This window comes from Triticum urartu, chromosome 5A, assembly GCF_056163025.1.
Source record: "Triticum urartu cultivar PI428250 chromosome 5A, HENAU_Tu73, whole genome shotgun sequence".
Classification (NCBI taxonomy): Eukaryota; Viridiplantae; Streptophyta; class Magnoliopsida; order Poales; family Poaceae; genus Triticum; species Triticum urartu.
Genome location: NC_141877.1, coordinates 600860946 through 600933034, shown reverse-complemented (window position 1 = coordinate 600933034; position 72089 = coordinate 600860946).

Below are 72089 nucleotides of genomic sequence, written 5' to 3'. Positions count from 1 at the left end.
GGACCACGGTATGGTCATCCAGGACACACCTGCACTTGAGAGATTACTTGTAGTTGATCAAGAAGGTCCAACAAGAATCAATGTCATTTCTACGCTGAAATACTCCGAACTTGTTATTGGATCCACACCCGTTCAGGTACAACAGCCTCCTTCTACCTCTCCTTCTACAAATTAACATTATTTCTAATTTTGAAGATGTTTGTTCGTCTGTCATTCAGAAAATGATTCCGACAAGCTTGACCCCTAAACTACACACAGTGAAGGTCTTGGCACTAGAATCTATCGGGCTCGGCCTGGAGCAAGTTGTCAGTTTCCTGAGATGCTTTCCGTGCCCAGAGAAGCTATATATCGAGGTGATGTTCCTTTCCTGTTAAATGTTAACCATAAGGGAGTTCACTTTGTGACACCTTTTTCCAAGTTTACAATGACAATGTACTACGATATCTGAAGGTTATTTTGGAGGATTTCAGTACATACAAGCCCCCCATATTGGTTGCTTGATCCATATGGTTACAATCAATAAGAATTTCTCCTTTGGATTCATCTATACTAGTTTTCTTAGGGAACTTTTCATCCACTCCAACCTCTTGTGAAGAAGGCTACATTTTTCTAGAATGTAATCAAATGCCCATGTTAATCATGTCAGATCGAAGATGGCATGTTAGTGCATTTTACAAATCCTGCAAACCAAATAGCTAGGCCTGTAGTAATGTTCAAAACTGCATGTAGGCACTAACACATTTTCTTCTTTTGCAGAGAAGATTAGGCCCATTGGTGGATAATGTGATACAATATAACAATCACGTCGAATGCCTAGATCCGCATCTCTCAGAAATTACTTTGAACTCCTACCGAGGGACCTTACTGGACATTATATTCGCCAGGTCCTTTGTTCTCAGAGCAAGGGTGCTGAAGGAAATGTGGTTTGCCCTACATTTATTTCGCAAAAATTAATGGTCTGTTGATCAGTGCCGGCGCCTACGGCAGAATGGAGTAGGCTCCAAAAATGTTGAATTTCATTTTGGAACTTCAGATGACAGAGTAATCGGAAGTCATCGGGTCAACCCCATACATGACTTCATAGTGGCTGACCCCTTTGCAAAAATTGTGAGGTTTCGAAGCCAGACTTAGAAGCGGTGATATTAGTTTGAACCTCTCTGATATCCATGTTCAACACATCAGCGCGAGTGTTTGCAGCTGATGAGCTGAATTTCATTTCTAATATCAGTTTGAACCTTGTAATCTTCGAATTTGAGCCATATAACTCTGGAATTTGAAGTTTGTAACATTTCAAGCTTTTGTGGTACAATTGTTGAAATGGCATCGTATGAGACTCGTATATTGCTAGCACTATTTTGACCTTAATATGCTATGGTCTTAGATTTTGTTAACCATTCTCGAATCAGTTTACCTTGTCTATCTCACAGCACACGATCTGTATAGCTAACTCGACTGTGATCTTCGACATTATTGCACACAGTTGGTTTCTTCCACCGTGTGCACTGTAGAGAGCAGAATTAATTATCACACTCGAGTGTCCATCATCACCCTTCTGTGTAACTCTGACCTCATCACCCAAGGGTAAACTTATGACTGAAGTCATTCCACACACTTCGTTTTTACAAAGCTTTTTGCCAATAAACGCCCACGATTTGTCCCCTTCTAGCCGACGCGTGGCCAGACTAGCCGGGCGGGAAGCTTGCGCGGTAAACAACACGGTAGCGTGGGAACAGGCTCTTCGAGCCCATGCCTGGGGTGCGGTGTTGTCAAGCGTGCACTGGATTCTGGAATCCTCTGCTATGAACGCCGTGACAAGACGTGACGATTACAGGCCGGCTGGCCCCCATTTATTACAATGGCCATTTAACCTACCCTTGTGTCTCTTCAACCTTTCGATCGCGCCCCACCATTGCAAGAAGCACACCCACCACGAGAAATTCTTAGAGGGTATCCTGCGTGGCTCCAGTGGCGCTCTGAGTGGCTGCCGATGACGAGCAACAGTTCACCATGCGTGCCATGGTGGACACCCACAGAAGGTTCATGGACCTCTCGGTGGTGTACACCAACGACCCGGTCTGGGCAGAGCACTCCATCCACATCATGGAGCTGTTGCTTGCCGAGGCAAAGTACAAGGTGGTCGGGTTCGACCTCGAGTACACCCGCGCTCGTGCCGGGTCTCATCCCAAGGTCACCGTCGCCCAGATGTGCATGCGCCACCACGTCCCTCATTCCCCAAAATGGCTAGGGATCCAGCCGGAAGCAGAGAAATGGCAAGTGTCGTCGCAACAGTAAGTAGATGATTAGATCCTCGTTTCTCCTACTTTAGTATGCATGTAATTGCTTTCTTTGGTGTGTGGAAATGTTATGTGTGTAGTCACTTATGTAATTGTATGCTCAATTTGGTTATGCAATGTTGTCTTTTAAGTATATATGTTGATGCTGTAGATAGAGCGTAGATGTTGTGCGGACAAAGAAAATCACATCGCACATGAACTAAACAATAGAACCCGTTGGTGATGTTTTCATCAATCACTCACAATTGTATACCAGCAATCGTTTTCTCACAACACACATGGCTTGTTAGCAGTAATCATCTATGTTGTTATCGGTCTTTGCACACGTCTCCGATTACAGACCTGTTTGCCTCGTATCACACACATCTTGTTCATTTGAACCATTTTTGATCTCATGTCTCAACGCAAACAGTTCAACCGAGTGAACCGCATGTCGTATATTGCACACACATTTGATCTGTCTGACCGTTTCTTTTGTGTGGCCTAATCACAAATAGTTCATCCGAGTGAACCGTATGTTGTGTATCGCACATGCCTTCATCTGGCTGCCCGTTTCTTTTGTTCCTCCTCATCGCAAACAGTTCATTGAACTGAACCGTCTGCCCTTCATCGCACACACAAATAAAACCTGAACCGTGTTTGATGCATCCGTCATCGCAAACGTTTTATACATTTCTGATGGTTTTCATACAACACCGTTTGCGATTATTGCATCGCACACAGTTTCTCGAAGGGTCTCTGATCGTAGTGTCGTGTTAGCAGCATCCTGCAGTAGTGAAGGTCAGACATATTACACCAGGAAACCATCGTGATAATGGTAGTGGGAAAAGGAAGCGTGGCAGGGCAGAAGAGAGATTATTGTTTACCCGCAGGTCCACTTTGTGGGACTTGGAGTATTTGAAAGATTTGGATCTGCGGCATAATCTTGATGTGATGCATATCAAGAAAAATATATGTGACAGCATTATCGACACACTTTCTTAATAATGAAGGCAAGACGAAAGATACCTTAAAATCTAGGATTTATTTGACACACCTCGGTATCGGACAGGATTTGCAGGGGCAAGATGAAGGTAAACCGCGGGATAGGGCAACAGTTGTGTACGTCTTGGACAAGGTAAAAAGAAAAGAATTATGCGAGGTCCTGTCACGTGTGAGATTCCCACATGGATTTGCTTCCAGCCTGGTACGTCTCCAACATATCTATAATTTTTTATTGTTCCATGCTGTTACATTATCAATCTTGGATATTTTATAATCATTTTTTGGTACTAACCTATTGACATAGTGCCAAGTGCCAGTTGCTGTTTTTTGCATGTTTTTTACATCATAGAAAATCAATACCAAACGGAGTCCAAATGCAGCGAAACTTTATGGAGATTTTTTATGGACCAGAAGACACCTAATGGGCCAAGGGAGCGCATGGGGGGGGGGGTGCTCCGAGGGGAGCACAACCCACCAGGGCACGCCTGGAGGCCCAGGCATGCTCTGGTGGGTTGTGCCCACCTCGGGTGCCCCTCGGACCGCCTCTTTGCTCTATAAATACCCCAATATTCCAGAAACCCTAGGGGAGTCGATGAAAATCATTTCCAGCTGCCGCAGAGTCCTGAACCACCAGATCCAATCTAGACACCATCACGAAGGGGTTCACCACTTCCATTGGTGCCTCTCTGATGATGCGTGAGTAGTTCTTAGTAGACCTTCAGGTCCGTAGTTAGTAGCTAGATGGCTTGCTCTCTCTCGTTTGATTCTCAATACAATGGTCTCTTGGAGATCCATATGATGTAACTCTTTTTGCGGTGTGTTTGTTGGGATCGGATGAACTTTGAGTTTATGATCAGATCTATCTTTTTATGTCCATGAAAGTTATTTGAGTTTCTTTGATCTCTTTTATGCATGATTGCTTATAGCCTCGTATTTCTTCTCCGATATTTGGGTTTTGTTTGGCCAACTTGACCTATTTATCTTGCAGTGGGTAGAGGTGCTTTGTAGTGGGTTTGATCTTACGGTGCTTGATCCTAGTGAGAGAAGGGGAACTGCCACGTATGTATCGTTGCTACTATGGATAAAATGATGGGGTCTATCTCTACATAGATTGATCTTGTCTACATCATGCCATCGTTCTTTTTGCATTACTCCATTTCTCCATGAACTTAATACACTAGATGCATGCTGGATAGCGGTCGATGTGTGGAGTAATAGTAGTAGATGCAGGCAGGAGTCGGTCTACTAATCTTGGACGTGATGCCTATGTAATGATCATTGCCTGGATATCGTCATGATTATTTGAAGTTCTATCAATTGCCTAATAGTAATTTGTTTACCCACCATTTGCTATTTTTCTCGAGAGAAGCCACTAGTGAAACCTACGGCCCTCGGGTCTCTTTCTCATATTATTTGCCTTCGAGATCTATTTTATTTGCCTTTTATTTTCATATCTACTAAACCAAAAATACAAAAATACCTTGCTGCAATTTATTTTATTTGGCGTTCGATCTATCCATATTTACAACTCTCTCACGTCTGTTTGCCAATTTCTGGCACCGCTACCTGAAAGGGATTGACAACCCCTTTTACACGCTGGGTTGCGAGTAGTTGTTATTTGTGTGCAGATGCTGATTACGTTGAAAGGAGAGTCAGTGCAGATGGAAACAAGGTACAAGGGTTGAAAACCCATGTCTGCCACTCCCTACATCAAAGGGTTTTACCTGTTATCCTTTGAGGATTGGGCCACCCTGACTTATATAGAGCAGTTGCAGAGTTGGGACAATTCTTCAGGGAACTCTGCAGTAGAAATATCAGGATAGATGCTTTGGAGCATCTTCATGACAAGATACCAACTATTCTATGCGACCTTGAGAAGATATATCCTCCAGCCTTCTTTGATGTGATGGTTCATTTGGCTGTTCATCTACCTGATGAGGCAGTACTTAAAGGTCCAATACAGTATGGCTGGATGTACCCTATTGAAAGGCGGCTAGGCACTTTCAAGGGCTATGTTAGGAACAGACCTAGACCCGAGGGTTCCATTGCAAAGGCCTACATTGCTACAGAGGCATTGACATTCTTCTCAAAATACATTGAAACAAATGATCAGCTTAGCAAAGAGGTGGGTGAAGACAATCCCGGGCTCAATATTTTCTATTGTTCTGTTCGAGTTATAGGAAAGAGTCAACAAGACGACAAACCTAAAGATTTGGACAAAATGGTTTGGTATGTGTTGAATAACTGTCCTGAGATACTACCTTATATCAAGTAAGTGCTAAGTACTGCAGCTTATACATCGTAATCTACTAAACTTGCAGTACATTCTTATATATTTAGATGTTTGACGCGATCACTATGTTGTGCAGCATCTACAAAAAGGAGCTACTGCCGCAAAATCCAAGAAACATTGACAAACTGGTTATTGCAGGATTTGCGAAATGGTGTAAGAGCCATGTAAACTTTTGAATTGCACTGTCAGTTTTTTAATATATTGGGTACATAAGGTGATCAGCTTGTCTATTTTCTAACCATAGGTTAAAAAGATGCGGGAGGATGGGCAAGCAGTTGATGATTCCCTTTACGCACTAGCAATGGGTCCTGATACTCGGGTAAGACATTATGAATCCTACGTTGTTGGAGACGTCCGCTACAACACCCTTGCACGCGACGAAGGCAGGAAGACACAAAACAATGCCATCATGAGCACGAATACATATGGCAGAGAGACAAATGAAATGTATGCTAACATAACAGACATTGTTCAGTTGCAGTATATCTCTAGTTTCGAGGTTCATTGATGTGTGGTTCTGTTGTCCCGTCATTGCTATAACTTATTTTCCAGGATCGCAAAACCCAGAGCTGATGATTATTTCAAATCCATCAATGTCAAGGCGGCGTACCAGACCAACGAGCCTTTTATTTTGGAAAATCAAGCAACACAAATATTTTTCTTGGAAGACACATTTGCATGTAGCGATGACTTGAGAGTATTGCAAATGTTTGAGCAAAGGAATTCATTTAATGAATTTGCACAACAAGATGATGCTTATACTGCTCCTGATGTACAAGATTCCACAAATGTTCCTAATATCTTTGAGAACCATCACGTCAATGGTTGTCGGTGTCAAAACCGGCAGATCTCAGGTAGGGGGTCCCGAACTGTAGTGTGTCTACGGCGGATGGTAACAGGAGGCAGGGGACACGATGTTTTACCCAGGTTCGGGCCCTCTTGATGGAGGTAAAACCCTACGTCCTGCTTGATTATTCTTGATAATATAAGTAGTACAAGAGTTGATCTACCACAAGATCGGAGAGGCTAAACCCTAGAAGCTAGCCTATGGTATGATTGTCTGTTGTCCTACGGACTAAAACCCTCCGGTTTATATAGACACCGGAGGGGGCTAGGGTTACACAAGGCCGGTTACAAAGGAGGAGATATACATATCCGTATTGCCTAGCTTGCCTTCCACGCCAAGTAGAGTCCCATCCGGACACGGGGCGAAGTCTTCAATCTTGTATCTTCATAGTCCAACAGTCCGGCCAAAGGATATAGTCCGACTGTCCGGAGACCCCCTAATGCCGGACTCCCTCAGTAGCCCTTGAACCAGGCTTCAATGATGATGAGTCCGGCGCGCAGTGTTGTCTTCGGCATTGCAAGGCGGGTTCCTCCTCCGAATACACCACAGAAGAGTTTGAATACAAGTATAGTGTCCGACCCTGCAAAATAAGTTCCACATACCACCGTAGAGAGAGTAATATTTCCACAAATCCAATCTGCTGACACGTTTTGGCAGCATGACATCATGCCATGGCCCTGTAATTATTCGAACCATTTTTCCTTAACCAGCCCCGCACATAACGCGAGGCGGTTTCTTAACACGTCTTGTCAAAGAAGAGATCGTGTTCCCCTTATTACGGGATTCTCATCAATACGGACGTGGGTAACCCAACCATGCCTAGGACTCCTAGATTTTAGGCAAGTCCCAAACGGCCATGAGGAGGACGCTTGATATTCACCCTCTTTATAAAGGGACAAGGCTTTTACTTCTTCCCTCCCGTGCTCAATCGAATCCTTCCCCCGCCTCGAGTTCTAACACCCAAAGCCCAGGTCAGGTGCTTCGGACCTTCAATCATGTCCGGATCCAGCCTTTAAGGCCGGTGGATGCCTTCCTCTGTCATGGAGGAGGATATCAAGAAGTTGAGGGAGGCCAGATACCTGACCGCCGAAATTTCGCATAGGCTACCCGCCCGAGGGCAGGTCATCCCTACTCCCGAACCCAACGAGAGCGTTGTGTTCGTCTCCCACTTCCTCCGAGGACTAGGCCTCGCTCTGGATCCCTTTGTTATCTTCTATTACGGGCTGGATTTTCACGACCTAGCCCAGGATTCCCTCCTTCACATCTCGTCATTTATTGTCGTTTGTGAGGCCTTCCTCCGCATTACCCCTGACTTTGGCCTGTGGCTCAAGACCTTTGATGTGAAGCCGAAGATGGTCGAGGGGCAGTATGCAGCGTGCGGAGGTGCTCTAATAAGGAAAATTGCTGGCGCTCCATGGCCGAAGGGCTCCTTTCCAGAGGTGTCCGGATTGTGGTAACGGGAGTGGTTTTACGTCACAGCTCCCCGAAGTGCCAAGTGGGTAGCCGCCCCCACCTTCCGCTCGGGCCCTCCACCACAACTGATGTCACGGATCAGCAGGGGGCTGAGCTGGGGCCCAGCCAAGGATGTGCCCATACTGCAGAGCGGCATCCGAGATCTCTTCGAGGGAGATTTCAGTCTGGTTATGGTAATGCAAGTCATGCTGGTTTGTCGAGTCCAGCCTTGCAAATTTCGGCCCCTCCGCATGTGGGAATTCAACCCGGAAGGACCGTGCACTATTCAGAATTTCCTCGGCCTGACGCACGAGGAGATGTACAAATCGTTCTTCGGACCCCAAATAGTGTCCGGACACTACCGAGGATGTGGGCCTGAGCAGCAACCACACCGCAGCCCAAGTAAGTAATCCCATGGCCGAACACACTGTCCTTTTTTATCATGACATCATTCTGAAGAATCGCTCTTTGACCAGGACTGGATAACAAAGGCGAAGATGATCCGGTGTTCGGCCGCCCTTCCTGAAGGCTTGGACAATCCGGTGCTGGAAAAGATGCCCGGGCCAGCACCTTGCCTGGTGCCCTCAAAGGAAGATGAAGGGGGGAATAAAGAGGGCGAAAGCGGGCCTCCACCGCTACCTATTCCAACCGAGGGAATGAGCGCCTCTATGAGGGAGGACAACCCAGGGGAAGAATCTGACATTCTCTCACCCCGGGGAAGGAAGAGGACTACCTCTGAAGATCCGGAAATCAAGGTTTCCAAACAGGAGAAGAAATCACCACCAGAGGGTCCTGCCTCGGAGGGTGCTCTTGCCGCACAATGTCCGCGCGGGGATCAGCCCTCTAACGAGCTGTAAGTAATCAAAAAGTACTTAATAGTGAAGATATCCTACCTTACTTCTGAGGAAAATAACCAAAGCATTTATCTTGCAGTTCGGATCTTAGCCCTTCTCAGCAGAGCTCGTCTTCAGGGGATCTTCTTCCGGAGATGATGGAGAGCAAAACGCCTCCCCCGGACTCCCCAGCTCAAGAAGCGGGCGACCTTGAAGTGTCGTCGCGGAGGGTCTCTCCGGATCCGGCGAGGCCAGAAGATAATTCTATGGCCACCCGAAGTCCCCAGTATCCGGCTCTTGAAGAGAGCAACCAAAAGAGTCCGGCACCATCTGGTATGTGGTCGGACGTACTGAGGTATCTGCTAGAGCGAGCGACTATCTCAGAAGAGCACCGTACGTTGATGGGTACGGTGATTGAAAGGATTTCATCCACCGAAAGCGGGTTGCATGAAGCCTTTATGAGTCTACTGACAGGTTTTGAGGTACGTGAAATGATGTACATTTTTGATAGTACTGCACATTTTAAGGTGTGCCCTGTGTAGATAGTAGCCCCTGAGACTCTGGTTGTCGTTGAGAATGGCGGCAAACAGAGGATCGTAGTCCCAGGTAATAACCAGACCGCCTTTATGTGCAGGTGGTTGAAGCTCCGGTGGCTAGCCGGACTGATGGGTTTGCCGGACTAAAGCGGCAACTGGATGCGGCAGATGCCGACATTGTGCTTGTCAACAAGCGGCTTGACGAGGCACAGGGTGAGTGATTTTTCTGGTGATCGTCACATAATAAGAGCAGCATGATGCCAATATCTTTAACATGTTGTGACTGCAGATGGAGCTGCCATCGTGGAGACCCTTTAGGCGGAGCTTGCCCGAGCCAAGGAGCAAGCAAGGAGTAGTAATGCGGCCGCTTTAAAGGTGGCCGAAGAGTTAATAGCCGAAAAGGCCGCGCATTGCGAGAGCAAAGAGAAAATGGCCAAGATGGTTGTAAAGTTAAAAGACACTGCCGACCGTTGCCAGCTTCTTGAAGAAGAAAACCGGGCGAAGGCGACGGACCTGGAAAAGGCCACGATGGTGACCAAAGACACCCGCTCTGCGATGAGAGCGAAGAAGGAGGAGCTGCGTCAAGCCGGGGATATTGTGGCTGGGAAACCCTTCATGCTGTGAAGGAAGTTTGGAGATCCTCAGTATGCCCCTATGGACCGGCTGTGGAGTTCGGCGGATGCATATCTGGACTTGGCGGCGAGTGCTGTCGATGCGGCCGAATACTTCCGAGATCAAACAGGTCGTGAAGTGGACAAGCTATTCTGGTCACAATTTAATGTTCCAGAGCATCCGCTTCCATTGACTGATCGGCTTGCTGAATGGGCCGAGCTGAATAGATTGTCCGGACTCACCATGAGGTCAGTTGTGGATCATCTATGGCCGGAAAGGCCAAAGCCGAACAACTATTTTAGTTTGGTGCAGCAGTTCCTTGGTGGTGCCGCGCATTAATGCGATGAAGAGGTCGGCATGCATAGAAGGCTCGCGGATGGCCCTTGCCCGTGTCAAAACATACTGGGCGGAGATGGATGCCACCACTTTCGCGGCGCAGGGTTTGGCCATAGGCCGAGTGGCTGCCGAGCACTATTTTGAAGTTCTTGAAGGCACTCGTTCGATAGAGGCCCAGTGCTCGAAGAATATTATGTTTGAATGACATGTATTCCCATTGTAAAAACAATGTTTTATTAAGTTTATCAAGGCTGTATTTATACTTTTGCCCGAAAGTATTATGATGCCTCCTGTGCGGCTGTTTATGTATATATGTATCTAACCTGAAAGATTGCAGTCGTCGGCTTCAGCCCCCACGCATATAATGCGGGGGTGTTCGCAGAAGACGCATGTTCACACTTGATCCAACGTCTTGGTCCATTAAGGAGGTGATAGTGCAGCGAACTAGGCAACCGGACTATAGTGCTTTAACACTTTCACTTAGCCAGAGGAGTTTGATAGTGGGGCTACTATATAGCCCCTGGTGGCTCCACACTCCTCCGAATTCGGGGTGCGTACATGCCTGGCCGGGAAACGGCCCTTTGTTAAGGCGGAGGAATCCCGAAGATTTCGGTAGGTCATCGAGTGGTTGACCAGTCTCATGCTATATCAAGACAGTTAGTTTTTGGCTTTCTCTACTGAGGTGCTCGTCCGGATGAACCAGGGCACAATCGCAGTAGTTCTCCTGGTGCCGCCTTAGCCGATAGAGCGGCATGTAAGGCAGCAAAACACAGGAGCCGGGCAAACCCAACATTTGACCAAAGACATGATTCGAAGCTGATGCATATAAGGCCAAACTCGCGACGCCGAACACTCCCTAAGGTATTCGGTCTTTACGGTGTAAACTGGGCCTAAACAGTGCCCTTTGTAATAAGCCCCTGGTGTCCAGGTACATGCAATATTCTGACATGGCCACATGCCAATACGTCAGCATCCTTCTCAATTGTACTGAGAATCCGGGGGATGTGTATCAACAAGAGACAGTAAAAAAGGTTTATGCAGGGTCTTAATCTAAAAAGAATCCTTGGAACGGGTCCCTGCTGCACGTCTACGCCTGTGTCTCCGTTGTGCCGTATCCTGGACGGGTGTAGCACGATGGTCATCTATAAAAGAGAGGAACTTAGTTGAAAAGTTGTCATGCAAAAAGGTAGGTTGTACTAAAGAAAATATTTACAGTTCAAGATGAGTAAAGTTGAGCCTAATTGCCACTTGTTTACGCGCGTTGAGCCCCTTGTATTGTAATAGGGGTATAGCCATCAAACCTATATCAATTACATATAACTGCGCCGCACTCGTCTAACCGCGTCCGTGGTCTTAACGACCTGTCAGATGCTTCAGTTGGTGAGGCCGTTTAGCATGCGGCTGCTAAGGCAGCCGTACGGTCTTCCGCACGCAAGGAGTGCTCAATATTTCCATTTACCGTAATGATGCCATGTGGACCGGGCATCTTAAGCATAAGAGAAGTGTAATGCGATATTGCGTTAAAGCGAGCGAAAGCTTCGCGTCGGAGTAGAGCTTGATAGCCACTTTGGAACGCAGCGATGTGGAAGGTTAGCTTTTCGCTGCAGAAGTTATCGGGAAAGCCGAATATAACCTCTAGTAGCAGGGAGCCCGTGCAATGGGCTTCTGGGCCTGGCGTTACTCCTTTAAAGGTAGGATTGCTATGGCTAATTTTTGCTGGGTCTATCCCCATGTTGCGTACTGTGTCCTGATATATCAGGTTTAAACTGCTGCCGCCGTCCATCAGAACTCGTGTGAAGTGGTATCCGTCAATTATTGGGTCTAATACCAAGGCAGCCCATCCTGCACGCCGGACACTTGCTGAGTAATCCCGATGGTCAAAAGTGATCGGTTGAGACGACCAGTGGCAGGATTCCGCAGTGATAGGCCCTAGGGCATGTGTCTCTGGGAGTGCTGCTTTGTTTCTCCCCTTTATTATGTGTAACATGTTGACTGTTTTGACTTCTGGTGGGAATTTCTTCTATTCCCCAGTGCTTTGCTTGCGAGGCTCGTCCTCGTCTTCGCTTGGTGTATCCTGCCCCTTATGTTCGGCGTTGAGCTTGCCAGACTGCTTGAAGACCCAACATTCTCTATGGGTATGATTTGTAGGTTTGTCGGGGGTACTATGGGTCTGACATATTTGGTCCAGAATGTTGTTTAGGCTGGACAGTTCGTCTCTGTTGCCTTTGGAGGGCGGCTTTTGCTGACCTGGCCGAGAGCTTCTGAATCTGACGTTTACCGCCGTGCTCTTCGGGCTATCTTCTTTATTCCGGCGCTTGTTTTTGCTGCGTCGTGATTTCCCGTTTCCGTCCCTGACTTCGGATGAACTTGGGTCGCTGGTGCTGCATCGGGCTAACCAGCTGTCCCCGCCCGCGCAAAAGCGGGTCATGAGGCTTGTTAATGCTTCCAGTGTTCTCGGCTTTTCTTGGCCGAGGTGTCTGGCGAGCCATTCGTCTCGAACGCTGTGCTTGAAAGCTGCTAAGGCTTCAGCGTCCGGACAGTCTACTATTTGGTTCTTCTTAGTGAGGAACCTGTTCCAAAGCTTTCGGGCTGACTCTCCGGGCTGTTGAATTATATGACTTAAATCATCTGCATCCGGTGGTCGGACATAGGTCCCTTTAAAATTTGGCCGAAAGGCGTCTTCGAGCTCTTCCCAGCTTCCAGTGGAGTTTTCGGGGTGGCTTTTAAGCTAGTGCCGAGCTAGCCCTTTGAGCTTGAGGGGTAAGTACTTGATGGCGTGAAGATCGTCTCCTCGAGCCATGTGGATATGGAGGGTATAGTCCTCAATCCAGACCCCAGGGTCTGTTGTTCCGTCGTACGCCTCTATGTTTACGGGTTTGAATCCCTCTGGAAATTCATGGTCCAGCACCTCATCGGTGAAACATAGGGGGTGTGCGGCACCCCTGTATTTGGGTGTACCGTGGTGTTCGGATGTTTGTTGTCTTGTATTGCATACTGGAGCACGCTTGCGTGGCCCGTATATGGATCTGGTTGCGCCGTCCTTTTGATGCAAGCCCTCGCATGGATCGCGTACTGGCTTATGTGCGGCGTCGTTTGTCGCTCTATATTGGCCACGAGGTCGTCTATCCGACCGGATGGCCATTTTGTTTTCTAATTGCGGGGGATCTAAGGCCTGCTCGTCGATTCGGGTAGCAACTTTCGCTTCGGGTAGCTCTTGGTGTGGCGATTACCGCCGTACTTCGCTGCAGTGTTGAGTACTTCACTCCATCTAATTCTGAGTGTGTCTTGCGCAGCCCTGAGCCTTTGCTTCTGCTCTTTTAGAGTCCTCGCAGTGGCAACAAGCCTTTGATGGGCATTCTGTTGCTCCCGGCGCCTGTCCGGTGTGATGTCGTCCGGACTGTTATCTTGGACAGAGTCGGGTTGTTCGGTTTGATTCTCCGTGTTGCCCTGGTCGGGTGATGGTTCACCCTGCTCTATCGCTGGGTCTATATGACCGCTGTTTCTGCTGAGGCGGGATTTGGAGCGGTGCTTACGCCACCGCTTTGACTGCTTCTCGAGGGAACAACCCTTCGTTGCGCCCTTCCGTTCCTCGTCGTCGCTTTCTTTGGGTGTGTCCACCATGTATACATCATATGATGAAGTGGCGTCCAGTGCCCTTTGGGCAGTGGTTCCTGTTCGTCTCTTGCATCGTTGTCCATACCGTCGATGTCTTCGGAGTCGAGGTCGAGCATGTCGGTTAAATCGTCGATAGTGGCTACTAAGTGGGTGGTGGGTGGGCGGCGAATTTCTTTGTCATCCGCACCCCAATCCTGCCGGAGATAGTTCGGCCAGGACTCTCCTGACAAGGAGAGAGACCTTAATGAGTTCATTATGTCGCCGAAGGGCGAGTGCTGAAAGATATCCGCGGAGGTAAACTCCATGATCGGCGCCTAGTCAGATTCGATAGGCGCGGGCGCAGGCGGTTCGGAGTCCGTGGCCGGGGAAGGATCTGGCAGTGTGGCATCACGGCTCTCGTGAAGGGTAAGGTCGATATTCGGCTCGATCGCTGCTGAGGATGCGGCCTCCGTGGCGGGGTCTATCCACCCGTCCATGGATGGCGCCACTAGTTTGGAATTGAGGGTCGGAGCGGTTGCCGGCACGATCTCCTGGACACTGTCTGATGGCAGAGCTAAATCATGCTCATCGTGACCGTGTGGCACACTAAGCAGGGGCTCGAATCCGTCGAAGATCAAGTCTCCGCGGATATCGGCCGTGTAGTTTAAGCTTCCAAACCTGACCTGATGGCCAGGGGCGTAACTCTCGATCTGCTCCAGATGGCCAAGCGAGTTGGCCCGCAGTGCGAAGCCATCGAATACAAAGATCTGTCTGGGGAGAAAAGTCTCACCCTGGACTGCATCGCTATCGATGATCAAAGGAGCCATCAAGCCTAATGGCGACGACACAGAGGAACTCTCAATGAAAGCGTCAATGTCGGTGTCAAAACCGGCGGATCTCGGGTAGGGGGTCCCGAACTGTGCGTCTAAGGCGGATGGTAACAGGAGGCAGGGGACACGATGTTTTACCCAGGTTCGGGCCCTCTTGATGGAGGTAAAACCCTACGTCCTGCTTGATTATTCTTGATAATATAAGTAGTACAAGAGTTGATCCACCACGAGATCGGAGAGGCTAAACCCTAGAAGCTAGCCTATGGTATGATTATCTGTTGTCCTATGGACTAAAACCCTCTAGTTTATATAGACACCGGAGGGGGCTAGGGTTACACAAGGTCGGTTACAAAGGAGGAGATATGCATATCCGTATTGCCTAGCTTGCCTTCCACGCCAAGTAGAGTCCCATCCGGACACGGGACGAAGTCTTCAATCTTGTATCTTCATAGTCCAACAGTCCGGCCAAAGGATATAGTCCGGCTGTCCGGAGACCCCCTAATCCAGGACTCCCTCAATGACGCAGGCGAAAAGATTGCCTGTCGGGCTGTGGACATACAAGAGTTGATCAAGAAGAAGCCAACGATCGAGGACATTGACGATGAATAAGAAGATGGCACTATGGGGAATTACGATTCAGACTGATACACAAGGTGAAGATGTTTACACTGTTGCTGCGGATGATGATTAGATTGCTTTTGTCATATTTGCCTGTCAGAAGACGTTTTTTATCTACTATGTGAAATTGTGTTTGATTTGACAACTGAAACCTGATGAACTTGTTGTTTAGTATTTTGCTGTGAGAACATATCTTATTATGTATGTTGATTTGTGTTTGGTGATTGTATGACGACTAAAACATGATGACATTGTTGTTTAGTTGTACTCATATTTGGCTGTGAAACTTGAATTTGATGACATAGTTTGTTGTTGGACTGCAATTTGCTCGACGTCTTCGAATGGGAACAAAGCTGGCCTGATAGGGCCTCTGCTAATTTATTTATTTATTAGCAAAAGGGCCTTTGCTATTTATTTATTTATTTATTTATGAGCAAAAGGGGATACCCCCGATTTCCATTAATAGAAATCATTAGATGTTCACAACACTACGCCCAACCTGCTAAACAGGTTTCATTCATTACTAGTTTCAGCAAAGTGCTCATGTCATAACCACTGAATACATCACGAGTGCTACATACACTGCACATAAAGAGACAATCATCCTACGTGCACATCGATTTTTCCCATTATCTTCACAAGATCTTTCATCTCCTCATTGCTATCAAGGCCGTTCAGCTGCTGTTGTGTAACACCCACGATGCGGCTATATCTCCCACGTGTCGGAGCATGACTTAGAGGCATAACCACATTGTAGGCATGTCGCAAGAGGGGTAATCTTTACACATCCCATGTACTGAATAAGAAAGAGGCACAGAGTTGGCTTACAATCGCCACTTCACACAATACATGAATATAGCATTACATCATCCAGATACAATCAAGGTCCGACTACGGAACCAAATAAAGAAAGACTACCCCTAATGCAATAGGTCCCTGATCGCCCCAACTGGGCTCCACTACTGATCGACTGGAAACTAAACAACACAACAAACATGATCTTCATTGAGCTCCTCCTTGAGCTTGGTTGCGTCACCTGCACGGTATCATCGGCACCTGCAAACTGGTTTTGGAAGTAATCTGTGAGTCACGGGGACTCAACAATCTCACACCCTCGCGATCAAGACTATTTAGGCTTATGGGTAGGTAAAAGGTATGTGAGGTGGAGCTGCAGCAAGCACTAGCATATATGGTGGCTATTACGCAAATGAGAGCGAGAAGAGAAGCAAAGCACGGTCGTGAACTAGAAGTGATCAAGAAGTGATCCTAGAAATACTTATGTTCAAGCATAACTCCGACACCGTGTTCACTTCCCAGACTCCGCCGGAAAGAGACCATCACGGCTACACACGCAGTCGATGCATTTTAATTAAGTTAAGTTTTAGGTTTTCTACAACCGGACATTAACAAATTCCCATCTGCCCATAACCGCGGGCACGGCTTTCGAAAGTTCAAAACCCTGCAGGGGTGTCCCAACTTAGCCCATCACAAGCTCTCACGGTCAACGAAGGATAATCCTTCTCCCAGGACGACCCGATCAGAGTCGGAATCCCGGTTACAAGACATCTCGACAATGGTAAAACAAATCCAGCAAAGCCACCCGAATGTGCCGACAAATCCCGATTGGTGCTGCACATATCTCGTTCTCGGGGCACACCGGATAAGCAATCCGTACAACTAAAACCAACCCTCGAGTTTCCCCGAGGTGGCGCTGCAAGGGGCTCTAGTTTGGACCAACACTCAGAGGAGCACTGGCCCGGGGGGTTTAAAATAAAGATGACCCTCGAGCTCTGGAAACCCAAGGGAAAAGAAAAGGCTAGGTGGCAAATGGTAAAACCAAGGTTGGGCCTTGCTGGAGGAGTTTTATTCAAGGCGAACTGTCAAGGGGTTCCCATTATAACCCAACCGTGTAAGGAACGCAGAATCAAGGAACATAACACCGGTATGACGGAAACTAGGGCGGCAAGAGTGGAACAAAACACCAGGCATAAGGCCGAGCCTTCCACCCTTTACCAAGTATATAGATGCATTAAGTAAATAAGATATATTGTGATATCCCAACAATAATCATGTTCCAACAAGGAACAAACTCCAATCTTCACCTGCAACTAGCAACGCTATAAGAGGGGATGAGCAAAGTGATAACATAGCCAAACAACGGTTTGCTAGGACAAGGTGGGTTAGAGGCTTGACATGGGAATATGGGAGGCATGATATAGCAAGTGGTAGGTATCACGGCATAGGCATAGCAATAGAGCGAGCAACTAGCAAGCAAAGATAGAAGTGATTTCGAGGGTATGGTCATCTTTCCTGCAAAGTTCTTCGAGAGGACCAAAGCTTGATCCTCGTAAGCGTACTCAATGGGTACCTCGAACACGAACTCGTCTATCGGCTCTACCCAAAGCAAGAACACAAACCAAGGAAACCACAATCAACCACGGTGCAATGCGCAAGCAACATGATGCAAAACATGGCATGATATGCGGGATGTGATATGCAATGCATATGCGAGCTCCGGAAGGAAAAGATTGAACCAGGCCTCAACTTGGCAAACCAAGTGTGCCGCTGGAAAGATGAGATGATTTCGGTCGAAATCGATATAAAGATCACCGGAAACGGATGCACAGTTTGCAAATGGCAAGCAAAACAATAATGGCACAAAGCTACGATTAACAACACGATGCCATCTAGAATGCAACAAGAAACTAAGCTACTGCACTCTAACATAGCAACAAAGCACATGGCAGTGATCCACTCAAGATGCTTGACAAAAGATGAACACTGATCTATGGCTAAATCACAAAATAGCAGGTTCAAACAAGCATGGCAAAAGTGCAAAAGATATCAGGTTCACATACTTAGTGAAAATAACATGTCAGGATTTAACATCAGGAAGCAATGTTTAGAGCAAGTTATCAACATGCTACAGGAACATATCATGGCAAAGCAAGACATGGCATGAAACTACTCAAAGCATATAACAAAAGTCCCTTACTAACCATAAGCCAAAAAGGATCAGAAGATACAATGGCAACCATGTAAACATAGCAAGTTTCGTTAACAGATTCAGACTTAGCAGAAAACTGGAACATGGCATAATCAGAATTATGAAGGCATGTTTGTGAGCTCGATGCACTCACCACAAGGAATTGCATGACAAACTAAGCATACACCCAGCAAGAAGACATTATCAATAAGCTAAACATGTCAAGAACACTCTAATAGCATGCATGGATCAACTACAACAACCTCGGCAAAATTGATTAACACGTAAACAATCTGCCAGGAACATTTTATAGAAAAAGTAGAGCAAGATTGAGTCATGCTAGGGCACTACATAATTGCAAACAAAGACATGGATGGATAGAGCACAACAATATCTCAAAATCATCCTTACTGAACATGTTCAAAAGAGGCATGGATCACTCTGTAGCAACATGAATACATGGCACAAAAATAACAGCAGGAAAAGGACTTGGTGAAATTCTAAGTCCCTAAAATCAGCAACATCACGAGATCTACTTTGCATACTTGTGCTAGTCACCACATTGATCACAAAAATAAATGGCATATACCCCTGTAAATATGGCATGGCATAGCCCAAAACACATGTAGGGCTCAAGTACATAGGAGGCAAACATTAAACATGGCAAAAATGACAAATGACCATAATCTGTTATGAAACAAACACTAACATTACCTAGCACTATTGCAAAAACATTTAGGGCATCAATATGGACTCAAACAAGCATGGTGCAATGGAATGAAATGAAGAGGACATCGAGACGAACAATTTGATATGCCACACGCACGAATTGGAGCAACGGTGAAGAAGTTATGTTGCGAAAAACAGGGGCATAAAATTACTGAGATCCTCGGGACTTAGTGGAATTTTACCTCCGCGAAAGTCAACGCGGGACGAAGAGAAGCGGGACAAAGAGATCTGGGATCGGGGCACCGTGTTTGGTTCGGGGACCGGTGGATCTCGTCCCACCTGGATGGATTCGACCGGATCCGACTCCGGCGAGGGCGGGCGGCTCCGGCGAGGGCGATCGGAGACGGCACGGCGGAGGCGGCGACCGGAGAAGGGCGCGGGGCCGGCGGCGACCCGGAGAAGGGCGCGGGACGGCAGGAGGAGGTCCGGCAGGGCGCTGGCGAAGGCGGCGGTCGGCGGCGAATGCAGCGGCGAGGCGGAGGAGCGGGCGCGCCACGGCCAGGCGGCGGCGGATCTGGTCCCGCGCGGGCCCGTGACGGGCTCCGTGGGCCGTGGCGGCTGGAGGACTCCGGCGAGACACATGGCGGCCCCTGAGTGGCCGGACGGTGACGGCGGACATGTCTGTACGCAGGGAATTTTGTCCGGCGGCGCGAGGGAAAGAATTTTAGGGTTCATCCGCGAATTTTTGGGGGAGATGACATATATATAGGTAGAGGGAGCTAGGAAAGTCCAAATGAGGTGCGGTTTTTGGCCACGCGATCGTGATCGAACGACCGAGATGATGGAGTGGGTTTTGGGCCACTTTGGAGAGGTATTGGGCTGCAACAGACACGAGGCCTTTATGATTCCTCGGTTAACCGTTGGAGTATCAAACGAAGTCCAAATGGCATGAAACTTGACAGGAGGTCTACCGGTAGTATACCAAGGCCGCTTGACAAGTCTCAGTCCAATCCAAGAATGTTTAACACCCGCACACGAAAAGAGGCAAAAGGGGACGCCGGAGGACATAGGAGCACCGGATTGCAAAACGGACAACAGGGAAAATGCTCAGATGTCTGAGACGAACATGTAGGCATATGCGATGCACATGATGACATGATAAGAAATGCATGACACACAAACAAATGACAAGGCAACAACAACAAATAACTTGAAGACACCTGGCGCAACGGTCTCGGGGCGTTACATGTTGCTTGGCCATGATCAGAGGAACTGCATCTTTAACCTTCTGCTCTGCATCTTCCTCTTCTGCCGTTCCTTCTGTTACTTGTCCAACACCCCAGCCTGCTCGTATTGGGATTCCTCGACTAACCAAATAATCAGCGTAGTTGCATTTCCCCACATCAGCAACTTCCCAGAAATACAAATCACACAAATCTTCCCTTTTGTGCACTAATCAAATTGGAAGATCATCAACCAAACTATTAAAAAAAACAGCAACTGTAAGCAGCAGAACAACACTTAAACATAGTATCACCCCATGATTCGGGCATTTGTAGAAGACTCGGCCAGGGTTGAGGATTGTGGTTGAGACGCGACAAATGACACTGCGTGATTTGCAGCAGTGGCACCAGACAACGGCAGCGGGTTGCGATGAGCAACTGACTGCGATGTGTGTGCCAGCGGGGGTGTGATGAGACCCACAGGCGATGGTATGGGTGGCGACTTGGCACATATCTGTTTGTTGCCTGATGAAGAGCAGGTGGATGAGCAACCAGCGGACATGGTTGTTGCGGCCAGAGCTTCTGATGCTAGGCAGAGTAAGTAGGGAAGAGGAGAAGCGAACGTTGGATATGTCAGTTTCATTACTTGAAGAGTAGCATAGCACCATATATAGGCATAGTCTAGGTTTGGATTTGAACCAGCTACAGGAGCACGTCTCTCTTTTTTCTATAACTCAGCAACGTCTCTTTACTGGTACACTAGCTTGTTCTGTACGCCTTCCCAAGTCTTTGATTTTCTTTCTTTTTTTTGCGAGGAAGGAAGGAGGACAAAATTGAGAGTTCTTGGGACTCGAACCCAAGACCTCTCAGTTGAAAACCAAGGGTGCTAGTCACTTATGTGGTGAACGTTCCCTAGGAGGAGGACGGTAGACAAACGCATTTTCCTCACAGTTTTAGTTGCGATGCAAGATCGAACGGTCGCAGTTTCGGGAATGTTATCAGGTGAACGAGCCTAGTTCTTATTTTCTTTCCTATATATAAAAAATAATGCTACTTGGTGTCACCTTAGTCAACAAACGATTGTGCCAACCTTGACCGTTGGATTGACATTCAACGTCTATCGTGTTTCTTCAGTCTCTTCTTCCTCCAGCTGCCAAAGCCAAACCAGCTCCGACAGGACCGCCTGCTCTCACCTCCCACGGCTGGTTGTGCTACCGCGCACACATCGTGGCCACATCGCACCCTAAAACTCTACGCATCTTCCCCGGCTCCTGTTCGTTCCCGTCTGAGGCCTCACCATCGTCCTTCGCCTTGGTTCGCTCGCTGCGGCACCGCCCTTCAGTGCTGCCAACATGGTCAACAATCAAGAGGTATAAGAAGATGACTATACATGGTGAGGATGACAGTATTTTTTTGAGGATCTGGTGAGGATGATAGTAGGGACTCAGCAGCGCGCGTAGTAAAAAAAATTTGGGGACAGAGAAGGGTATCAACTAGGTTGTGCGAGAGCTGTGGCCTGTCTAGCCGAGGCTTTTATTTCATATGTTTACCACATGACCAGCCCAGTTTGGTTTTTTCCTTTCTGAAAATGGCTAGCCCATCTATTTTTTTGCAGAATAACCAACGTAGGCCTACTTGCTTTTCTACGCCCTGCTGGGTCGGAAATCTTTCAAGACGAGGAGGGATGCATTCGGGCTTGCCCAGAAAATGGGCTATAAGTTATAAGAGGTGGGCTATAAGTAATAATAAATGGGATGTAAAATGAAAAAAATACAGCAAACAGGCAATTAGTTCCAAAATACTTTTTTCTTTCGGATTTTGATATTTTAAATTTCATTGTTTTTGTGCGGGTAAAATTTCACTAGATTTAAATTAAGGCATGTTTAGTTTTTAAATTAATTTGAATCCGTTTAGAAATTTTGGGTTGTATGCTGTTTGGGACAAGTTTGGAGGCTGACTTGTGGGTCTACTAGGTTGGCGTGTACGAAAGGCTTTGTCAACTTAGTCCACAAATGATTCTAACAGCAGTGACCATTGTGTTGGGGATATAGCTACCAGGTATGACCTGCCTAGGAGGGGCCGGGTCAACCCCAATGGCGGGTTACAAAAAGAAGCCCAGTAATATTCAAAGTGATAGTTTATTAAGGCTTGTAGAAGGTCTAAGCCCAAAGGCAGCTTGAGGCCTAACATTGTAATCCGCCATATGTAAAGAAAGGCATATAAAAGAGGTCACCAAGCCGGACACGTTTTATGAGCCGGCCGAGACATTGTAGGCCGCCAGGCGTCAACCCGTGTATATAAGGGGACGACCCGGCGGCGGCTTAGGACAAGAAACAACCAGATCGAGAACCAAGCCGGCGAGTTGAGCCCCTTGGAGATCGAAACCTCAGCAATACCAAACCCAACTAGACGTAGGCTTTTACCTTCACCGTAAGGGGCCGAACTAGTATAAAAAATCTCTCGTGTCCTTTGTCCCGATTAACCCCTTTAAGCTTCCTAGTGCGATGGCCCTACGACTAAGTCCTTGCTCTAGGACATCTGCCGTGTCAACTCCACGACAGTTGGCACCCACCATGGGGCCACCGCACGGTGGATTTGAGTTTTTGAAGGGTAACTTCGAAGGGCTCAAGGGATACGCTGTGGCCCGGATGACCAAGAGTCATCGCGGCAAGCTCTACATCGACGACAAAGGCTGGGGCCCTGATGCCGACTCAATCGAGTACGGGTACCGGGTCCCCTTCGGCGGAATTCACGTCTTCATCGGTCGGATCAGCGAATAAGGCCCTGAGCCGGACGTCCACACCGACCTCATCGAAACGGCTCAACACGATGATAAGTTGGCGAGACAACTTCATGGAGACACGATGATGGAGATCATGATGATGGAGATCATGGTGTCATGCCGGTGACAAGATGATCATGGAGCCCCAAGATGGAGATCAAAGGAGCTATATGATATTGGCCATATCATGTCACTATTATTTGATTGCATGTGATGTTTATCATGTTTTTGCATCTTATTTGCTTAGAACGACGATAGTAAATAAGATGATCCCTCATTAAAATTTCAAGAAAGTGTTCCCCCTAACTGTGCACCGTTGCGAAGGTTCGTTGTTTCGAAGCACCACGTGATGATCGGGTGTGATAGATTCTAACGTTCACATACAACGGGTGTAAGACAGATTTACACACCCGAAACACTTAGGTTGACTTGACGAGCCTAGCATGTACAGACATGGCCTCGGAACACAAGAGACCGAAAGGTCGAGCATGAGTCGTATGGTAGATACGATCAACATGAAGATGTTCACCGATGATGACTAGTCCGTCTCACGTGATGATCGGACACGGCCTAGTTGACTCGGATCATTTAATCACTTAGATGACTAGAGGGATGTCTATCTGAGTGGGAGTTCATAAGATGAACTTAATTATCCTGAACATAGTCAAAAGGTCTTCGCAAATTATGTCGTGGCTCGCGCTTTAGTTCTACTGTTTAGATATGTTCCTAGAGAAAATTTAGTTGAAAGTTGATAGTAGCAATTATGTGGACTAGGTCCGTAAACTGAGGATTGTCCTCATTGCTTCATAGAAGGCTCATGTCCTTAATGCACCGCTCAGTGTGCTGAACCTCAAACGTCGTCTGTGGATGTTGCGAACATCTGATGTAACGCCCCAGATATACTTTCCATATTTGTATCCAACTCTTGCCATTTTCGGCGCTAAGTTATATTTATTTCTCGGGTTCGGGTTTTGTCTCCATGTGTTGCTTTCGTTTTCATGCATCTCATATCATGTCATCATGTGCATTGCATTTGCATACGTGTTCATCTCATGCATTCGAGCATTTTCCCTGTTGTCCGTTTTGCATTCCGGCGCTTCGTTCTCCTCCGGTGGTCATTTCTAGCTTTCTTTCGCGTGTGGGGATTAAACGTTTCCGGATTGGACCGAGACTTGCCAAGCGGCCTTGGTTTACTACCGGTAGACTGCCTGTCAAGTTTCGTACCATTTGGACTTCGTTTGATACTCCAACGGTTAACCGAGGGACCGAAAAGGCCTCGTGTGTGTTGCAGCCCTACACCCCTCCAATTTGGCCCAAAACCCACCAAACTCTACTCCATGTCCTAGAGCGTTCGATCACGATCGCGTGGGCGAAAACCGCACCTCTTTTGGACTCTCCTAGCTCCCTCTATGCCTATTTAAAGGCCCCTCCGTTTTTGGATCGTCTTCCACCTCCGAAACCCTAAAAATCCCCACGCCGAGCCGGACATGTCCGTCCCGGCCCGGACAACCGCCGCTGCCGCCCGCAGCCACTTAGGGCTCACCACGTGGCAGCCGCGCCTCCACCGCCGCCGCGGCCCGCCAGGCCCGGGGACGGCCCCCGCGAGCCCGCGCCCCCGCGCCTCCTCCTTTCCCCGAGCACCGCCGCCTTCCGCGCCTCCGGCGACCGGCGCCGCCGCGGGACGCCATCGCCGCCGCCGCACCGCCGTGCGCGCCCTTGCCGGCCGGCGCCCGTAGCGCCGCCGGACCACCGCCGCCTCCGCCCGCGGGCCTCCGCGCCACCGCGCCGGGCGCCACCGCCCCGGCGACCACCGGATCCGCCCTGGCCGGCCTCCTCCCGCGTCTCCGGCGGCCAAGTTCCGGCCAGCTACAGTGATCCCCGACGTTCCTCGATCCGCGTGCCGATCTGGATCTGGATCGGGTTGACCTCTCCCCGAAACCCTAATCTCCATATTTTTTTTGCATTCTTTGACTGCTCGTATCTCCGCAACCGTAGCTCCGTTTTGGGCGTACGATATATCAAAATCTTCGCCTCGACATGTACATCATTTCATTCCATTGCATCATTTGCATTTGAGGTCATCTTGTTGCCCAAAATACTGTTAGAAGGAGGCTTCGTGAGTTAAATTGCAGATCCGTTAGTTCATCTTGCACTTTTGTCATTTTTGCCATGTTTAATTCGTGCATTATATACCTGTGCCCCTTTGGGATGAATTGTTAACCATTTTGTCTTCTTTCCAGAGGTGCCACCCATGCATTTTTAGGATGTGCGTGTTGTCTTGTGCAAGCTTGCGAAGAGAGGTACCTGAGATTGCTGATTTCAGGGACTTAGTTGTTTTCGCTAAGTCTGGGATATTTTAGTTCATGATGCCATATGTTCAGTTTGTTTCCTAGTGATCCGTGCCTCTTTTGAGGATGATCAGTAAGGGACTTTTGTTTTTCATGTTATGCTCTATCCATCCATGTCTTTGTTTGCAATTATGGAGCACCATAGCTTGAGTCAATCGAGCTCTACTTTTGCTTCGTGGTGAATCTGGGCAGATCGTCAACTTGTTTGCAATTTTGCCGATGTTATTGTAGTTGATCCGTGCATGCTATGCCATTGTTCTTGCCATGTCTAGCTTGTATTTTGTGCCTTCTCAATGGATGTATGCTTGCCTTGCTGTGACTTGCACCATGGTGAGTGCATCGAGCTCGTTTACATGCCTTCGTGAGTTATATTTCAGCATGTCTCAGTTTTCACTAAGTCTGAAAACTGATTGTGTTTTAGCTATGGTCGTGAGCTCGGTAGAGTATTTTGTGAACCCTTTTGGCCCCAGGTCACTTTGGGTGTTTTGTTAAGCTTGTTGAGTAGCTCCATGCCATGTTCTTACTTGTCATGTTCAGTGAAGGAAATATGCCCTAGAGGCAATAATAAAGTTATTATTTATTTCCTTATATCATGATAAAGGTTTATTATTCATGCTAGAATTGTATTAACCGGAAACATAATACATGTGTGAATACATAGACAAACAGAGTGTCACTAGTATGCCTCTACTAGACTAGCTCGTTAATCAAAGATGGTTATGTTTCCTAACCATGAACAAAGAGTTGTTATTTGATTAACGAGGTCACATCATTAGTTGAATGATCTGATTGACGTGACCCGTTCTATTAGCTTAGCACCCGATCGTTTAGTATGTTGCTATTGCTTTATCCATGACTTATACATGTTCCTATGACTATGAGATTATGCAACTCCCGTTTATCGGAGGAACACTTTGGGTACTACCAAACGTCACAACGTAACTGGGTGATTATAAAGGAGTACTACAGGTGTCTCCAATGGTAGATGTTGGGTTGGCGTATTTCGAGATTAGGATTTGTCACTCCGATCGTCGGAGAGGTATCTCTGGGCCCTCTCGGTAATGCACATCACTTAAGCCTTGCAAGCATGGCAACTAATGAGTTAGTTGCGGGATGATGTATTACGGAACGAGTAAAGAGACTTGCCGGTAACGAGATTGAACTAAGTATTGGATACTGACGATCGAATCTCGGGCAAGTAACATACCGATGACAAAGGGAACAACGTATGTTGTTATGCGGTCTGACCGATAAAGATCTTCGTAGAATATGTAGGAGCCAATATGGGCATCCAGGTCCCGCTATTGGTTATTGACCGGAGTCGTGTCTTGGTCATGTCTACATTGTTCTCGAACCGTAGGGTCCGCACGCTTAACGTTACGATGACAGTTATTATGAGTTTATGCATTTTGATGTACCGAAGGTTGTTCGGAGTCCCGGATGTGATCACGGACATGACGAGGAGTCTCGAAATGGTCGAGACGTAAAGATTGATATATTGGAAGCCTATGTTTGGACATCGGAAGTGTTCCGGGTGAAATCGGGATTTTACCGGAATACCGGGAGGGTTACCGGAACCCCCCGGGAGCCAAATGGGCCAACATGGGCCTTGGTGGAAAGGTGAAAGGGCTGCCCCATGGGCTGCGCGCCTCCCCCCTTCCCCTAGTCCTATTAGGACTAGGGAAGGTGGCCGGCCAACCCCTCTCTCTTTCCCCACTTGGGGAGTCCTATTTGGAATAGGATTGGAGGGGAGTCCTACTCCCGGCGGGAGTAGGACTCCTCCTATGGCTGCCGCACCCCTCCCCCTTTGCTCCTTTATATACGGGGGCAGGGGGCACCTCTTGACACACAATTGATCATTGAGATCGTTCCTTAGCCGTGTGCGGTGCCCCCTGCCACCATATTCTACCTCGGTCATATTGTTGCAGTGCTTAGGCGAAGCCCTGCGTCGGTAGTACATCAAGATCGTCACCACGCCGTCGTGCTGACGGAACTCATCCTCGACGCTTTGCTGGATCGGAGCCCGAGGATCGTCATCAAGCTGAACGTGTGCTAAGAACTCGGAGGTGCCGGAGTAACGGTGCTTGGATCGGTCGGATCGGGAAGAAGACGTACGACTACTTCCTCAACGTTGTGTCAACGCTTCCGTTGCGATCTACAAGGGTACGTAGATCACACTCTCCCCTCGTTGCTATGCATCACCATGATCTTGCTTGTGCGTAGGAAAATTTTGAAATTACTACGTTCCCCAACAGTGGCATCCGAGCCTAGGTTTTATGGTTTGATGTTATTTGCACGAGTAGAACACAAGTGAGTTGTGGGCGATACAAGTCATACTGCCTACCAGCATGTCACACTTTGGTTCGGCGGTATTGTTGGACGAGACGACCTGGACCAACCTTACGCGTACGCTTACGCGAGACCGGTTCCCTCGACGTGCTTTGCACATAGATGGCTTGCGGGCGACTGTCTCTCCAACTTTAGTTGAACCAAGTGTGGCTACGCCCGGTCCTTGAGAAGGTTAAAACGGAGTCTATTTGACAAACTATCGTTGTGGTTTTGATGCGTAGGTGAGATGAGTTCTTGCTTAAGCCCGTAGCAGCCACGTAAAACTTGCAACAACAAAGTAGAGGACGTCTAACTTGTTTTTGCAGGGCATGTTGTGATGTGATATGGTCAAGGCATGATGCTAAATTGTATTGTATGAGATGATCATGTTTTGTATCCAAGTTATCGGCAACTGGCAGGAGCCATATGGTTGTCGCTTTATTGTATGCAATGCAATCGCGATGTAATGCTTTACTTTATTACTAAGAGGTAGTGATAGTTGTGGAAGCATAAGATTGGCGAGACGACAACGATGCTACGATGGAGATCAAGGTGTCGCGCCGGTGACGATGGTGATCATGACGGTGCTTCGGAGATGGAGATCACAAGCACAAGATGATAATGGCCATATCATATCACTTATATTGATTGCATGTGATGCTTATCCTTTTATGCATCTTATCTTGCTTTGTTTGACGGTAGCATTATAAGATGATCTCTCACTAAATTATCAAGAAGTGTTCTCCCTGAGTATGCACCGTTGCAAAAGTTCTTCGTGCTGAGACACCACGTGATGATCGGGTGTGATAGGCTCTACGTTCAAATACAACGGGTGCAAAACAGTTGCACACGCGGAATACTCAGGTTATACTTGACGAGCCAAGCATATACAGATATGGCCTCGGAACACGGAGACCGAAAGGTCGAGCATGAATCATATAGTAGATATGATCAACATAACGATGTTCACCATTGAAAACTACTCCATTTCACGTGATGATCGGTTATGGTTTAGTTGATTTGGATCACGTGATCACTTAGAGGATTAGAGGGATGTCTATCTAAGTGGGAGTTCTTAAGTAAATTTGATTAACTGAACTTAAACTTATCATGAACTTAGTACCTGATAGTATCTTGCTTGTTTATGTTGATTGCAGATATATGGCTCGTGCTGTTGTTCCGTTAAATTTTAATGCGTTCCTTGAGAAAGCAAAGTTGAAAGATGATGGTAGCAATTACACGGACTGGGTCCGTAACTTGAGGATTATCCTCATTGCTGCACAGAAGAATTACGTCCTGGAAGCACCGCTAGGTGCCAGGCCTGCTGCTAGAGCAACACCAGAAGTTATGAACATCTGGAAGAGCAAAGCTGATGACTACTCGATAGTTCAGTGTGCCATGCTTTACGGCTTAGAATCGGGACTTCAACGACGTTTTGAACGTCATGGAGCATATGAAATGTTCCAGGAGTTGAAGTTAATATTTCAAGCAAATGCCCGGATTGAGAGATATGAAGTCTCCAATAAGTTCTATAGCTGTAAGATGGAGGAGAACAGTTCTGTCAGTGAGCATATACTCAAAATGTCTGGGTATAATAATCACTTGATTCAATTGGGAGTTACTCTTCCGGATGATTGCGTCATTGACAGAATTCTCCAATCACTGCCACCAAGCTACAAAAGCTTCGTGATGAACTATAATATGCAAGGGATGAACAAGACTATTCCCGAGCTCTTCGCAATGCTGAAAGCTGCGGAGGTAGAAATCAAGAAGGAGCATCAAGTGTTGATGGTTAACAAAACCACTAGTTTCATGAAAAAGGGCAAAGGGAAGAAGAAGGGGAACTTCAAGAAGAACAGCAAGCAAGTTGCTGCTCAAGAGAAGAAACCCAAGTCTGGACCTAAGCCTGAAACTGAGTGCTTCTACTGCAAGCAGACTGGTCACTGGAAGCGGAACTGCCTCAAGTATTTGGCGGATAAGAAGGATGGCAAGGTGAACAAAGGTATATGTGATATACATGTTATTGATGTGTACCTTACTAATGCTCGCAGTAGCACCTGGGTATTTGATACTGGTTCTGTTGCTAATATTTGCAACTCGAAACAGGGACTACAGAATAAGCGGACACTAGCAAAGGACGAGGTGACGATGCGCGTGGGAAACGGTTCCAAAGTCGATGTGATCGCAGTCGGCACGCTACCTCTACATCTACCTTCGGGATTAATATTAGACCTAAATAATTGTTATTTGGTGCCAGCGTTGAGCATGAACATTATATCTGGATCTTGTTTAATGCGAGACGGTTATTCATTTAAGTCAGAGAATAATGATTGTTCTATTTATATGAGTAATATCTTTTATGGTCATGCACCTTTGAAGAGTGGTATATTTTTGATGAATCTCGATAGTAGTGACACACATATTCATAATGTTGAAGCCAAAAGATGCAGAGTTGATAATGAAAGTGCAACTTATTTGTGGCACTGTCATTTAGGTCATATCGGTGTAAAGCGCATGGAGAAACTCCATACTGATGGACTTTTGGAACCACTTGATTATGAATCACTTGGTACTTGCGTACCGTGCCTCATGGGCAAGATGACTAAAACACCGTTCTCCGGTACTATGGAGAGAGCAACAGATTTGTTGGAAATCATACATACCGATGTATGTGGACCGATGAATATTGAGGCTCATGGCGGATATCGTTATTTTCTCACCTTCACAGATGACTTAAGCAGATATGGGTATATCTACTTAATGAAACACAAGTCTGAAACATTTGAAAAGTTCAAAGAATTTCAGAGTGAAGTTGAAAATCATCGTAACAAGAAAATAAAATTTCTACGATCTGATCGTGGAGGAGAATATTTGAGTTATGAGTTTGGTGTACATTTGAAAAATTGTGGAATAGTTTCGCAACTCACGCCACCCGGAACACCACAGCGTAATGGTGTGTCCGAACGTCGTAATCGTACTTTACTAGATATGGTGCGATCTATGATGTCTCTTACTGATTTACCGCTATCGTTTTGGGGATACGCTCTAGAGACGGCCACATTCACGTTAAATAGGGCACCATCAAAATCCGTTGAGACGACGCCTTATGAACTATGGTTTGGCAAGAAACCAAAGTTGTCGTTTCTTAAAGTTTGGGGCTGCGATGCTTATGTGAAAAAACTTCAACCTGATAAGCTCGAACCCAAATCGGAGAAATGTGTCTTCATAGGATATCCAAAGGAAACTATTGGATACACCTTCTATCACAGATCCGAAGGCAAGATTTTTGTTGCTAAATTCGGAAACTTTCTAGAGAAGGAGTTTCTCTCGAAAGAAGTGAGTGGGAGGAAAGTAGAACTTGACGAGGTAACTGTACCCACTCCTTTATTGGAAAGTAGTACTTCACAGAAAACTGTTTCTGCGAAACCTACACCAATAAATGAGGAAGCTAATGATGATGATCATGAAACTTTAGATCAAGATACTACTGAACCTCGTAGATCAACCAGAGTGAGATCCGCACCAGAGTGGTACGGTAATCCTATTCTGGAGGTCATGATACTGGATCATGATGAACCTACGAACTATGAAGAAGTGATGGTGAGCCCAGATTCCGCAAAGTGGCTTGAAGCCATGAAATCTGAGATGGGATCCATGTATGAGAACAAAGTATGGACTTTGGTTGACTTGCCCGATGATCGGCAAGCAATTGAGAATAAATGGATCTTTAAGAAGAAGACCGACGCTGATGGTAATGTTACTGTCTACAAAGCTCGACTTGTCGCAAAAGGTTTTCGACAAGTTCAAGGGATTGACTACGATGAGACTTTCTCACCCGTAGCGATGCTTAAGTCTGTCCGAATCATGTTAGCAATTGCCGCATTTTATGATTATGAAATTTGGCAGATGGATGTCAAAACTGCATTCCTGAATGGATTTCTGGAAGAAGAGTTGTATATGATGCAACCGGAAGGTTTTGTCGATCCAAAGGGAGCTAACAAAGTGTGTAAGCTCCAGCGATCCATTTATGGACTGGTGCAAGCCTCTCGGAGTTGGAATAAATGCTTTGATAGTGTGATCAAAGCATTTGGTTTTATACAGACTTTCGGAGAAGCCTGTATTTACAAGAAAGTGAGTGGGAGCTCTGTAGCATTTCTAATATTATATGTGGATGACATATTACTGATTGGAAATGATATAGAATTTCTGGATAGCATAAAGGGATACTTGAATAAAAGTTTTTCAATGAAAGACCTCGGTGAAGCTGCTTACATATTAGGCATAAAGATCTATAGAGATAGATCAAGACGCTTAATTGGACTTTCACAAAGCACATACCTTGACAAGATTTTGAAGAAGTTCAAAATGGATCAAGCAAAGAAAGGGTTCTTGCCTGTGTTACAAGGTGTGAGATTGAGTAAGACTCAAAGCCTGACCACTGCAGAAGATAGAGAGAAAATGAAAGATGTTCCCTATGCTTCAGCCATAGGCTCTATCATGTATGCAATGCTGTGTACCAGACCGGATGTGTGCATTGCTATAAGTTTAGCAGGGAGGTACCAAAGTAATCCAGGAGTGGATCACTGGACAGCGGTCAAGAACATCCTGAAATACCTGAAAAGGACTAAGGATATGTTTCTCATATATGGAGGTGACAAAGAGCTCACCGTAAGAGGTTACGTTGATGCAAGCTTTGACACTGATCCGGACGATTCTAAATCGCAAACCGGATACGTGTTTACATTAAACGGTGGAGCTGTCAGTTGGTGCAGTTCTAAACAAAGCGTCGTAGCGGGATCTACATGTGAAGCGGAGTATATAGCTGCTTCGGAAGCAGCGAACGAAGGAGTCTGGATGAAGGAGTTCATATCCGATCTAGGTGTCATACCTAGTGCATCGGGTCCAATGAAAATCTTTTGTGACAATACTGGTGCAATTGCCTTGGCAAAGGAATCCAGATTTCACAAAAGGACCAAACACATCAAGAGACGCTTCAACTCCATCCGGGATCTAGTCCAGGTGGGAGACATAGAGATTTGCAAGATACATACGGGTCTGAATGTTGGAGACCCGTTGACTAAGCCTCCTCCACGAGCAAAACATGATCAACACCAAGACTCCATGGGTGTTAGGATCATTAAAGTGTAATCTAGATTATTGACTCTAGTGCAAGTGGGAGACTGAAGGAAATATGCCCTAGAGGCAATAATAAAGTTATTATTTATTTCCTTATATCATGATAAAGGTTTATTATTCATGCTAGAATTGTATTAACCGGAAACATAATACATGTGTGAATACATAGACAAACAGAGTGTCACTAGTATGCCTCTACTAGACTAGCTCGTTAATCAAAGATGGTTATGTTTCCTAACCATGAACAAAGAGTTGTTATTTGATTAACGAGGTCACATCATTAGTTGAATGATCTGATTGACGTGACCCGTTCTATTAGCTTAGCACCCGATCGTTTAGTATGTTGCTATTGCTTTATCCATGACTTATACATGTTCCTATGACTATGAGATTATGCAACTCCCGTTTACCGGAGGAACACTTTGGGTACTACCAAACGTCACAACGTAACTGGGTGATTATAAAGGAGTACTACAGGTGTCTCCAATGGTAGATGTTGGGTTGGCGTATTTCGAGATTAGGATTTGTCACTCCGATCGTCGGAGAGGTATCTCTGGGCCCTCTCGGTAATGCACATCACTTAAGCCTTGCAAGCATGGCAACTAATGAGTTAGTTGCGGGATGATGTATTACGGAACGAGTAAAGAGACTTGCCGGTAACGAGATTGAACTAAGTATTGGATACTGACGATCGAATCTCGGGCAAGTAACATACCGATGACAAAGGGAACAACGTATGTTGTTATGCGGTCTGACCAATAAAGATCTTCGTAGAATATGTAGGAGCCAATATGGGCATCCAGGTCCCGCTATTGTTTATTGACCGGAGACGTGTCTCGGTCATGTCTACATTGTTCTCGAACCGTAGGGTCCGCACGCTTAACGTTACGATGACAGTTATTATGAGTTTATGCATTTTGATGTACCGAAGGTTGTTCGGAGTCCCGGATGTGATCACGGACATGACGAGGAGTCTCGAAATGGTCGAGACGTAAAGATTGATATATTGGAAGCCTATGTTTGGACATCGGAAGTGTTCCGGGTGAAATCGGGATTTTACCGGAATACCGGGAGGGTTACCGGAACCCCCCGGGAGCCAAATGGGCCAACATGGGCCTTGGTGGAAAGGTGAAAGGGCTGCCCCATGGGCTGCGCGCCTCCCCCCTTCCCCTAGTCCTATTAGGACTAGGGAAGGTGGCCGGCCAACCCCTCTCTCTTTCCCCACTTGGGGAGTCCTATTTGGAATAGGATTGGAGGGGAGTCCTACTCCCGGCGGGAGTAGGACTCCTCCTATGGCTGCCGCACCCCTCCCCCTTTGCTCCTTTATATACGGGGGCAGGGGGCACCTCTTGACACACAATTGATCATTGAGATCGTTCCTTAGCCGTGTGCAGTGCCCCCTGCCACCATATTCTACCTCGGTCATATTGTTGCAGTGCTTAGGCGAAGCCCTGCGTCGGTAGTACATCAAGATCGTCACCACGCCGTCGTGCTGACGGAACTCATCCTCGACGCTTTGCTGGATCGGAGCCCGAGGATCGTCATCAAGCTGAACGTGTGCTAAGAACTCGGAGGTGCCGGAGTAACGGTGCTTGGATCGGTCGGATCGGGAAGAAGACGTACGACTACTTCCTCAACGTTGTGTCAACGCTTCCGTTGCGATCTACAAGGGTACGTAGATCACACTCTCCCCTCGTTGCTATGCATCACCATGATCTTGCTTGTGCGTAGGAAAATTTTGAAATTACTACATTCCCCAACATTCAGGTCATGCATCGTGTTGTTTTGCTGCTCCGAAGAGGGCTTCGTGATCTGAAATTTCAGGCTAGTGTTAATTTCACAAAGTCTGGAATCTGTTTTGCATATTCATTTTTGCCATGCTTGTTCGAACCTCTTAATGGATGTTTTTGCCTATGGCTCAGTGCTAGTGTTTTGTTAAGCATCTTGTGTAAATCACTGCCATGTAATTTGTTTTCATGTTTGGTGGCTGTAGCATGTTCTTTTCGTTGCGTTTAGATGCCTACTTGCTGTAAATCGCAGACCGGTGTCATATCTTAAAACGCTTGCCATTTCCAAACCATAACTCCGATTCCAATGATCTTTATATCGTTTTCAAGCGATTTAATCCCCTCTATCCAGTGGCAACCTTGGAATTCCAAGTTGAGGCCAGGTTCATGCATTTCCTGTCATATCTTGCATTTTGCATCCCGCATCGCATCCCGCATAGCATGTCATCATTTCATCATATTGCTTGGTCTTGCATGTGGTTGATTGTATCCTTGTTGCTTGTTTGTCTTGTTGGGTAGAGCCGGGAGACGAGTTCACTACCGAGGAGCCCGTTGAGTTTGCTTGTGAGGATCCAGTCAACTTTGACAACTGTGCAGGCAAGATGATCATACCCTCGAAATCACTACTATCTTTGCTATGCTAGTTTGCTCGCTCTTTTGCTTTGCCACTGCTACGATGCCTACCACTTGCTTGTCAGCCTCCCAATTGCATGTTTGAACCTCTAACCTACCATTGTCCTAGCAAACCGTTGATTGGCTATGTTACCGCTTTGCTCAGCCCTTCTTATAGCGTTGTTAGTTGCAGGTGAAGATTGGAGCCGTTCCTTGTTGGTACATTTATTTACTTGTTGGGATATCATTATATTGCCATGTTATCTTAATGCATCTATATACTTGGTAAAGGGTGGAAGGCTCGGCCCCTCGCCTAGTGTTTTGTTCCACTCTTGCCGCCCTAGTTTCCGTCATATCGGTGTTATGTTCCCGGATTTGCGTTCCTTACGCGGTTGGGTTATAATGGGAACCCCTTGATAGTTCGCCTTGTTTAAAGCTTTTACAGCAATGCCCAACATTGGTCTTACTGTTTGCCACCTAGCCTTTTCCTTTCCCTTGGGTTCTGCAGACTCAAGGGTCATCTTATTTTAACCCCCCAGGGCCAGTGCTCCTCTAAGTGTTGGTCCAAACTAGAGTCCTGTGCAGTGCCCCCTCGGGGAAACTCGAGGTTTGGTTTTAGTTGTATGGAGCGCTCATCTGAGTGTGCCCTGAGAAAGAGATATGTGCAGCTCCTATCGGGATTTGTCGGCACATTCGGGCGGTGTTGCTGGTCTTGTTTTAACCTGTCGAATTGTCTTGTCGTACCGGGTTACCGAGTCTGATCGGTGTGTCTCGGGTGGAGGTCTATTCCTTCATTGACCGTGAGAGCTTGTCATGGGCTAAGTTGGGACTCCCCTGCAGGGATTGAACTTTCGAAAGCCGTGCCCGCGGTTATGGGCAGATGGGAATTTGTTAATATCCGGTTGTAGATAACTTAAACCGTAATTAATTAAAACGAATCAACTGCGTGTGTTGCCGTGATGGCCTCTTCTCGCCGGAGTCCGGGGAGTGGACACGGTGTTGGAGTTATGCTTGCGCAGGTTATTCCTCTAGATTCTTGCTCGCGCCTTGCCTCCTCTTCTCGCTCTCTTTTGCGGATAATTTAGCCACCACATATGATAAGTCGTTTGCTGCAGCTCCACATATACTTGCCTTATCCTTCCTATAAGCTTAAATAGTTTTGATCGCGAGGGTGCGAGATTGCTGAGTCCCTGTGGCTCACAGATACTATAATTCCAGATGCAGGTCCAGGTGATTCCGCTCCAGGTGACGAGTACGAGCTCAAGTGGGAGTTCGACGAGGACTCTCAGCGTTATTATGTTTCCTTTCCCGATGATCAGTAGTGGTGCCTAGTTGGGGTTTGATTCAGGGCCTTGTCGCATGTTGGGTTCTTTTCTATTTTGGCGCCGTAGACGGGCCATGAGTGTTTGTTTGATGGATGCTATTTATGTACTCTGATGTGACGTGGCGAGTGTAAGCCAACTATGTTACCTCCCCCTTTTATTATGTATTACATGGGATGTTGTAATGATTGCCTAACTTGCGACATTGCTTCCAATGCGGTTATGCCTCTAAGTCGTGCCTCGACACGTGGGAGCTATAGCCGCATCGAGGGCGTTATAAGTTGGTAATCAGAGCCTTCCCCGACCTTAGGAGCCCCCATTGCTTGATCGTTTTTAGCAGCCGAGTTGTGTCTAGAAAAATGTTTTGAGTCACTTAGGAATTATATATCAGAGAGTTAGGAATTCTTTTTACTTCCCAGTCTCCTCATCGCTCTGGTAAGGCATCCTGATGTAGAGTTTTGACTCTTCTCTTCTCAAATTTCACTAAAAAAATTTTAGGATCACGCGAGTATCTTGGTTTTGTTCCGATGGTTTTGTGATGAGAACATTGTTCTTGGTGCCTCCTGTCTTTAGGGGTTGTGGTAGTGTCCCGGGGAGTTTAGCTCCGAGGTGTTGTCGTCACAATTTTATCGTTGCAATTCTGGTATACTTGAGATATGTGCGCGACATCGAAAATCTCCTTTATGCAGTTCGTTGGTGAGATAACCTCGACGCCACCCAGTACTGGGGCGGGAGTTCGGGTGTATCGCCATAACTTGTATAACGGATGCTTTTCGAAGGTTGAGATAGATGGTTTCCGAAGGTTTCTTGGTTATGTGTTGAAGGATGGATACAGCTGGATGTAGGATTTGCTAGCTTGGGTGAGATATTATGCTTCCCCTGTATCCCCAACACCTGATTGCATAACCGGGAAAATTTCGGGAATTTCATAGGTGGGAAATCAAGTAGCCTTAGGATATCTTTCCGACAGATGTATGATATGAAATTGGGGTTCGACGTCTAGTGGTTCGCCTATTCACGGTCGATTTTACAGTGGTCTCGTTGTGTCTTAAAGAGTCCTTGGCTATGCTGACTCGGGGACGCTTTGTATGTCATGTGCACTGCCTTGTACATGATGGTGCTGTACGATCGAGCCCGTGTAGGTCCCACCACGAAAACTTCGGACGAAATTTCTATCATGTATTTGTTCCGGCTTATTCCGCAAGCCAACCCTGGGTTTTATTTCGAGTTGTGGCATTCGTTTTGCTTCGACGTCATATGTTGATTCCATCCCTTGTTGTTGTACCCCTTCTACCTGATTCTTCGTGGCTTCGCAATTTAGGAATATGTGACCACTTCAAGAGAAACGCATTCGTTCATTTTGTTCGGATGTGAAGACTTTATGTTGCAATTTTCATTCCGTTGGATTCAGCTTCAATATTTATCTGTCATGTGCTAATGGTGGTCAACCTCTTCAGGATGGCTCCTCCAACGCGCACGACTCCGAATCCTGATCCGCCACCACCTCCACCTCCTCCAGAGGTATGGCAAGCTGTGATGGCCGCAACCAATGCAAACACTCAGCTGATCATGCAAATTCTCCAAGAGCGCAATCAAGGCAGTCAAGGGAATCAAGGCAGCAACCAGGGTCACTTTGCTACACTCAACCAGTTCCTTGCTAACGGGCCAAAGACTTTCAGCAATTGTGTTGAGGCAACCGATGCTGACGATTGGCTTGTGGATCTGAGTAAGCATTTCGAGTGCAGCAACGTCAGGCCTGAGGACTTTGTGAAATTTGCTTCCTTCCAACTCAAAGATCAGGCTGCAGAGTGGTTCCAGCAGTACAAGGATTCCAGAGGTGGACGTGTTATCACTTGGGATGATTTCCGTCAAGATTTCTGCGCTCATCACATTCCTCAAAGTGTGGTTGAAAGCAAGCGTGAGGAATTCCGCAATCTGAAGCAAGGCTCTTTGTCTGTCTATGACTACAACAAGTTGTTCCAGAAGCTCGCCCGTTTTGCCAAGCAGGATGTTCCTGATGAGAAGAGCATGATATATCAATTCAGGGGTGGTCTCAGAGAAGATATTCAGCTCGCTCTTGTTCTCTTTGAGCCGTTGAGATACGATGAGTTCTACAACATGGCACTGAAGCAAGAGGCTGCTCAGTTGAGGTGTGATGCTTCCAGGAAGCGAGTCAGAGATGTTACTCCTTCTTCCTCTACTCAAGTGGCCAAGCAGCAGAAGTTTTGGCTTCCTCCTCCTCCGTTCCGTCAGCCATATCAGCAGAAGAGCAAAGGTGGCAGTGGTTCTTCCCACCCACCCAACCCAGGCTTTCAGAACAAGGCTTCGTCTCAAGCTCCAAGATCGAGTGCTCCGTATCACCGTCCGCTTTCAGAGGTCACGTGCAACAAGTGCCAACAGAAGGGTCACTATGCCAACAAGTGTTTCAACCACAGGCGTCTTCCTCCTCCTCCTCCTGTGAGATCGGCAAGTACAGCTGTGGTCAAGCATAACCCCAAGTACGCCAAGGTCAACATGGTGAATGCAGCTCAGGCAGAGGACTCGTCAGATGTGATCATGGGTAACCTTCCTGTTAACGATGTTCCTGCAAAAGTTCTTTTTGACACGGGTGCATCGCATTGCTTCATTTCCAAACCTTTTGCATCAAAGTATGAGTGTGATTATCAGTATCTGCAAAGTTCCTTGCAAATTGTGTCACCGGGCAAGCAGATGACAGCTAACACCTGCGTCCCTGAGGTTACTATCACATTGGATGACTACAAGTTCCTTTCTTCCCCAATTGTTCTCGGTAACTCGGATATTGATCTTATTCTCGGAATGGATTGGCTTTCTAAGCACAAGGCACATCTTGACTGTGCTGCCAGGCAGATTCAATTGACTCATTCGTCTGAGGATGTAATTGTCTTTGCCGCTCGGGATAATACCATCCGTCTGTTTTCTCTCAATGAGAAGGGTGAATTGGATGCTATCTCTCAAATTCCAGTCGTTTGCGAATACCAAGACGTTTTTCCAGAAGAGCTCCCAGGAATGCCGCCGCACCGGCCAGTTGAATTCGTTATTGAACTTGAACCTGGCACGGAACCTGTGTGCAAACGTCCTTACAAGCTCGGACCTGAAGAGTTGAAGGAGCTGAAGAAGCAACTCGATGAGCAAGAAAGATTGGGTCTCATCCGGCCTAGTACTTCTCCGTGGGGTTGTGGTGTTCTTTTTGTGAAGAAGAAGGATGGATCGAGTCGACTTTGTGTTGATTACCGTCCAGTGAATAAGAAGACCATCAAGAACAAATACCACTTCCCAACATCAATGAGCTGTTCGAACAACTCAAGGGTGCTCAAGTATTCTCCAAGCCTGATCTCCGTATGGGTTATCATCAGATTCGCATTCGTGAAGAAGATATTCCCAAGACAGCATTCAGAACAAGCTTTGGTTCATATGAATACACTGTCATGTCTTTTGGCCTCGCCAACGCTCCTCCGACGTTCTCTCGCATGATGAATTTCATCTTCAATGCCTACACCAATGACTTCGTTTTGGTCTATCTCGACGACATTCTGGTTTTCTCCAAGAACAAAGAAGATCATGCCAAGCACTTGCGTTTGGTTCTTGACAAGCTCAGGGAACATCAGTTCTACGCCAAGTTCTCCAAGTGTGAATTTTGGCTCGATGAGGTTCTTTATCTTGGTCATATCATCTCTGCCAAGGGCATTTCCGTGAATCCCGAGAAGGTATCCGCAATTGTGAATTGGGAACCTCCTCAGAATGTGAAGCAACTCCGCAGTTTTCTCGGTCTCGCAAGCTATTGCCGAAGATTCGTTGAAAACTTTTCCAAGATCGCGAAGCCTCTCTCAAATCTTCTTCAGAAGCACGTCAAGTACGTTTGGTCTCCGGAGTGTGATATTGCTTTCAACACTTTGAAAGAGAAGTTGATCACTGCTCCAGTTCTGACTCCGCCTGATGAAACCAAGCCGTACGAGGTCTTTTGTGATGCCTCTCTCCAAGGTCTCGGTGCAGTTTTGATGCAAGAGAAGAAAGTTGTTGCTTATACCTCTCGCCAGTTGAAGCCTAATGAGAAGAACTACCCCACTCATGATCTCGAGTTGGCGGCAGTTGTGCATGCTCTTTTGACTTGGAGACATCTTCTATTGGGAAGGAAAGTGGACATTTTCACTGATCACAAGAGTCTCAAGTACATCTTCACCCAGCCTAATCTCAACCTAAGGCAAACTTGATGGGTCGAAATGATTCAAGAGTACAATCCGAGTATTGAGTATACTCCAGGCAAGGCTAATGTGATTGCTGACGCTTTGAGCAGAAAAGCATATTGCAACAGTCTGATTCTCAAGCCTTATCAACCCGAGCTTTGTGAAGCTTTCCGCAAACTTAATCTGCAAGTTGTTCCTCAAGGTTTCCTCGCCAACCTTCAAGTTTCTCCTACCTTGGAAGACCAGATTCGCCAAGCCCAACTTCTTGATGCTATGGTGAAAAAGGTGAAGATTGGTATTGCAAAGAGTCAGTCCAAGTACAGGTGCTACCGCCTTGATGACAAGGACACTCTCTTTTTCGAGGATCGAATTGTTGTGCCCAAAGGTGAACTTCGTAAAGTGATCATGAACGAGGCTCACAACTCTCTCCTCTCCATCCACCCTGGGAGTACGAAGATGTATCAGGACCTCAAGCAAGCTTATTGGTGGACTCGAATGAAGCGCGAGATCGCTCAATTCGTGAATGAGTGTGATGTCTGCAGAAGAGTGAAGGCAGAACACCAAAGGCCAGCAGGTCTCCTCCAACCTCTTGCCATTCTAGAATGGAAGTTTGACAACATTGAAATGGACTTCGTGACTGGGTTTCCAAAGTCCAAGCGTGGCAATGATGCTATATTTGTTGTCATCGATAAGCTCACCAAGGTGGCTCACTTTCTGCCTATCAAGGAGTCGATCACTGCAGCTCAATTGGCGGAACTCTATACTTCTCGCATTGTCTCTCTGCACGGTATTCCTCAAGTGATCTCTTCAGACCGTGGCAGCATCTTCACCTCCAAGTTTTGGGATTCTTTCCAGAAGGCCATGGGTACCAACATTCGCTTCAGCACAGCTTTCCATCCTCAAACAAGCGGTCAAGTCGAGCGTGTCAACCAGATTCTTGAAGATATGCTCAGGGCTTGTGTGATCTCCTTCGGCATGAAGTGGGAGGACTGTCTTCCTTATGCTGAATTCTCATACAACAACAGCTTTCAAGCAAGTTCGGGCAAGGCCCCCTTTGAAATTCTGTATGGCAGGAAGTGCCGTACCCCTCTCAACTGGTCTGAAACCGGTGAACGTCAGCTGCTGGGTAATGACTTAATCACAGAAGCAGAAGAAATGTGCAAAGTCATTCGTGATAACCTCAAAGCAGCCCAATCCCGCCAAAAGAGCTACTATGATAGTAAGCACCGTGATTTGGCTTTCGAGATCGGAGATCATGTTTACCTCCGCGTCTCTCCTATGAAAGGCACTCGTCGCTTTGGTATCAAAGGGAAGCTTGCCCCCAGATATGTCGGGCCTTTCAAGATTGCTAGCAAGAGAGGCGACCTCGCCTATCAACTCGAGCTTCCTTCAAACTTTGCAAATGTCCATGATGTGTTCCATGTCTCTCAGCTTCGAAAGTGCTTCAAGACTCCTGACCGCACCGTCAACTTCGAGGACATTGAGCTCCAAGAAGATCTCTCCTATCGTGAGCACCCAGTTGCTATTCTTGAAGAGACTGAACGCAAGACTCGTAACAAGTCAATCAAATTTCTCAAAGTCAAGTGGTCTCACCATTCCGACCGTGAAGCTACATGGGAACGCGAGGATCACCTCCGTTCTGAGTACCTGGAGTTCTTTCAGTCCTAGATCTCGGGACGAGATCTTTTCGTAGTGGTGGAGTGTTGTAACGCCCCAGATATACTTTCCATATTTGTATCCAACTCTTGCCGTTTCCGGCGCTAAGTTATATTTATTTCTCGGGTTCGGGTTTTGTCTCCGTGTGTTGCTTTCGTTTTCATGCATCTCATATCATGTCATCATGTGCATTGCATTTGCATACGTGTTCATCCCATGCATTCGAGCATTTTCCCCGTTGTCCGTTTTGCATTCCGGCGCTTCGTTCTCCTCCGGTGGTCATTTCTAGCTTTCTTTCGCGTGTGGGGATTAAACGTTTCCGGATTGGACCGAGACTTGCCAAGCGGCCTTGGTTTACTACCGGTAGACTGCCTGTCAAGTGTCGTACCATTTGGACTTCGTTTGATACTCCAACGGTTAACCGAGGGACCGAAAAGGCCTCGTGTGTGTTGCAGCCCTACACCCCTCCAATTTGGCCCAAAACCCACCAAACTCTACTCCATGTCCTAGAGCGTTCGATCACGATCGCGTGGGCGAAAACCGCACCTCTTTTGGACTCTCCTAGCTCCCTCTATGCCTATTTAAAGGCCCCTCCGTTTTTGGATCGTCTTCCACCTCCGAAACCCTAAAAATCCCCACGCCGAGCCGGACATGTCCGTCCCGGCCTGGACAACCGCCGCCGCCGCCCGCAGCCACTTAGGGCTCACCACGTGGCAGCCGCGCCTCCACCGCCGCCGCGGCCCGCCAGGCCCGGGGACGGCCCCCGCGAGCCCGCGCCCCCGCGCCTCCTCCTTTCCCCGAGCACCGCCGCCTTCCGCGCCTCCGGAGACCGGCGCCGCCGTGGGACGCCATCGCCGCCGCCGCACCGCCGTGCGCGCCCTTGCCGGCCGGCGCCCGTAGCGCCGCCGGACCACCGCCGCCTCCGCCCGCGGGCCTCCGCGCCACCGCGCCGGGCGCCACCGCCCCGGCGACCACCGGATCCGCCCCGGCCGGCCTCCTCCCGCGTCTCCGGCGGCCAAGTTCCGGCCAGCTACAGTGATCCCCGGCATTCCTCGATCCGCGTGCCGATCTGGATCTGGATCTGGATCGGGTTGACCTCTCCCCGAAACCCTAATCTCCATATTTTTTTTGCATTCTTTGACTGCTCGTATCTCCGCAACCGTAGCTCCGTTTTGGGTGTATGATATATCAAAATCTTCGCCTCGACATGTGCATCATTTCATTCCATTGCATCATTTGCATTTGAGGTCATCTTGTTGCCCAAAATACTGTTAGAAGGAGGCTTCGTGAGTTAAATTCCAGATCCGTTAGTTCATCTTGCACTTTTGTCATTTTTGCCATGTTTAATTCGTGCATTATATACCTGTGCCCCTTTGGGATGAATTGTTAAGCATTTTGTCTTATTTCCAGAGGTGCCACCCATGCATTTTTAGGATGTGTGTGTTGTCTTGTGCAAGCTTGCGAAGAGAGGTACCTGAGATTGCTGATTTCAGGGACTTAGTTGTTTTCGCTAAGTCTGGGATATTTTAGTTCATGATGCCATATGTTCAGTTTGTTTCCTAGTGATCCGTGCCTATTTTGAGGATGATCAGTAAGGGACTTTTGTTAATCATGTTATGCTCTATCCATCCATGTCTTTGTTTGGAATTATGGAGCACCATAGCTTGAGTCAATCGAGCTCTACTTTTGCTTCGTGGTGAATCTGGGCAGATCGTCAACTTGTTTGCGATTTTGCCGATGTTATTGTAGTTGATCCGTGCATGCTATGCCATTGTTCTTGCCATGTCTAGCTTTTATTTTGTTCCTTCTCAATGAATGTATGCTTGCCTTGCTGTGACTTGCACCATGGTGAGTGCATCGAGCTCGTTTACATGCCTTCGTGAGTTATATTTCAGCATGTCTCAGTTTTCACTAAGTCTGAAAACTGATTGTGTTTTAGCTATGTTCGTGAGCTCGGTAGAGTACTTTGTGAACCCTTTTGGCCCCAGGTAACTTTGGCTGTTTTGTTAAGATTGTTGAGTAGCTCCATGCCATGTTCTTACTTGTCATGTTCAGGTCATGCATCGTGTTGTTTTTCTGCTCCGAAGAGGGCTTCGTGATCTGAAATTTCAGGCTAATGTTAATTTCACAAAGTCTGGAATCTGTTTTGCATATTCGTTTTTGCCATGCTTGTTCGAACCTCTTAATGGATGTTTTTGCCTATGTCTCAGTGCTAGTGTTTTGTTAAGAATCCTGTGTAAATCACTGCCATGTAATTTGTTTTCATGTTTGGTGGCTGTAACATGTTCATTTCGTTGCGTTTAGATGCCTACTTGCTGTAAATCGCAGACCGGTGTCATAACTTAAAACGCTTGCCATTTCCAAACCGTAACTCCGATTCCAATGATCTTTATATCGTTTTCAAGCGATTTCATCCCCTCTATCCAGTGGCACCCTTGGAATTCCAAGTTGAGGCCAGGTTCATGCATTTCCTGTCATATCTTGCATTTTGCATCCCGCATCGCATCCCGCATAGCATGTCATCATTTCATCATATTGCTTGGTCTTGCACGTGGTTGATTGTATCCTTGTTGCTTGTTTGTCTTGTTGGGTAGAGCCGGGAGACGAGTTCACTACCGAGGAGCCCGTTGAGTTTGCTTGTGAGGATCCAGTCAACTTTGACAACTATGCAGGCAAGATGATCATACCCTCGAAATCACTACTATCTTTGCTATGCTAGTTTGCTCGCTCTTTTGCTTTGCCACTGCTACGATGCCTACCACTTGCTTGTTAGCCTCCCAATTGCATGTTTGAACCTCTAACCTACCATTATCCTAGCAAACCGTTGATTGGCTATGTTACCGCTTTGCTCAGCCCTTCTTATAGCGTTGTTAGTTGCAAGTGAAGATTGGAGCCGTTCCTTGTTGGAACATTTATTTACTTGTTGGGATATCATTATATTGCCATGTTATCTTAATGCATCTATATACTTGGTAAAGGGTGGAAGGCTCGGCCCCTCGCCTAGTGTTTTGTTCCACTCTTGCCGCCCTAGTTTCCGTCATATCGGTGTTATGTTCCCGGATTTGCGTTCCTTACGCGGTTGGGTTATAATGGGAACCCCTTGATAGTTCGCCTTGTTTAAAGCTTTTCCAGCAATGCCCAACATTGGTCTTACCGTTTGCCACCTAGCCTTTTCCTTTCCCTTGGGTTCTGCAGACTCAAGGGTCATCTTATTTTAACCCCCCAGGGCCAGTGCTCCTCTGAGTGTTGGTCCAAACTAGAGTCCTGTGCAGCGCCCCCTCGGGGAAACTTGAGGTTTGGTTTTAGTTGTATGGAGCGCTCATCTGAGTGTGCCCTGAGAAAGAGATATGTGCAGCTCCTATCGGGATTTGTCGGCACATTCGGGCGGTGTTGCTGGTCTTGTTTTAACCTGTCGAATTGTCTTGTCGTACCGGGTTACCGAGTCTGATCGGTGTGTCTCGGGTGGAGGTCTATTCCTTCGTTGACCGTGAGAGCTTGTCATGGGCTAAGTTGGGACTCCCCTGCAGGGATTGAACTTTCAAAAGCCGTGCCCGCGGTTATGGGCAGATGGGAATTTGTTAATATCCGGTTGTAGATAACTTAAACTGTAATTAATTAAAACGAATCAACTGCGTGTGTTGCCGTGATGGCCTCTTCTCGCCGGAGTCCGGGGAGTGGACACGGTGTTGGAGTTATGCTTGCGCAGGTTATTCCTCTAGATTCTCGCTCGCGCCTTGCCTCCTCTTCTCGCTCTCTTTTACGGATAAGTTAGCCACCACATATGATAAGTCGCTTGCTGCAGCTCCACATATACTTTCCTTATCCTTCCTATAAGCTTAAATAGTTTTGATCGCGAGGGTGCGAGATTGCTGAGTCCCTGTGGCTCACAGATACTATAATTCCAGATGCAGGTCCAGGTGATTCCGCTCCAGGTGACGAGTACGAGCTCAAGTGGGAGTTCGACGAGGACTCTCAGCGTTATTATGTTTCCTTTCCCGATGATCAGTAGTGGTGCCTAGTTGGGGTTTGATTCAGGGCCTTGTCGCATGTTGGGTTCTTTTCTATTTTGGCGCCGTAGACGGGCCATGAGTGTTTGTTTGATGGATGCTATTTATGTACACTGATGTGACGTGGCGAGTGTAAGCCAACTATGTTACCTCCCCCTTTTATTATGTATTACATGGGATGTTGTAATGATTGCCTAACTTGCGACATTGCTTTCAATGCGGTTATGCCTCTAAGTCGTGCCTCGACACGTGGGAGCTATAGCCGCATCGAGGGCGTTATATCTGACATACACATTTTGATAACTACGTGATAGTTTAGTTAAACGGTTTAGAGTTGAGGCACCGAAGACGTTTTGAAACGTCGCGAAACATATGAGATGTTTCGAGGGATGAAATTGGGATTTCAGGCTCGTGCCCACGTCAAGAGGTATAAGACCTCCGACGATTTTCTTTGCCTGCAAACTAAGGGAGAAAAGCTCAATTGTTGAGCTTGTGCTCAGATTGTCTGAGTACAACAATCATTTGAATCAAGTGGGAGTTGATCTTCCAGATGAGATAGTGATGTTTCTCCGAAGTCATTACCACCAAGCTGCTAGAGCTTCGTGATGAACTATAATATATCGGGGACATATATGATGATCCTTGATATATTCGCGATGTTTGACACCACAAAAGTAGAAATCAAGAAGGAGCATCAATTGTTGATGGTTGGTGAAACCACTAGTTTCAAGAAGGGCAAGGGCAAGAAGGGATACTTCATGAAACGGCAAATCAGCTGCTGCTCTAGTGAAGAAACCCAAGGTTGAACCCAAACCCGAGACTAAGTGCTTCTGTAATAAGGGGAACAGCCACTGGAGCAGAATTACCCTAGATACTTGGTAGATAAGAAGGCTGGCAAGGTCGATAGAAGTATATTGGATATACATTGTGTTGATGTGTACATTACTAGTACTCCTAGTAGCACCATGGTATTAGATACCGGTTCGGTCGCTAAGTGTTAGTAAACTCGAAGTAAAAGGCTACGGAGTAAACAGAGACTAGCTAAAGGTGAGCTGGCGATATGTGTTGGAAGTTTTTCCCAAGCTTGATGTGATCAAGCATCGCACGCTCCCTCTACCATCGAGATTGGTGTTTGCGTTGAGCATAGACATGATTGCATTATGTCTATCGCAATACGGTTATTCATTTAAGGAGAATAATGGTTACTCTGTTTATTTGAATAATACCTTCAATGGTCTTGCACCTAAAATGAATGGTTTATTGAATCCCGATCGTAGTGATACACATGTTCATGCCAAAAGATATAAGATAGTAATGATAGTACCACATACTTGTGGCACTGCAATTTTAGTCACAATGGTATGAAGAAGCTCCATGTTGATGGATCTTTGGACTCGCTTGATTTTGAATCACTTGAGACATGCAAATCATACCACATGAGCAAGATGACTGAAAGGCCTCGTTTTCAATAAGATGGAACAAGAAAGCAACTTGTTGGAAGTAATACATCTTGATGTGTGCAGTCCAATGAGTGTTGACGCATGTAGTGGATATCGTTATATTCTTACTTCACAGATGATTTGAGTAGATGCTAAGTATATTTACTTGATGAATCATGAGTCTGAATTATTGAAAGGTTCAAGTAATTTCAGGGTGAAGTTGAAGATCGTCGTGACAAGAGGATAAAATATCTATGATATGATCATAGAGATGAATATCTGAATTACGAGTTTGGCACATAATTAAGACATTGTGGAAATTGTTTCACAACTAATACAGCCTGGAACACCATAGTGTGATGGTGTGTCCGAACATCATAATTGCACCCTATTGGATATGATGCATACCATGATGTCTCTTATCGAATTGCCATGATAGTTTATGGGTTAGGCATTAGAGACAACCACATTCACTTTAAGTAGGGCACCACGTAATTCCGATGAGATGACACCGTATGAACTATGGTTTAGAGAAACCTAAGCTGTCATTTCTTAAAAGTTTGGGGCTGCAACGCTTATGTGAAAAAGTTTCAGGCTGATAAGCTAGAACCCAAAGAGGATAAATGCATCTTCATAGGACACCCAAAATAGTTGGGTATACCTCCTGTCTCAGATCCGAAAGCAATAAGGGATTGTTTCTAGAATCGGGTCCTTTCTCGAGGAAAAGTTTCTCTCGAAAGAATTGAGTGGGAGGATGGTGGAGACTTGATGAGGTTATTGAACCGTCTCTTCAACTAGTGTGTGGCAGGGCACAGGGAGTTGTTCCTATGGCACCTACACCAATTGAAGTGGAAGCTTATGATAGTGATCATGAAACTTCATATCAAGTCACTACCAAACCTCGTGGGATGACAAGGATGCATACTAATTCAGAGTGGTACGTAATCCTATCTTGGAAGTCATGTTGCTAGACAACAATGAACCTACGAGCTATGGAGAAGCGATGGTGGCCCTGGATTCCAAAATGGCTCGAGGCCATATAATCCGAGAGAGGATCCATATATGAAAACAAAGTGTAGACTTTGGAAGAACTACTTGATGGTCGTAAGGCTGTTAGGTACATATGGGTTTTAAAAGGAAGATGGACAATGATGGTAAGTATCACCATTAAGAAAGCTTGACTTGTCATTAAGTTGTTTTCCGACAAGTTCAAGGAGTTGACTACGATGAGACTTTCTCACTCGTAGCGATGCTAAGAGTCTGTTGGAATTATATTAGCATTATTTATGAAATCTTGCAGATAGGATGTCAAACATTGTTTCCTCGACGATTTTTTTTGAGGAAAGGTTGTATGTGATACAACCGGAAGGTTTTGTCAATCCTGAAAGATGCTAATAAGTATGCGAAGCTCCAGCAATCCTTCTAAGGATTGGAGTAAGCATCTCGGAGTTGGAATGTATGCTTTGATGAGATGATCAAAGATTTTGGGTGTATACAAAGTTTATGAGAAACTTGTATTTCCAAAGAAGTGAGTGGGAGCACTATAGAATTTCTGATGAATATATGTTGTTGACATATTGTTGATCAGAATGACGTAGGATTTCTGGAAAGCATATAGGGTTATTTGAAAGTGTTTTTCAATGGAAAGCCTGGATTAAGCTACTTGAACATTGAGCATCAAGATCTATAAGGATAGATCAAAACGCTTAATGGTACTTTCAAATGAGCACATACCTTGACATGATCTTGGAGGTGTTCAAGATGGATCAGTCAAAGAAGGAGTTCTTGCCTGAGTTGTAAGGTATGAAGTTAAGACTTAAAGCTCGACCGCGGCAGAAGAAAGAGGAAGGACGAAGGTCGTCCCCTATGCTTTTGTCATAGGCTCTATACGGTATGCCATGCTGAGTACCGCACCTGATGTGTGCCTTGCCACATATCTGGCAAGAGGGTACAAAGGTAATCTAGGAGTAGATCACCAGATAGAGGTCTAAATTATCCTTAGAGGAATAAAGATATGTTTCTCGGTTATGGAGGTGATAAAGAGTTTGATGTAAAGAGTTACGTCGATGCAAGCTTAACACCTATCCGGATAGCTCTGAGTAGAGATACCGGATACGTATAATGGAATAGCTCCAAGTAGAACAGTTATTTGAAATGGCTCCAAATGTAGCGTAGTAGTTGCATCTACAAGATGACATAGAAATTTGCGAAGTACATACGGATCTGAATGTTGCAGACCCGTTGACTGAAACCTCTCTCACAAGCATAACATGATCAAACCCAGAACTCTTTGGGTGTTAGTCACATGGGGATGTGACCTTGAGTGTTAATCACATATCGATGTGAACTAGATTATTGACTCTAGTGCAAGTGGGAGACTGTTGGAAATATGCCCTAGAGGGAATAATAAATTGGTTATTATTATATTTCCTTGTTCATGATAATCGTTTATTATCCATGCTAGAATTGTATTGATAGGAAACTCAGATACATGTGTGGATACATAGACAACACCATGTCCCTAGTAAGCCTCTAGTTGACTAGCTCGTTGATCAATAGATGGTTACGGTTTCCTGACCATGGACATTGGATGTCATTGATAACGGGATCACATCATTGGGAGAATGATGTGATGGACAAGACCCAATCCTAAGCATAGCACAAGATCGTGTAGTTCGCATGCTAAAGCTTTTCTAAATGTCAAGTATCATTTCCTTAGACCATGAGATTGTGCAACTCCTGGATACCGTAGGAATACTTTGGGTGTGCCAAACTTCACAACGTAACTGGGTGGCTATAAAGGCACACTACAGGTATCTCCGAAAGTGTCTGTTGGGTTGGCACGAACCGAGACTGGGATTTGTCACTCCGTGTAAACGGAGAGGTATCTCTGGGCCCACTCGGTAGGACATCATCATAATGTGCACAATGTGACCAAGGAGTTGATCACGGGATGATGTGTTACGGAACGAGTAAAGAGACTTGCCGGTAACGAGATTGAACAAGGTATCGGGATACCGACGATCGAATCTCGGGCAAGTATCGTACCACTAGACAAAGGGAATTGTATACGGGATTGATCGAATCCTCGACATCGTGGTTCATCCGATGAGATCATCGTGGAGCATGTGGGAGCCAACATGGGTATCCAGATCCCGCTGTTGGTTATTGACCGGAGAACGTCTCGGTCATGTCTGCATGGTTCCCGAACCCGTAGGGTCTACACACTTAAGGTTCGATGACGCTAGGGTTATCAGGAATAGATATATGTGGTTACCGAATGTTGTTCGGAGTCTCAGATGAGATCCCGGACGTCACGAGGAGTTCCGGAATGGTCCGGAGGTAAAGATTTATATATGGGAAGTCCTGTTTTTGTCACCGGAAAAGTTTCGGGTTTTATCAGTAACATACCGGGACCACCGGGAGGGTCCCGGGGGTCCACCAAGTGGGGCCACAAGCCTCGGAGGGCTGCATGGGCCAAGTGTGGGAGGGGACCAGCCCCAGGTGGGCTGGTGCGTCCCCCCACAAATTCCCAAGGCGCCTAAGGGGAGGAGGGGGGCAAACCCTAAGGGCAGATGGGCCTTAGGGCCCATGCCTGGTGCGCCTCCCTCTCCCCCTCCATCTGGCCGCCACCCAGATGGGATCTGGGGGCTGCCGCCACCCCTAGGGAGGGAACCCTAGGTGGGGGTGCAGCCCCTCCCCCCCTATATATACTTGAGGTTTGGGCTGCGCAAGACACATGAGTTCCTCTCCTTCTTGGCGCAGCCCTACCCCTCTCCCTCCTCGTCTCTTGCGATGCTTGGCGAAGCCCTGCTGGAGTACCACGCTCCTCCACCACCACCACGCCGTTGTGCTGCTGCTGGATGGAGTCTTCCTCAACCTCTCCCTCTCTCCTTGCTGGATCAAGGCATGGGAGACGTCACCGGGCTGTACGTGTGTTGAACGCGGAGGTGCCGTCCGTTCGGCACTAGGATCTCCGGTGATTTGGATCACGACGAGTACGACTCCTTCAACCCCATTCTCTTGAATGCTTCCGCTTAGCGATCTACAAGGGTATGTAGATGCACTCTCCTTCCCCTCGTTGTTGGTTTCTCCATAGATAGATCTTGGTGACACGTAAGAAAATTTTGAATTTCTGCTACGTTCCCCAACAGTGTGAGATTCCCACATGGATTTGCTTCCAGCCTGGTACGTCTCCAACATATCTATAATTTTTTATTGTTCCATGCTGTTACATTATCAATCTTGGATGTTTTATAATCATTTTTTGGTACTAACCTATTGACATAGTGCCAAGTGCCAGTTGCTGTTTTTTTGCATGTTTTTTACATCGTAGAAAATCAATACCAAACGGAGTCCAAATGCAGCGAAACTTTATGGAGATTTTTTATGGACCAGAAGACACCTAATGGGCCAAGGGAGCGCATGGGGGGGGTGCTCCGAGGGGAGCACAACCCACCAGGGCACGCCTGGAGGCCCAGGCATGCTCTGGTGGGTTGTGCCCACCTCGGGTGCCCCTCGGACCGCCTCTTTGCTCTATAAATACCCCAATATTCCAGAAACCCTAGGGGAGTCGATGAAAATCAATTCCAGCCGCCGCAGAGTCCTGAACCACCAGATCCAATCTAGACACCATCACGAAGGGGTTCACCACTTCCATTGGTGCCTCTCTGATGATGCGTGAGTAGTTCTTTGTAGACCTTCAGGTCCATAGTTAGTAGCTAGATGGCTTGCTCTCTCTTGTTTGATTCTCAATACAATGGTCTCTTGGAGATCCATATGATGTAACTCTTTTTGCGGTGTGTTTGTTGGGATCGGATGAACTTTGAGTTTATGATCAGATCTATCTTTTTATATCCATGAAAGTTATTTGAGTTTCTTTGATCTCTTTTATGCATGATTGCTTATAGCCTCATATTTCTTCTCCGATATTTGGGTTTTGTTTGGCCAACTTGACCTATTTATCTTGCAGTGGGAAGAGGTGCTTTGTAGTGGGTTTGATCTTACGGTGCTTGATCCCAGTGACAGAAGGGGAACTGCCACGTATGTATCGTTGCTACTAAGGATAAAATGATAGGGTCTATCTCTACATAGATTGATCTTGTCTACATCATGCCATCGTTCTTTTTGCATTACTCCATTTCTCCATGAACTTAATACACTAGATGCATGCTGGATAGCGGTCGATGTGTGGAGTAATAGTAGTAGATGCAGGCAGGAGTCGGTCTACTAATCTTGGACGTGATGCCTATGTAATGATCATTGCCTGGATATCGTCATGATTATTTGAAGTTCTATCAATTTCCTAATAGTAATTTGTTTACCCACCATTTTTTATTTTTCTCGAAAGAAGCCACTAGTGAAACCTACGGCCCTCGGGTCTCTTTCTCATATTATTTGCCTTCGAGATCTATTTTATTTGCCTTTTATTTTCATATCTACTAAACCAAAAATACAAAAATACCTTGCTGCAATTTATTTTATTTGGCGTTCGATCTATCCATATTTACAACTCTCTCACGTCTGTTTGCCAATTTCTGGCGCCGCTACCTGAAAGGGATTGACAACCCCTTTTACATGCTGGGTTGCGAGTAGTTGTTATTTGTGTGCAGATGCTGATTACGTTGAAAGGAGAGTCAGTGCAGATGGAAACAAGGTACAAGGGTTGAAAACCCATGACTGCCACTCACTACTTCAAAGGGTTTTTCCTGTTATCCTTTGAGGATTGGGCCGCCCTGACTTATATAGAGCAGTTGCAGAGTTGGGACAATTCTTCAGGGAACTCTGTAGTAGAAATATCAGGATAGATGCTTTGGAGCATCTTAGTGACAAGATACCAACTATTCTATGCGACCTTGAGAAGATATATCCTCCAGCCTTCTTTGATGTGATGGTTCATTTGGCTGTTCATCTACCTGATGAGGCAGTACTTAGAGGTCCAATACAGCATGGCTGGATGTACCCTATTGAAAGGCGGCTGGGCACTTTCAAGGGCTATGATAGGAATAGACCTAGACCCGAGGGTTCCATTGCAAAGGCCTACATTGCTACAGAGGCATTGACATTCTTCTCAAAATACATTGAAACAAATGATCAGCTTAGCAAAGAGGTGGGTGAAGACAATCCCGGGCTCAATATTTTCTATTGTTTTGTTCGAGTTATAGGGAAGAGTCAAGAAGACGACAAACCTAAAGATTTGGACAAAATCGTTTGGTATGTGTTGAATAACTGTCCCGAGATACTACCTTATATCAAGTAAGTGCTAAGTACTGCAGCTTATACATCGTAATCTACTAAACTTGCAGTACATTTTTATATATTTAGATGTTTGACGCGATCACTGGTTATTGTCTATTGCAGGATTTGCGAAATGGTGCAAGAGCCATGTAAGCTTTTGAATTGCACTGTCAGTTTTTTAATATATTGAGTACATAAGTGTCACGACCGGTTTTCCAATAAAAATATTTATTGAGAAACCAATCTTTTGAGTCCAGTATGAGAGAAATCCTCCTCACTGGTAGACAAATTCTTGATACAATAAGCCAGTAGCATAAAATATATTACAGGATCGAGCTACGGTTGCTCAACCAAATTATTACAAGCACGCCAATAATTATACATAATGGCGGACATGGCACAGTGGTGTGGAGGCATACTACTGACTCGAGGATAGGGCGGTGGTGGAAAAACACAGCGGCGAGTGAGATACATGGCTCTAAAACTGGCATCTCATCGAGCGTCAAGGTGAGGCTCAATGAATTTATTTGGTAGCGGAAGCGGATATAATATAGTGACCAAATCCAGGGTCGCACGAGACTAACTGGGATTCCTCTAGGCGTCGGACTCGCTATCGAACTCTTCATCCATGAGATCGCCTTCGTCAGCATCTGGCCAAATCAACAAGCCAGTGAGTACTTTGAAAGTACTCGCAAGACACGCTATCGAACTCTTCATCCACGATTAATTCACCAATGTATATTCAAAAATTAGCATAACGAAGTAAGTAAAAAGGGAAACGGCGGTAGTCCGCCTGAAATCCCAACAAAACATAAATGAAAACCGATCGGGTGTCTGAAGCGACGCCTCGAAAGGTGAACAAATAAATAGAAGGAAATGATGCCACAGTCGGACGTCTGAGCGACATCGCAAAAAGGGCTTTAAAAGAAATGCCACAGTCGGACGTCTGAGCGACATCACATAAAGGGCTTTAAAAGAAATGCCACAGTCGGACGTCTAAGCGACATCACAAAAAGGGCTTTAAAAGAAATGCCATAGTCGGACGTCTAAGCGACATCACAGAAAGGGCTTAAAAAGAAATGCCACAGTCGGACGTCTAAGCGACATCACAGAAAGGGCTTTAAAAGAAATGCCACAGTCGGACGTCTAAGCGACATCACAGAAAGGGCTTTAAAAGAAATGCCACAGTCGGACGTCTAAGCGACATCACGGAAAGGGCTTTAAGAGAAATGCCACAGTCGGACGTCTAAGCGACATCACTGAAAGGGCTTTATTCACAAGTAAATAATAATCATAATCAACATTCAATTCATGAAAATAAACGGGTTAGTCCATCCACAGGAATAATCATTTAGCCGGAATTAGCACTCATACGTTTCACCGGAGTCTCTGTCATCAAAACTGGCACTTCTCAGGATAAGATGCTACTGATCTTGGACATAGAATAGATGATTCAAGAAATATATGAGTCTGCAGAGTTTTGTACAAAAATTTCCCACAGCCAACGGATTTCCGTAGTCACGAAGGACTAGTTCCGTTTACGGTATTTCGGAAAAAACACAGCTAACCAGTACACACCCATCCTACCTCTCGATGCTAGGAATCACCCTAGACATCGTCCAAGAAAAACTTTTGAGACGGGGAGATCACAATCTCGAATAGCATGGGATCAAATTTATATACGCGCGCTCTAAGGGGTGCCCCCCTCTCGGTCCCAACCGGAAACACCCATGCCCCCTGACCGGATGACTGGCTTTAATCCAGGGCCATGGAACCATCATCCCGGCCTCTCCTTTAGGTGTGTACCAGGAAAGCGGTTTGCAACTTACTAAACCATATTCCTTGCGGAAAACATGTGGTCGTACAGGGAAGGAAATGGGAGGAACTGGACCGATACGGCTTGACACTGCAGTCACTTAGCCTGGCATAAGACTGGCATGCTACAACACTGCCATCTTACCCATCCTCATGCCAACACATGCCCATTCATACTCACATCCATCCACTTATGGATCATCGAACTCACTTACCTCAACATTGCATAAAATAACGTTCATCGGTATGCTCATCAACATGCCATGAAACTAACTAAATGCAAAACATGCCAAGACACTCATCATATCAAAAGTTCAAACATGCTTGCCTGGTTCGGAGTAGTCGGAGCCTAGCTCGGTGAAGTTCGCGGCTCCGTTATCTCCTTCGGTATCTACGGTATAAAGAAATACATGCGCTATCGTAAATACCAAGAGGTGCACAGAAAGTTATACCAATTATTTTTCAAATAAATATGATAAAAAACTAGACAAAATTCTGAAGAGGACAGAAAAAGAATCAATCAAAAATACTATTCTGTTTAAAAGTTATAAAGGTTTTTGTCCAGGGACTCATCTGTAATGAAACAGAAAGTTTCCAGGGGCTAGCTTATAAAAACAGAAAATGCTTCGGCAGAAACTACGCCAGCCCAATGGGAAAGCGCATTTGGCAGAAGGCGTTTTCAGAAAACGCTTCGTTTAGAAAGGACAGAGAGGCTGACAGCGGGTCCCACTTGTCATGTTTAAACTTTCAAATGGGAGGGACGAGGCTCGTCGGCGCCCGAGGGCTGCGGTGGTCGCCGGCGGCGATCCACGGCGAGGCAGGGGGATCGGAGGGTACCTTCGTGATCAGTGCACCCTTCCGCGTCTATGGGTGGTGGTGGTGGTCGCCGGCGAATACCACGTCGACGGCGAGCTTTGCTCCGGCGGACGGCGGTTCGGGCGTGGATGGAGCTCGTCGGAGAGGACTGTAAAGGCCAAATTGATGAGGGGGTTAGAGTACTGGGTGTGAGAGAGGGCTACGAACGAGGTTTGGGCGCCGGAGATGGCCTCACCGGAGTGAATCAAGCTGGAGGCCGAGGCGGAGCAAGGCGGCCGGAGTCAAGGAAGAAGGGCCCCTCGAGGCTCTTCTAGTTGCTGGTCGGGGTCCAGTGAGGTGGTGGAGGTGTGCGAGGGTGAGAGGGAGCTTAGGGGCGCTATATATAGCCGGCCCGAGGCGGTTGCCGCGTACGGGATAAGTCCGGCGAGTGATTACGACGGCGCTGTGGTTGGGCAGTGGGATTAGGGGCTTGGGCATCGCCTAGGTGGAGGAGTGGTGCCATTCCAGGGTCCAGCTCAGCACGGGAGGGGGTTTTACGGCTTGTCCCAACGGAACGGCCGTGCGGCACGTCGGCGGTAGGGAGCGCGTCCTGCGCGTGCCAGGCCATGGCGGCGGTGCTGCACGCGTGCGCTGGCAAGTGAGACGGCCACGCGGAGCTACCAGATGGCTTGGGCGGCGCTGAACGGCGTTCTGCCGTGGTGTGCCTTCTGTCGGCCGCCACGGGAGGTCCCGACGCCGCAGAAGACGCCGGCGAGGGTGGGCCAGCGCGCCACCGACGCCAGGAAGGCTCCACGCACGCGTGTGAAGCTCCGGACAAGAGGGAGGGGCTGCGAGCATCGAGCCAAGCGCACTGTGAGCTTGTGACTGAACTCTGAAGAAAACGACACTGTAAAAACTGAATTTTTCTGAACTTTACTGAAAATGCAAAGAACAGTGCAGCTCAGGTGTTCGACAGAATGCTACTGGCATCTAGGGATTTTTCCTAGAGCTGAAATTTGGTGGAGTGGCTACTCATTGCTCCAGTAGGCTGCATGATTCTTGGTGGAATTTTTGGAGAAGTGTGGATATGAATTTCATCAAATTTGGCAAATCTGGTCCAAACTTGCAGTGAGTGAAATTTGAAATTTTTGAAAGGAAGAAGAGTGGATCAAGATGGTTCTAGGTTGTGGGTACTAAAGACAATCCAGGGAAGTTGGTTTGGGACAAAAACTCAAAGGCAAAATGGTACTTGCTTTGAAAATCACTTAGGCTCAAAATAATTGGCAGAAAAGTTTTGGGAGATAAAATAATTGAAATAAAATCCAAAACTTGTTTGGACTTGTTGAGACAGAGGATTTAAATTGCTCAAAGGTGGAGGGAGGGGTTTTGAGAAGATCTACTATAGGAGACATGGTAAAACCATGGGTGGATTCAAAAAGAAAGAAGTCCCAAAACTCCTAGGGTTTTCTTTATTTCTTTTTGAAAATAAATAAGTTTGAGAGGGTAACAACCAGAAGGAAAAGCTCCCAAAAACTTCAACACCAAATTTGAAAGGGAAAAGAAAATCCTTCCCAAAGGAAAGGAAATTTCCAAGAGGAAGGATTTCTAGAAAAGAAATTTTAAATGTCCTCTTTTAAAATCCAACAAAGTTTTTGATGAAAACCAAATTAAAATTTTGGAGTGTCACAACACCTACCCCCTTAGGAAAAATCTCGTCCCCGAGATTTCAGCTGATCCTTAAATAAGTGTGGATGCTCTGTCCGAAGAAAATCCTCTCTTTCCCAAGTTGCTTCACTGTCGGTGTGATTGCTCCACTGGACTTTGAAAAACTTGATGGTCTTTTGTCGGGTCTTCCTTTCAGACTCCTCTAATATTCTTACGGGACGTTCCCGATAAGTGAGGTCTGGCTGCACGTCAATGTTTTCATGAGATACTTGTTTCTCTGGGTTGCTTACGCACTTCCTGAATTGTGAGACGTGGAACACATTATGGACATCGGATAATTCCTCGGGTAAGTCTAGCTGGTAGGCTACCGTGCCTCTTTGTGCCTTTATACAGAAAGGTCCGATGAATCTTGGTGCTAGCTTCCCTTTAATCTTGAATCGTTGCAATCCTCTCATAGGAGACACTCTCAGGTATACGAACTCACCGGGTTCGAAGCTGACCCCACGATGTTTCTGATCATAATAACTCTTCTGTCGACTTTGAGCGGTCTTAAGTCGGTCTCTGATTAGCTTGACCTTTTCCTCGGCTTCTCTGAGCATGTCCGGGCCGAAGATACGGCTGTCTCCGGTCTCTGACCAATTTAGCGGGGTACGACACCTCCGTCCGTATAGGGCTTCAAAAGGTGCCATTTGGAGGCTGGCCTGGTAGCTGTTGTTGTATGCGAACTCGGCATATGGCAGACTTTCCTCCCAACTGGTTCCATAGGTGAGGACACATGCTCTCAGCATGTCTTCTAAAATTTGGTTTACGCGTTCAGTCTGTCCATCAGTATGAGGATGGTAGGCTGTACTGAAGGCCAATTGAGTTCCCAGAGCCTGTTGTAAATGATCCCAGAATTTCGAGACAAATTGAGTGCCTCGGTCAGATATTATAGTCTTCGGGACTCCATGCAGACAAACTATACGGAAAAGATAAATCCTGGCAAGCTTCTGAGTGTTGTAGGTTGTCTTCACTGGAATAAAATGTGCCACCTTGGTTAATCTATCGGTGATGACCCATATGGCATCATTCCCGTGTCGTGACCGAGGTAGTCCGACAATAAAATCCATCCCTATTTCATCCCATTTCCACTCAGGTATTTTGGTTGGTTGCAGTAGTCCGGTTGGTCTCTGATGCTCAGCTTTTATGCATTGACAGGAATCGCAACATGCAACGAATGTGGCTATGTCCCTCTTCATACCGTGCCACCAAAATCTTTCTTGAATATCCTTATACATTTTGGTTCCTCCAGGGTGGATTGAATATGGAGTGGTGTGTGCTTCAGCTAGGATTTGCTGTTTGAGGTCTTCTATGTTTGGCACACAGAGTCTGTCTTCGTACCGTAATATTCCATCATCGCCTATGATGAACTCCGAGGCCTTGCCCATACTCACCTTTCTTTTAATTCCTTCAATACTGGGGTGACCAGGCTGAGCTTCTTTAATCCTCTCCACAAGGTCGGGCTTTATTTCCAAGTTTGATATGGTGCCTTCTGCTACCGTCATCAAGTTGAGCTTGGCAAATTCTTGTTGGAATTCGGGCTCAAGCTGTGCAGATTGTTTTCGTCGGAGTTGGGATTCCGACTAAGAGCATCGGCCACTACATTTGCCTTCCCTAGATGGTAATGGATACCAACATCATAATCCTTTACCAATTCCAACCAACGTCGTTGCCGTAAGTTTAGTTCTGGTTGTGTGAAAATATATTTGAGACTTTTGTGATCCGTATATATTTCACATCGATTCCCAAGTAAGAAATGCCTCCATTCCTTGAGTGCATGAATAACTGCTGCCATTTCTAAGTCATGAGTGGGGTAATTTTCCTCATGCTTGTGAAGTTGCCGTGAAGCGTAGGCGACAACCTTGCCTTCCTGCATCAACACGCATCCGAGACCCTTTCTGGACGCGTCACAATATACTTCAAAATTCTTGTGTATGTCGGGTACAATTAATACCGGTGCTGTCGTTAATTTCCGCTTTAGCTCTTGGAAACTTTTCTCGCAGGCTTCTGTCCATTCAAACTTCTTGTCTTTCTTGAGTAACTGCATCATTGGCTTGGCTAGGGAGGAGAATCCTTCAATAAATCTGCGGTAATATCCTGCCATTCCCAAGAAACTTCGTACGTCAGTTACGCTGGCTGGTGCCTTCCAGTCAAGTATGGCCCTGACTTTTTCCGGGTCCACTGCGATACCGTCTTGGGTCAGCACGTGGCCCAGAAAGCCTACTTGTCTTAGCCAAAATTCGCACTTGCTGAACTTGGCATACAATTGGTGTTTTCTGAGTTCTCCTAGCACAATCCTGAGATGTTCCGCGTGCTCTTCTGGTGTCTTGGAGTATACTAGAATATCGTCGATGAATACCACAACGAACTTGTCCATAAACTTCATAAATACTTTGTTCATGAGGTGAACAAAATATGCAGGGGCATTAGTTAGCCCAAAAGGCATAACTGTGAACTCATATAGCCCATATCTGGAGGTGAAGGCAGTTTTGGGGATATCTTCTATTCGTACTTTTAATTGATGATATCCTGACCTTAAGTCAATCTTTGAGAATACCTTGGCCTGAGCGAGCTGATCAAATAAATCATTTATTCATGGCATCGGGTATTTGTTCTTGACTGTGACCATGTTAAGTGCTCGGTAGTCTATGCACAATCTCAGTGTTCCATCTTTCTTTTTGGCAAATAAAATTGGTGATCCCCAAGGTGAGGAGCTGGCTCGAATATATCCCTTGTCCAGTAATTCCTTTATTTGTTTCTTCAATTCAATCAACTCGGATGGTGCCATTCTGTATGGTTTCTTGTATATGGGGGTGGTTCCTGGTGCGAGCTCAATGCTGAATTCTATCTCTCGGTCTGGTGGCATGCCGGGTAGCTCTTCAGGGAATACGTCTGGAAATTCACACACTACTGGAACCTTGTTCAGCTCAGAAATGTCCACCTTATTCAATCTTGGTTGCCGGGGTATTTTTCTTTCCTTGGATGATACTTTTATTGCCTTCCCGTGGTGGTGCGTGAGAATTACGGTCCGGTTGAAACAGTCAATAAAACCTTTGTTGGTGGTTAGCCAGTCCATCCCTAGGATGACATCCAGTCCTTTATTTTCCAACACAATAAGATTTGCGTGAAACTCCAATCCTTCGAACTCAATGACCACATTCTGACAGTAATTCTGAGTAACTTGCTGAATCCCAGGGGACTTGATGATCATGGATTTTTCCAAGGGAAACATCGAAAAATTATTTTGCAAAGCAAAACTTTTCGAAATGAATGAGTGAGAAGCTCCAGAATCAAACAAAACCGTTGCAGGTATTGTGTTGACAGGAAACGTACCGAGTACGATATCCGGAGCGTTTTGTGCTTCCTCTTTGGTTACGTGGTTTAGATGACCCTTCCTGTGGTTGTTGTTGGGGTTGAAATTGTTGCGCTTGGGTGCTGGATTATTTCCACCATTGTTTGGCTTCGGGGTCGAGTTCCTTGGCTTGGGGCACTGTTTGGCGTAGTGCCCTTCTTCTCCACAAGCGTAGCAAGTAACGCCTGGGCGATACGTGAACTCTTTGTCCCTTGCATGGAAATTCTTGGTTGAGCATGAGATGTTTGTCGTAGATTTGTGTGTCCCACCTTTCTAAAAATCTGTCCTGCTTCGGTGGTTGCGAGCATGGTTAGTCTGGTCCCTTTTCCGCTTGCGGATATCCTCCAGGCTGCGTCTCTCATTTTCCAGAGTGATGGCTTTGTCCACCAGTGTTTTAAAATCAGGAAAAGTGTGCACGACCAGTTGGCATTTAAGCGCGGGTGCTAGACCGTCAAGGAATTTCTCCATCTTCTTGCTTTCAGTCATACGCTCTTCATTGGCGTAGCGGGACAATAGAGTAAATTGACTGTTGTAATCTGACACTGTCATGTTCCTTTGCTTGAGGTCATCGAACTCTCTCTTCTTGATTTTCATAATACTCTTAGGAATGTGTGCACCACGGAAACCTTCCTTGAAATCATCCCAGGTTATGTCATTTTCGTTGGGATGCATGTGTAGAAAATTCTCCCACCATGATGCAGCTGCTCCTGTAAGATAGTGCGGAGCATATAATACTTTCTCGAGATCTGAACATTTTGCAATAATTAATTTCCTCTCCATATCTCGAAGCCAATCCTTGGCTTCAAGAGGTTTGTCTGTATGAGAAAATGTTTGGGGGCGTGTCTTCTGAAGCTCAGATAACTTGGATTGCTGCTGATACTGTCCATGGTGACTCCCCATGTTGATGACTTGGTTCATCATTTCACGATGTTGTTGCTGACTCTGTTCATAAAGGCGGCACATTTGGGAAAGTGTCGTTTCACTGTTCTTTTGACTCGACTGCCCTTGTGTGAAATTGTTGCCTGGTTGAGTGTCATAATCTTCCTCTGGCGGAGTAGGCATGGAGCGAGTCCAAGGACGAGACATTTTTCACTCTGGGGATATATTTTGTAAAACTCATAAGAAAAGCGAAGATGGTCGCAAAAAAAAATCCAAAAATTGCACAAGGATGGCAAATAATTTAAATGACCAAGATCACTTAAGAAAACAAATCGAATTGCGCACGGAGAAGGACTGCTCATTACATATCTTACATGCGGGCGATAATTATACAATACATCACTCAGGATATGCGTACATAATCCTGACATGTTATTTAGGCTAGTGCACTTCTCCAGCTCCTACATGATGCGCAAACAGGCTACTCCTCACAACCTATATACATATCTTACAAAGCGGTACATCGCATGACGGGCAAGCGCACTCAGCCGGAAATGTTGACGATCTCCTTGGCCCTGCCAAGGGTGAGGCGTAGTGAGGCTGGGGACTCGACCTCCTCCTCACTAATAGGCTCCAGACGTGAAGAGCTGCGTCGGGTAGATGGAGCGGGTGCCAGGGGCGGAGCAACACGAATAGGAGTAGGCACAACGGGTGGTGCAGTACGCGCTGGAGTGGGCGCAATGGCCTGGTTGAACTCTTCGGTGGTAGGCAGGCGACGAGTAGGTGCATAAGATGCTGATGACGAGACAAAAGTCAGTGGCGGTGCGGTGGGCAGGAGCTCCCTCCTGTTGGCGGCACAGCCATGGACTGAGTCCATGCGGGCAGCTACGAAGTCGTCCACCAGGTTGTCGAAGGCTGCCTCCAGAGCCCGGAGATACTCAATAAGCATCTCAAAAGCCTCATCTCGTTCTCCTCTGGGGCAGGAGAATGCGTAGTGACAGGTGTAGGGCACATGGCATGGAAGATAGCGGTAGCGACGAGTCTTCATCGCGGGAAGGACATCCCTGAGGCGAGCTATCGCTTCACGGGCTGCCATCTGCATAGCATGCCTCTCCGTAGGCATGGCTCTTCCCACGAACCGGAAGCGGCGTAACTCACCACGCCCTCCCCTGAACTGCACCGTGGCCTGGTGCATGGTCAAACTGTCGTTGACCTTGTGCTGGTAGAGTGTGAAGACTGGGCGCACAGACGGTCCCATCGCGACCTGAACGATGAAGGAGAGAAGCTTGACGAACCCATCGGGCACGTTGGCGAAGGTCTGAGACTCGCAGCTGCTGTCGGCCATCTACAAAGGTAAGCAAAAATTCTGAATGGTCAGATCATAAATTTATGCTGACAGTCAGAAAATGACTACAATTGCAAAAACATAACCTAGCTCTATTATGCTAATAACCGATTAGCGATCGCACCTAGTGGCTTCCTACAGTCAGCCTGGCTCTGGTACCAAGCCTATCACGACTGGTTTTCCAATAAAAATATTTATTGAGAAACCAATCTTTTGAGTCCAGTATGAGAGAAATCCTCCTCACTGGTAGACAAATTCTTGATACAATAAGCCAGTAGCATAAAATATATTACAGGATCGAGCTACGGTTGCTCAACCAAATTATTACAAGCATGCCAATAATTATACATAATGGCGGACATGGCACAGTGGTGTGGAGGCATACTACTGACTCGAGGATAGGGCGGTGGTGGAAAAACACAGCGGGGAGTGAGATACATGACTCTAAAACTGGCATCTCATCGAGCGTCAAGGTGAGGCTCAATGAATTTATTTGGTAGCGGAAGCGGATATAATATAGTGACCAAATCCAGGGTCGCACGAGACTGACTGGGATTCCTCTAGGCGTCGGACTCGCTATCGAACTCTTCATCCATGAGATCGCCTTCATCAGCATCTGGCCAAATCAACAAGCCAGTGAGTACATTGAAAGTACTCGCAAGACAGTTCGGACGTGAGATATAACAAATGCATGCATGAATGCGTCACGATTAATTCACCAATGTATACTCAAAAATTAGCATAACGAAGTAAGTAAAAAGGGAAACGGCGGTAGTCCGCCTGAAATCCCAACAAAACATAAATGAAAACCGATCGGGTGTCTGAAGCGACGCCTCGAAAGGTGAACAAATAAATAGAAGGAAATGATGCCACAGTCGGACGTCTGAGCGACATCGCAAAAAGGGCTTTAAAAGAAATGCCACAGTCGGACGTCTGAGCGACATCACATAAAGGGCTTTAAAAGAAATGCCACAGTCGGACATCTAAGCGACATCACAGAAAGGGCTTTAAAAGAAATGCCACAGTCGGACGTCTAAGCAACATCACAGAACGGGCTTAAAAATAAATGCCACAGTCGGACGTCTAAGCGACATCACAGAAAGGGCTTTAAAAGAAATGCCACAGTCGGACGTCTAAGCGACATCACAGAAAGGGCTTTAAAAGAAATGCCACAGTCGGACGTCTAAGCGACATCACGGAAAGGGCTTTAAGAGAAATGCCACAGTCGGACGTCTAAGCGACATCACTGAAAGGGCTTTATTCACAAGTAAATAATAATCATAATCAACATTCAATTCATGAAAATAAACGGGTTAGTCCATCCACAGGAATAATCATTTAGCCGGAATTAGCACTCATACGTTTCACCGGAGTCTCTGTCATCAAAACTGGCACTTCTCAGGATAAGATGATACTGATCTTGGACATAGAATAGATGATTCAAGAAATATATGACTCTGCAGAGTTTTGTACAAAAATTTCCCACAACCAATGGATTTCCGTAGTCACGAAGGACTAGTTCCGTTTACGGTATTTCGGAAAAAACACAGCTAACCAGTACACACCCATCCTACCTCTCGATGCTAGGAATCACCCTAGACATCGTCCAAGAAAAACTTTTGAGACGGGGAGATCACAATCTCGAATAGCATGGGATCAAATTTATATACGCGCGTTCTAAGGGGTGCCCCCTCTCGGTCCCAACCGGAAACACCCATGCCCCCTGACCGGATGACTGGCTTTAATCCAGGGCCATGGAACCATCATCCCGGCCTCTCCTTTTGGTGTGTACCAGGAAAGCGGTTTGCAACTTACTAAACCATATTCCTTGCGGACAACATGTGGTCGTACAGGGAAGGAAATGGGAGGAACTGGACCGATACGGCTTGACACTGCAGTCACTTAGCCTGGCATAAGACTGGCATGCTACAACACTGCCATCTTACCCATCCTCATGCCAACACATGCCCATTCATACTCACATCCATCCACTTATGGATCATCGAACTCACTTACCTCAACATTGCATAAAATAACGTTCATCGGTATGCTCATCAACATGCCATGAAACTAACTAAATGCAAAACATGCCAAGACACTCATCATATCAAAAGTTCAAACATGATTGCCTGGTTCGGAGTAGTCGGAGCCTAGCTCGGTGAAGTTCGCGGCTCCGTTATCTCCTTCGGTATCTACGGTATAAAGAAATACATGCGCTATCGTAAATACCAAGAGGTGCACAGAAAGTTATACCAATTATTTTTCAAATAAATATGATAAAAAACTAGACAAAATTCTGAAGAGGACAGAAAAAGAATCAATCAAAAATACTATTCTGTTTAAAAGTTATAAAGGTTTTTGTCCAGGGACTCATCTGTAATGAAACAGAAAGTTTCCAGGGGCTAGCTTATAAAAACAGAAAACGCTTCGGCAGAAACTACGCCAGCCCAATGGGAAAGCGCATTTGGCAGAAGGCGTTTTCAGAAAACGCTTCGCTTAGAAAGGACAGAGAGGCTGACAGCGGTCCCACTTGTCATGTTTAAACTTTCAAATGGGAGGGACGAGGCTCGTCGGCGCCCGAGGGATGCGGTGGTCGCCGGCGGCGATCCACGGTGAGGCAGGGGGATCGGAGGGTACCTTCGTGATCAGTGCACCCTTCCGCGTCTATGGGTGGTGGTGGTGGTCGCCGGCGAATACCACGTCGACGGCGAGCTTTGCTCCGGCGGACGGCGGTTCGGGCATGGATGGAGCTCGTCGGAGAGGACTGCAAAGGCCAAATTGATGAGGGGGTTAGAGTACTGGGTGTGAGAGAGGGCTACGGACGAGGTTTGGGCGCCGGAGATGGCCTCACCGGAGTGAATCAAGCTGGAGGCCGAGGCGGAGCAAGGCGGCCGGAGTCGAGGAAGAAGGGCCCCTCGAGGCTCTTCTAGTTGCTGGTCGGGGTCCAGTGAGGTGGTGGAGGTGTGCGGGGGTGAGAGGGAGCTTAGGGGCGCTATATATAGCCGGCCCGAGGCGGTTGCCGCGTACGGGATAAGTCCGGCGAGTGATTACGGCGGCGCTGTGGTTGGGCAGTGGGATTAGGGGCTTGGGCATCGCCGAGGTGGAGGAGTGGTGCCATTCCAGGGTCCAGCTCAGCACGGGAGGGGGTTTTACGGCTTGTCCCAACGGAACGGCCGTGCGGCACGTCGGCGGCAGGGAGCGCGTCCTGCGCGTGCCAGGCCACGGCGGCGGTGCTGCACGCGTGTGCTGGCAAGTGAGACGGCCACGCGGAGCTACCAGATGGCTTGGGCGGCGCTGAACGGCGTTCTGCCATGGTGTGCCTTCTGTCGGCCGCCACGGGAGGTCCCGACGCCGCAGAAGACGCCGGCGAGGGCGGGCCAGCGCGCCACCGACGCCAGGAAGGCTCCACGCACGCGTGTGAAGCTCCGGACAAGAGGGAGGGGCTGCGAGCATCGAGCCAAGCGCACTGTGAGCTTGTGGCTGAACTCTGAAGAAAACGACACTGTAAAAACTGAATTTTTCTGAACTTTACTGAAAATGCAAAGAACAGTGCAGCTCAAGTGTTCGACAGAATGCTACTGGCATCTAGGGATTTTTCCTAGAGCTGAAATTTGGTGGAGTGGCTACTCATTGCTCCAGTAGGCTGCATGATTTTTGGTGGAATTTTTGGAGAAGTGTGGATATGAATTTCATCAAATTCGGCAAATCTGGTCCAAACTTGCAGTGAGTGAAATTTCAAATTTTTGAAAGGAAGAAGAGTGGATCAAGATGGTTCTAGGTTGTGGGTACTAAAGAAAATCCAGGGAAGTTGGTTTGGGACAAAAACTCAAAGGCAAAATGGTACTTGCTTTGAAAATCACTTAGGCTCAAAATAATTGGCAGAAAAGTTTTGGGAGATAAAATAATTGAAATAAAATCCAAAACTTGTTTGGACTTGTTGAGACAGAGGATTTAAATTGCTCAAAGGTGGAGGGAGGGGTTTTGAGAAGATCTACTATAGGAGACATGGTAAAACCATGGGTGGATTCAAAAAGAAAGAAGTCCCAAAACTCCTAGGGTTTTCTTTATTTCTTTTTGAAAATAAATAAGTTTGAGAGGGTAACAACCAGAAGGAAAAGCTCCCAAAAACTTCAACACCAAATTTGAAAGGGAAAAGAAAATCCTTGCCAAAGGAAAGGAAATTTCCAAGAGGAAGGATTTCTGGAAAAGAAATTTTAAATGTCCTCTTTTAAAATCCAACAAAGTTTTTGATGAAAACCAAATTAAAATTTTGGAGTGTCACAATAAGGTGATCAGCTTGTCTATTTTCTAACCATAGGTTAAGAAGATGCGGGAGGATGGACAAGTAGTTGATAATTCCCTTTACGCACTAGCAATGGGTCCTGATACTCAGGTAAGACATTATGAATCCTACGTTGTTGGAGACGTGCGCTACAACACCCTTGCATGCGACGAAGGCAGGAAGACACAAAACAGTGCCATCATGAGCACGAATACGTATGGCAGAGAGACAAATGAAATGTATGCTAACATAACAGACATTGTTCAGTTGCAGTATATCTCCAGTTTCGAGGTTCATTGATGTGTGGTTCTGTTGTCCCGTCATTGCTATAACTTATTTTCCAGGATCGCAAAACCCAGAGCTGATGATTATTTCAAATCCATCAATGTCAAGGCGGCGTACCAGACCAACGAGCCTTTTATTTTGGAAAATCAAGCAACACAGATATTTTTCTTAGAAGACACATTTGCATGTAGCGATGACTTGAGAGTATTGCAAATGTTTGAGCAAAGGAATTCATTTAATGAATTTGCACAACAAGATGATGCTTATACTGCTCCTGATGTACAAGATTCCACAAATGTTCCTAATATCTTTGAGAACCATCACGTCAATGGTTGTCGGTGTCAAAACCGGCGAATCTCGGGTAGGGGGTCCCGAACTGTAGTGTGTCTACGGCGGATGGTAACAGGAGGCAGGGGACACGATGTTTTACCCAGGTTCGGGCCCTCTTGATGGAGGTAAAACCCTACGTCCTGCTTGATTATTCTTGATAATATAAGTAGTACAAGAGTTGATCTACCACGAGATCGGAGAGGCTACACCCTAGAAGCTAGCCTATGGTATGATTGTCTGTTGTCCTACGGACTAAAACCCTCCGGTTTATATAGACACCGGAGGGGGCTAGGGTTACACAAGGTCGGTTACAAAGGAGGAGATATACATATCCGTATTGCCTAGCTTGCCTTCCACGCCAAGTAGAGTCCCATCCGGACACGGGGCGAAGTCTTCAATCTTGTATCTTCATAGTCCAACAGTCCGGCCAAAGGATATAGTCCGGCTGTCCGGAGACCCCCTAATGCCGGACTCCCTCAGTAGCCCCTGAACCAGGCTTCAATGACGATGAGTACGGCGCGCAGTGTTGTCTTCGACATTGCAAGGCGGGTTCCTCCTCCGAATACACCACAGAAGAGTTTGAATACAAGGATAGTGTCCGACCCTGCAAAATAAGTTCCACATACCACCGTAGAGGGAGTAATATTTCCACAAATCCAATCTGCTAACACGTTTTGGCAGCATGACATCATTCCATGGCCCGGTAATTATTCGAACCATTTTTCCTTAACCAGCCCCGCACATAACGCGAGGCGGTTTCTTAACACGTCTTGTCAAAGCAGAGATCGTGTTCCCCTTATTACAGGATTCTCATCAATACGGACGTGGGTAACCCAACCATGCCTAGGACCCCTAGATTTTAGGTAAGTCCCAAACGGCCATGAGGAGGACGCTTGATATTCACCCTCTTTATAAAGGGACAAGGCTTTTACTTCTTCCCTCCCGTGCTCAATCGAATCCTTCCCCCGCCTCGAGTTCTAACACCCAAAGCCTAGGTCAGGTGCTTCGGACCTTCAATCATGTCCGGATCCAGCCTTTAAGGACGGTGGATGCCTTCCTCCATCACGGAGGAGGATATCAAGAAGTTGAGGGAGGCCAGATACCTGACCGCCGAAATTTCGCATAGGCTGCCCGCCCGAGGGCAGGTCATCCCTACTCCCGAACCCAACGAGAGCATTGTGTTCGTCTCCCACTTCCTCCGAGGACTAGGCCTCGCTCTGGATCCCTTTGTTAGGGGTCTTATCTTCTATTATGGGCTGGATTTTCACGACCTAGCCCCGGATTCCCTCCTTCACATCTCGTCATTTATTGTCGTTTGTGAGGCCTTCCTCCGCATTACCCCTAACTTTGGCCTGTGGCTCAAGACCTTTGATGTGAAGCCGAAGATGGTCGAGGGGCAGTATGCAGCGTGCGGAGGTGCTCTAATAAGGAAAATTGCTGGCGCTCCATGGCCGAAGGGCTCCTTTCCAGAGGTGTCCGGATTGTGGTAATGGGAGTGGTTTTACGTCACAGCTCCCCGAAGTGCCAAGTGGGTAGCCGCCCCCACCTTCCGCTCGGGCCCTCCACCACAACTGATGTCACGGATCAGCAGGGGGCTGAGCTAGGGCCCAGCCAAGGATGTGCCCATACTGCAGAGCCGCATCCGAGATATCTTCGAGGGAGATTTCAGTCTGGTTATGGTAATGCAAGTCATGCTGGTTTGTCGAGTCCAGCCTTGCAAATTTCGGCCCCTCCGCATGTGGGAATTCAACCCGGAAGGACCGCGCACTATTCAGAATTTCCTCGGCCTGACGCATGAGGAGATGTACAAATCATTCTTCGGACCCCAAATAGAGTGTCCGGACACTACCGAGGATGTGGGCCTGAGCAGCAACCGCACCGCAGCCCAAGTAAGTAATCCCATGGCCGAACACACTATCCTTTTTTTATCATGACATCATTCTGAAGAATCGCTCTTTGAGCAAGACTGGATAACAAAGGCGAAGATGATCCGGTGTTCGGCCGCCCTTCCTGAAGGCTTGGACATCCAGTGCTGGAAAAGATGCCCGGGCCAGCACCTTGCCTGGTGCCCTCAAAGGAAGATGAAGGGGGGAATAAAGAGGGCGAAAGCGGGCCTCCACCGCTACCTATTCCAACCGAGGGAATGAGCGCCTCTGTGAGGGAGGACAACCCAGGGGAAGAATCTGACATTCTCTCGCCCCAGGGAAGGAAGAGGACTACCTCTGAAGATCCGGAAATCAAGGTTTCCAAACAGGAGAAGAAATCTCCACCAGAGGGTCCTGCCTCGGAGGGTGCTCTTGCCGCACAATGTCCGCGCGGGGATCAGCCCTCTAACGAGCTGTAAGTAATCAAAAAGTACTTAATAGTGAAGATATCCTACCTTATTTCTGAGGAAAATAACCAAAGCATTTATCTTGCAGTTCGGATCTTAGCCCTTCTCAGCAGAGCTCGTCTTCAGGGGATCTTCTTCCGGAGATGATGGAGAGCAAAACGCCTCCCCCGGACTCCCCAACTCAAGAAGCGGGCGACCTTGAAGTGTCGTCACGGAGGGTCTCTCCGGATCCGGCGAGGCCAGAAGATAATCCTATGGCCACCCGAAGTCCCCAGTATCCGGCTCTTGAAGAGAGCAACCAAAAGAGTCCGGCACCGTCTGGTATGTGGTCGGACGTACTGAGGGATCTGCTAGAGCGAGCGACTATCTCAGAAGAGCACCGTACGTTGATGGGTACGGTGATTGAAAGGATTTCATCCACCGAAAGCGGGTTGCATGAAGCCTTTATGAGTCTACTGACAGGTTTTGAGGTACGTGAAATGATGTACATTTTTGATAGTACGGCACATTTTAAGGTGTGCCCTGTGTAGATAGTAGCCCCTGAGACTCTGGTTGTCGTTGAGAACGGCGGCAAACAGAGGATCGTAGTCCCAGGTAATAACCATACCGCCTTTATGTGCAGGTGGTTGAAGCTCCGGTGGCTAGCCGGACTGATGGGTTTGCTGGACTAAAGCGGCAACTGGATGCGGCAGATGCCGACATTGTGCTTGTCAACAAGCGGCTTGACGAGGCACAGGGTGAGTGATTTTTCTGGTGATCGTCACATAATAAGAGCAGCATGATGCCAATATCTTTAACATGTTGTGACTGCAGATGGAGCTGCCACCGTGGAGACCCTTCAGGCGGAGCTTGCCCGAGCCAAGGAGCAAGCAAGGAGTAGTAATGCGGCCGCTTTAAAGGCGGCCGAAGAGTTAATAGCCGAAATTGCCGCGCATTGCGAGAGCAAAGAGAAAATGGCCAAGATGGTTGTAAAGTTAAAAGACACTGCCGACCGTTGCCAGCTTCTT